The 72,089-nt window shown below is 41.5% G+C and overlaps 1 protein-coding gene and 1 pseudogene across 1 annotated transcript; both read left to right on the forward strand.

The window, feature by feature from the left end:
• Positions 1–24,038: 24,038 nt before the first annotated feature.
• LOC123592688 (spermatogenesis-associated protein 31D1-like) lies at positions 24,039–41,523 on the forward strand. Its single transcript, XM_045468055.1, has 6 exons — positions 24,039–24,324; positions 24,608–27,040; positions 27,163–28,771; positions 29,398–29,519; positions 37,148–37,313; positions 39,466–41,523. Exons 1-6 carry the CDS (start codon positions 24,308–24,310, stop codon positions 40,576–40,578), a joined length of 5,460 nt encoding a protein of 1,819 aa, XP_045324011.1. The 5' UTR covers positions 24,039–24,307; the 3' UTR covers positions 40,579–41,523.
• Positions 41,524–50,872: 9,349 nt separating this feature from the next.
• LOC123592541 lies at positions 50,873–52,619 on the forward strand (annotated as a pseudogene).
• Positions 52,620–72,089: the final 19,470 nt, after the last annotated feature.

Genomic DNA, 72,089 nt, shown 5'->3' on the forward strand with positions numbered 1-72,089 from the left:
ATATAAATAGTCAAATTGAATTGAAGTCCCTTCATTTTTGCCCCTAAATGTCTGGTCTAGATGTAATCCAACAATCAAGGATCCAATGAATGGCCTCAGGGAGCAGAATAAAAGAAAAAGTGATAAACATTATCATTGAATGGGGGTACCTGGGTTGCTCAGTCGGTTAAGCGTCCAATTTGGCTCAAGTCTTGGTCTCATGGTTCATGAGTTTGTGTCCCGCATTGTGCTCTGTGCCGACAAGGCATAACCTGGAGCCTGCTTCACATTTTGTGTCTCCCTCTCTCTGCCCCTCCCTCAATCACACTCTCTCTCTCTCAAATATAAATTTTAAAACATTAAAAAAATCAGTGAATGAATTTAGAAACTCTTGAAGGGTAATTCACATTTCAATTTTTATTTTAACTTTTTTTTTTTAAATTTTTTAGTAGGCTCCATGCCAAACTGGGGCATGAGCTCATAACCCTGAGATCAAGACTCAGATGCTCTACCAACTGAGCCACACAAGCACCCATTAATTTTCATTTTAATTCCCTAGTACTTCAGATGGAAACCTATGTATGATCCCTTCTGCAAGGATCTTCACCTGGTCTGTTTTAGAATTTCTTTTTCTCATTTCCTTTTCCCTTCTCATGCTGGTGGTATCTCCTGGCCCTGGCTAATTCTTGGTATTCCTGAATCTCTCCTGACAGACCAAAGCAGTGATCAGACAGGTTGAAGGATTCAATGGAAATGTAATCTGATCTCATCTTAGCTTCATGTAAGATGCAGCCCGCTGTGAACCAGAATGTAATGCTTGGAATTATCTGATTCCTGCAGCCCCCTCTTCTTTCCGTGCCCTGGTGAATGATGGCTAAGGAAACTTAAAGCATGTAAAACATGGCAAACATTGATTTGTTGACTTGGCCATTGATCCAGATATCTTGCCTTCTTGTAGGTAAAACTAAAGATCTCAAATTCTAGATTGCATGTATAAGGGCAAAACATGTAAGGGTATTCACTTCAGTTGCTTCTTGATTCACAGATATCTTCTTTTCCTTAAACTATACTTCCAGGTTTGGAGCCAGATGCAAAAGCAAAAGCAAGACAAAAAGCGACCAAAATCCAAAGGAATCTCTGTGAGTAGAACACCTGAGCTGCATAGATGGAGAGCGGAGTTGACACAATTGTGATTTGTTGGTTCACGGACATGAAGGAAAGGAATCCTCAGTTTGCAGCTGGCTATGGAAGGCCAGTTACTATGCAGGAAAGCTGAGAACTGGTGAGAGTAAATGGAGAAAGTTACAGGAAAAGAGAGAAAAACTAGATATAAGGAAATTATAGGGACAGAAGACACAGCAAAATTTAGAGTTGGTGTGGACAACATTGAAGAAGTTTCTGGCGACCACTGTTACATTGCTGGCCTCCAATGATCCACATCTCCCTGAATTTGCCCTTGTATTGTGTTCTCTCCTGAAACTGGAATAGAGACTGTGACTTATTCTAAATGACTGGAAGTGGCAGAGGGATCCTAAACAGCTTCCTGGTCTAAGCCTTGAGAAGTTCTGCTTCCAGGCTCTTAGCCCTGATCTCCTTTATAAGGACTCTCTTACTCTGCTGGAGCTATGTGGAGAGGCCATGGGAGATGCTATGTAAGAGGGAGAGGCCCTGAGAGAAAAGCCCAGCCATTCAGGGCCTAGCCACGCCCAGGCCCCGGCTGACCTACCAGCTGAATGAATTCATAGTGAACACTGGCAAAATCAACAGAGTTACCCAGCTCAGCCCAGGCCGTAATCCCCGAATTGTGAGCAAATGAAACGTCCATTGTTTTAAACCATGAAGTTTTGGGGTGGTTTCTCATTTCACACAAAATAGTTGCTGGTATGGTAACAGAGAAGCATTGAAGATAATGGCCCGGTGACTCTGCTTTCTGGGACAGCATCCTGCAGAGAGAATGTGCAGGCCTGGGACTATGGCAAGCTCTGGTCATAACCTTGCTCTTTTCCTTTTTGCTCTGTGGCCTGGGGCAAGTTATTTAATCTTTCAGGTCCTCAGTTTTGTTATCTATAAAATGAGAAAAATATTTCTTCCCTCACAGTATAGTTAAAGGGGATGAGTGAAAGTTTGGGGCACATAATAAGTATGGACCAAACAAGAGTTCTGTTCCACTTCATCCTTGTGGTTCCCTCCCTCACTGCCCCCCCCGCCTCTTGGGGGGTGACCTAATCTACATTAATTCTCAAGGGCAGTCCTGTGACCTGCGAAAGCCCATTATTTCTTAGGTCAATTTTGAACTGTGTATTTTATAAACAATCACTACATTTATATGAAAAAGAAGTAATCCACTAAATTCTAAGTGGTGAATTTTTTTTTATGATGGTAGGTTTTGGGGCCAATGTGCATGTGTCTACATGCCGGAACTTCTGCACTGGCTTCTCTGGAGTACCACAGCAGTTTATTAGACTAAGCTTGGGTCGTGAAGGAATGTTACATTCAGTTTATGTTAGTGCAGGAGGGGTGAAGGCACACACTGTATTTCCATTAGATTTTCACAAAAAAGCATTACTATCTCAATTGTTTGTAAGTCCACTTAGGCAAAAAATGCACAGTTTTTTAAAGTTGATTTTGAGAGAGAGAGAGAGAAAGAGAATGCAAGTGGGGGGAGGGGCAACAAGAGAGGGAGAGATAGAAGCCCAAGCAGGCTCCAAGCGGTCAGTGCGAAGCTCATTGTGGGGCTTGATTCCAGGAACCACAAGATCATGACCTCAGCTGAAACCAAGAGTCAGATGCTTAACTGACTAAGCCACCCAGGTTCCCCAAAATTGCACATTTTGAGGTGTACTGGGTAAAATTTGGTGCTTATTGAACCTCTGCCTTCATACTAGAAGGCAAATTAGGGCCCTGGAAAGAAAGTCCCATATTGAGTGTGTGAATTACGTTAAAACTGTACAGACTCCAACTTTCCAAGCCCTCTGAGAGAAAACACACACACACACACACACACACACACACACACTCACATGCACACCCATATATGAAAGAGAGGATTAAGGAGAGAAGTCACCCTGCTTGGCCTCAGTTTCCAATTTGTAAAATGAGAAAGCCAGACTAGAAGGTTCTCCAAGGTCCTTTCCAGCTCTGAGTGTAGGAGACAATCTCAAATCCTGTGCCTGTGTTAGCCCTTTGTGGACAGGGAGATTAAAAACACAGGTGGCTCTCCTGCAAAACTTTAATTGCAGAGCTTTAATTAGAAAAAGAATCAAAATACTCTTTCGGATTATGTTTTCTTAATTTTATTTTTAATTGTGTTTTTATTGTTTCCATTTTATTTTAAGAGAGAAATGAAAGCTGCAGTTTGCTGAAGTGCTGCCCCCGTTTCCCTGCTTTACAACTGCCTTAGCAAGGTAACGTAAAACAGTTTCTAAAATGTATTTTTAATGAGAAACCAAGGTCTCTGAAATTTGTCGTCAACATTTTTTTTCCCCTTTAGACCTCTTATGGGGCTCTGGAGTTTCCGTAGTTCATTGCCAAGAGCATGGCAAAGGATTTCGGCTTAGTTTAGTAATTACCTTGTGTTAGTCTCACTCAAAGTTCTTTTTCTCTTAATGGGCTAGGAGAGCCATTCAGAGGCTTTGATTCTAGCAATTAAAGTTGCAATGGGAGGGGCACCTGTATGGCTCAGTTGATTAAGTGTCTGACTTCAGCTCAGGTCTTGATCTCAACACCTCATGAGAGTTCAAACGCCACGTTGGGCTCTTTGCTGACAGCTCAGAGCCTGGACCCTGCTTGGGATTCTGCGTCTCCCTCTCTCTGCCTGCTGCCCCTCTCCACTTGCATTCTCTCTCTCTCTTGTTCCCTCTCAAAAATAAACAAAAAAAATTTTCTGACGGGCAGGGAAGCTGAAGGTGCATGTAATGTTTAGCCCATTAAAATGACCATATCCAGAGCTTACACAGGGTAAATTCTTACCAGAGACTCTGAATAGGGCAGGTCAACATGGAAGAAGGCATGAGAAAATGACAGAGCTAAGGGAAGTCTGGGAGTATTCTTCCCTCTCCAAATTAGGTCCCACAATTAGAATGGACATTTTTTTGCCCCCTGTCATCGCATGAGGAAAGATCTCCCCAAGTCTCCCTGTGTGCTTCCAGAATGCTGACTTACTCCCAGACTTCACGGTGGAGCATGAAAATTAGACCACAGTTTCTCAAACTTTCTGTGGTGGAGGACCAGTTTGTTTCCTCCCCTGCTCCCCCATGTACTCTGGGCTGATACTTGCCTAAGATACAATGCAAATGAATCACGAAAACAATGACACACAAAACAAAGACAAACAAAATACAAACGTTGGATTTTAATTATTAGATTTAATTACTCTGTAAAATTGCAATAGAAGTTTCTAACCATCCTCAATTTCTATATTTGGTGCAGATGGTGACAAAAATGTGGGAACAAGACTGGCCCATGGACCACACTTTGAGTAGCACTGGCTAAGACCAGGGCAACAGTATTTTCTGGTTCCCAGTAATTATTTCAAGGGTGTTCTTATGACCTGAGCTAGTCCCATTCACCTGAATTTTGGGACTTAATTGAGAACACCGGGACAACAATTCTGTTTTTCTGGCTGGATACCATCTTGGGACCGCAAGAGAAGTGGCTTGAGAATGAGTCAATACTGAGAAAGCAGAACCAAGGGATAGTGAGTCAGAAGCTGGATCTTCTCGTCTATTGCAGAGGAGTATAAGCCAATAAATTAAAATTAAGGAAGCCAGAATTCATCTGGTTTTCTATCATCTGCAAGGGAGCCTTATGTGATACAGTGATTAATTTGCATATTTCCTCATGAGTTCTCAACAGCTTCTCTTTTGCCAGCCGTTTACCAAAACATAGATATCTGGGTATGCCTTTCTTTTGGTTATGAAGCTTCCCATGGCCTTAGCTTCCCACTGTGCTCAGCACAAAGTTCAAGTTCCTTAAACCATCATTCAAAGGCTTTCATAGCAATTTCCCTTCTTCTTTTTCAGCCTGTTTTTTGCTACTCTCCTCCTCAGGCACATACCTGGTATATCATATTCCATTGTACAGATATACCATGTTTTGTTTATGCATTGATTTGTTAAATATTTGGGTTATTTCTGCTTTTTGGCTATATTGATTGAATAAATCTGCTATGAACATTTCTCTACATGTTTTGGTGTGGATGTACATTTTCATTTCTTGCTTATTCATTTTTATAACTACTTAAAGTCAGACTTCGTCTAAGCATGTCTCTTTCTTAGATTTGGGGAGTAAAACCATATTTGTTCCCTATGAAATGAGGTCTCTGGGGTCTAAATGCAACTTTTATCAAATATCTGGGTGTGTGACCAGACATGTGTTTTTATATATGTTACATAGGTTTACTCATGTTCCCGCTGGCTGGATTGCATTTATTCTTCCTACACCTTTTTCTGACTTTCTAAGATTAGAATGTTGAGAACATAAGGTGTTCTTTATTCTTAAATGTTAAACATTATGCACCATCACCATTCCTCCTGATTCAAGGGCTAATTTTGCAAGTGTCGGCAGGAGGGCAAATTGATGCACCCAGATATTTGATAAAAGTTGCATTTATGGGGCGCCTGGGTGGCGCAGTCGGTTGAGCGTCCGACTTCAGCCAGGTCACGATCTCGCCATCCGTGAGTTCGAGCCCTGCGTCAGGCTCTGGGCTGATGGCTCAGAGCCTGGAGCCTGTTTCCGATTCTGTGTCTCCCTCTCTCTCTGCCCCTCCCCCGTTCATGCTCTGTCTCTCTCTGTCCCCAAAAAAATAAATAAACGTTGAAAAAAAAAAAAGAAGTTGCATTTAGACACCAGAGATCGCTTCACAGGGAACGGATATAGTTTTACTCCCCAAATCTAAGAAAGAGACATGCTTAGACGAAGTCTGACTTTAAGTAGTTATAAAAATGAATAAGCAAGAAATGAAAATGTACATCCACACCAAAACATGTAGAGAAATGTTCATAGCAGATTTATTCAATCAATATAGCCAAAAAGCAGAAACAACCCAAATATTTAACAAATCAATGTATGAACAAAACATGGTATCTGTACAATGGAATATAATTTGCCAAAAAATGGCATGTTACATGTTACATCATGGACACATTTTACATATTACAACATGGGTGATACATGTTACCACGTGGATGAAGGTTGAAACATTATGAAAGAAGCCAGATATAAAAGGTCACATGTTGCATGATTCCATGCATACAATGTCCAGAATTGACAAATCCATAGAAAAAGTAGATTAGTGGTAACCTAGGGGGTGGGCAGGAGGAATGAGAAGACTGAAGGATACATGAAGCCTATGGGGAAAAACTTCTGTTTTGAATAATGAAAATGTTCTAAAGTTGACTGTGGTGACTGTACAACATTGTGAATATACTAAAAGCCACTGAATTGTACACTTTTAATGGGTGAATTGTAGGGTATGTGAATGAAGTCTCAGTAAAGTGGTCTAAAACAAAAGATTATGGGAGCTTTATTCATACTTGCCAAACCTGGGAAGCAGCCAAGGTGTCCTTCCATAGGTGAGTGGATAAATCAACTCTGGTTTCTCCAGACCGTGGATATTATCCAACGCTAAAAGGGCATAAGCCACTAAGTCATGAAAAGACATGGAAGATCCTTAAATGCATATTACTAAGTAGAAGAAGCCAATCTGAAAAGGCCACACACTGTATAATCATACGATATGAAAGTCTGGAAAAGAAACAACTCTGAAGACAGTAAAAAATCAGTGGGTGCCAGGGATAAGGGGGCAAGATGGGATGAATAGGCAGAGCACAGAGGATTTTAGGGCAGTGCAACTACTGTGTGACACTACAGTGGAGGACACATGTGATCACACATGTTCAAGCCCATAGAACGTCCAACACCAAGAGTGAACGCTAATGTAAAGTATGACTTTGAGTGATAATGATGTGTCAGTGTAGGTCCACTGATTGTAATAACTGCCCCATGCTGGTTCTGGGCATTGATAGTGGGGGGAGGCTGTGTGTGTGTGGTAGGGAGGAAGAGGGGCATATGGCAACTCTGTACTTTCTGCCCAATTTTGCTGTGAACCTAAAACTGCTCTACAGAAAGAAAAAGAGGAGGAAACAGAAGAAAGAAGAGGAAGAAGAAGTCCCGAATACCTCACAAGGCTCAGCTCAGTTGGCACCTGTTGTAAAAATTTCCCTGGCCTTCTCTCTTCTCCTTCCTGGGAGAAGAATTGATTACTCTGATTTCTGCATTTTCATTATGTTCTTATTCCTACTTCCTTTACTGTTCATATCACTTTTCATAGCCATTTACAAGACTCACTAAACTATGACCTGCCCAAGCGTTGAGGCGATGCCATATTTTGTTGATATTTCTATTAGAAATACTAGACTGTAGAGTTCAATAAAAGTTTGGTGTGCGATGGAACGAGAGACATTTTATAGCCAGTTAGTATCTTAAATGCAGTTTAAACAGATTTTGCCCGAGAATCTGTTCTACAGGGTTTTTGGAATCCTGAAAATAGCTGTTCCCCATGTGGCTCATCCCAGGGACAGTGATGAGGATGGGAAAGAGAGAGCATTGGGGACTGGTCCTAGAAAATGGAAAAGATATGAGAATCTTAAACCAATGAATTCTCTAGACTTATCTATATGGAGTCTCTTCAAATACAAGCATATCATTCTCCTAGAGCTTTTGGAAAATACTCCTCCTTGGAGACAGTCTAACCTAGTGCAGTGTGAAGTAAAGGACCAGACTTTTGTATGGTGACACAGGTCAGCTGGGAACATGTCACAGCTGACATGTGAGAACACCTCACTCTACCAAAAGCCATCTCTGCTACCTCGGGATGGCTGCCTGAAATGCTCCTGTGAGAGCTTTATATTAAGGCTTAGGAGTTAGATGTATATGAACTGTGTGAGATGTATGGCATTTTAAATTTTGTTATTCATTTATGCCTTCCTGAGAGTCATACATAATCCAGTTCTGGAAAGCAGGTTCTCAGAAGTCAATAGAAGAAACCTATAAAGACATCGGTGCCAGGAGTGAAAAGGAAAAAGTACCTAAGGGGACAATAGAATAACAAGAACGTTTCTTCTCAGACTTGCCAGCATTTAATAGACAAAGTGAATATTCGTAGCCACACAACTGCTTCAATTGTAGGACTAGGGTGACTCTTTATTTTAAGAAGTCACTTAATGTTTAAAAGAGAGGTGTTGAGAACATTGGGGATTTCATTGTCAGGGCTCTGCTACTTCCAGGCTAAGTGATCTTGAGAAGTCATTTACCCTCTCTGCGCTTCAGTTTTGTTCTTTGATAAAAGGGGCAATAGATACCTGTCCTGCTTACATCATGGGTGATTGTGAAAACTGCTTGCATCATAGAGTGATTGTGAGGTTGCTGCAAGTAAAATGCTTAGGTGTTGGCAAATCATTTATAATTGATGTTAGCATAGATATTGGCAAATCATTTGTTATTTGATGTTAGCTGTGAACCTCCCCTACTAAATATCAGTGGAGGTAATTTCGGTGCTGTCAAAAAAAAAAAAAAAAAAAAAAAGATGTACCATTAATCCCTCATTCCTTTAAATTTTGAAGGCTTTTTGGGGTGCCTGGGTGGCTCAGTCAGTTAAGCGTCTGACTTCGGCTCAGGTCATGATCTCACAGTTTCTGAATTTGAGCCCCATGTTGGGCTCTGTGCTGTCAGTTCAGATCCTGGAGCTTGCTTTGGATTCTGTGTCTCCCTCTCCCTCTGCCCCTCCCCTGCTCACACTCTCTCTCTGTCTCTCAAAAAATGAACGTTAAAAAAAATTAATTTTGAAGGAGTTTTTACCAGGTTCTGAAGAAAGTTTTAAGTCAAGAGGCACAAATGGCTGTCTAGCCAAAATATGCATTTGTAAAAGACAAAAGCCATTCATTGACCATCTTCTCAAAGAATCATTAATTTGTATCAGGAAATGGGAGATTTTAGACATGCAGAGAGAGCATCCCTTCTAAGAAGCATGAAATATTTGAGCATTTATGACCCACGGCACCTGCTGCTTCCCTCATCTATTCCAGAGATCACCTGGCATCCACACATGCATCAGGACACCTGTCCTGTGTCCTTGTGTAACTCTTGGCCTGTGCAGGGCTTTCCCTGGAGCAGCCCCATGAGGTCCTTAAGGACAGAGACCAGGCCTTACAAGTGCTGTGTCTCCTAGTTTCCAACAGTAAATATTCCTTAAATGAAAACTTGGCTGAGTCTGTATGTCAAGGTCAGGGGGAAGTGGCGCCTCCTGGCAGAGTTTATCCTCAAGGCAGGTTACCTATTCCTGCATAATTGAAAGGAGACAGCTGGGCGGGTGTGAAGGCTGTCCTGCCCTTTCCCAGATGATCAAGTAATAGTGCCATGCCAGAGGTGTCAAATAAAGGACATTACAGTTTAAGAAAGACAGGACAGATTAGGAGGCAGTTCAGAGGACAGCTGGAGCTTCTCAACCCTTTTTCTTGGCAAAGCACTCTTAGGAAAAGGTTAGATTTACAGAGCCCACAAGGGTAATCAATCAGCTGAGGCTGCTCCAGACTAGGTTGTGCCCTAAGGCTATGACAATCCTAGGTCCTGTCCTGCCACCAGAGGACTGAAGGGATCAACAGCTTAGCACCTGGTAACTTATCCTGGCCTTTGGGGAGTGGTATGAACTGATGTGTTTCTCCCCAGTCATAGGTTGAAACCCTAATCCCAATGTGAAGGTATTAAGAGTTGGGGACTTGGGGAGGTGATTAGATCATGAGGGTGAGGTCCTCATAAATGGGATTAGTGCCCTTAGGAAAAGAGACCCCAGAAATCTGTCACCCATTTGTAAGGAAAAGATATACCTGTGTGTGAAAGTTGGTCTCAACAGACACTGAATCTGCCTGTGTCTTGATATTGGACTTCACAGCCTCTAAAACTGTGAAAAATGCATGTGTGTTGTTTAAAACCACTCAGTCTATGGTATTTCTGGTATAACACCCCAACTCACTGAGAAGGGATTTGTACACCTATTAGGGAATTGATGTAGAGAACAGAGACTGTATGTATTTTAAGTAGAGTAAGAAGAAGTAGGGTCAAAGTTTTAGGAAAGATTGAAATAAAAGGAGAAACTACATTCTTCAACTTGAAAATACTGGATCGCTTTGTCAAAGGATCTGTGTGTGTGTGTGTGTGTGTGTGTGTGTGTAGCATGTCCCCCCAGTTTTTATGCAGTTTACGCTTTACTAACTTCAGAAAAGTAAGTGCTATACAGGCTTAACCCAAGATTATTTGAAGATTTAATTATTTACATTTATTTTATACTGATTTTAGTTTGGGGAATATTTAAATAATGAATTATTGATTTTAGTTGAGTTGTCCTCTCTGAAGATGGTAAAGGCTGAGTGAACCATAAAACTAAAACGTGGTATGTAACATGTATAAAACTCAGTAAGAGTGAAAAAATTTAAGGTCTATATCTGGATTCATGGAAGGCAAAAACATTCTATAGGAAAGATGGATTTGAGGACATATGTGATCCTGAGTGTAAATGTCTGAGTACAAGCAAATATTTCTGGTACCTTTGCAGACTTTCAAGGCAGTGGAGCCGGTGAGACCCAAGTCAAGATCTCCAAACAGTAAAAGGGCACCCACGTAATATATAGGTTTTAGATGGAACAAGCAGAAAATTTCATTAAGTTAAGTATATGATACTCATGAAGTTTTGACATGATTGGGTGGTGGGGCAGTCCAGAGCCGATGGCCAAGAAATAATTCTTGAAGACGTCTTTGGTGCAAAAAGGTGATTTTGTTAAAGCACTGGGACAGGACCCATGGGCAGAAAGAGCTGCACTATAGGTGTGGAGGGTGACTATTTTATTCAGTCGGTGGAGATAAAGTCAAGAGAGAGTTCCTAAAGGGATTTTCATATGCTGAAGACTCAGATTATTGGAGGCCTAGCTATTGTCAAGTTAAGGTTTTTTTTCCATCAGGCAAAGCATTAACATTAAGACAGTAGGGAGTTCCTTAACTTTAGGCTGTTGATGGGATTGCCTTTTTCTGGTAAACTGGTGAAGACTTTTATCAGTTTAGCCATTTGCTTTTTGTTCTTTCTTGTTTTGGGGTAGTTGGGACTGTCCAAGGAATATCACACATATCCCACCTTGGGGGGGGGGGTGCAGTGCTAGTTTGTGCTTGCCCCTCAGCTGCCTCATACTCCCTCATCATATCCCCTCTTTTGACCCTTAAATCTTTAAGGTTGTTGAAGGTGGAAGGTTTCACCTTCTGTAGCTTCTAACTGCTGAATAGGGGCATAGAGGTGTCTCTACCTATGGGTCAATATTGACCAGATGGGGAACATAAAGGGGAGTTACTACAGTAAAGGCAGCTGAATTCAACGTGGAGAGTAAGGTGGTATCTTTGTGGTTAAAGATCATCTGTCATCGAGAAGTCATTGTAGTGATGGAGTCTTGGCACCAAGATGACCGTCATCGAAAAAGGCAACAGATTAGGATTAGCATGACCAGAAGAATGAAAAGTCCAACAGAGACCCTTAAAGAGTCAACCATAAACCTCCCCCAATCCAGGAACTTAACCAATCACTGAAAGAGAGAAAGACTTTGTAAGGCCTCAATTTGGGTATTCATATCTTTTAAGAGCCTGAGACATTTTTGTGATAGTCTGGGATGTATACCCAGCATTCTGTTTTAATAATAGCACGTGTGCCACCTTGGGCCACTGTTAAAACATCTAAAGCCCTTCTATTTTGTAAAATTGCTTTGTGCATCTGTGTGGCTTCAGTGTCCAGTAAGGAGATGCTGTTTTGTGAGTCATTGAGTGCCGTTATAGTGTATTTATTAAGGGCATCCATATGTCAACTTACACTTTCTAACCCTACAGATGGAGCAAACATGGATGCTAAATGATCATACCATTGGAAAACAGATCATGTCCATCTTTATTTTCAATTTGGAAAGTTTCTTTTCTCACACTTAGGTCTTTCATCCATTTTGAGTTTATTTTTGTGTATGGTGTAAGAAAGTGGTCTAGTTTCATTCTTCTATATGTTTCTGTCCAGTTCTCCCAGCACCATTTGCTAAAGAGACTGTCTTTTTTCCATTGAATATTTTCCTGACAAAGATTGGTTGGCCATACATTTGTGGGTCCACTTCTGGGTTCTCTATCTATTCCATTGGTCTATTTGTCTGTTTTTTGCCAATACCATACTGTCCCGATGATTAGAGCTTTGTAGTAGAGGCTAAAGTCTGGGATTGCAATGCCTCCCGCTTTGAGTTTCTTCTTTAGTATTACTTTGGCTATTCGGGTCTTTTGTGGTTCCATACAAATTTTAGGATTGTTTGTTCTAGCTTTGAGAAGAATGCTGGTGCAACTTTGATTAAGATTGCACTGAATGTGTAGATTGCCGTGGGTATTAAATTTTAATTTAATATTTACTCTTCCAATCCATGAGCATGGAATGTTTTTCCATTTCTTTGTGTCCTCCTCAATTTCCTTCATAAGCTTTCTACAGTTTTCAGCATACAGTTGGGATCTTTTACATCTTTAGGTAGGTTTATTCCTAGGTATTTTATGGTTCTTGGTGCAATTGTAAGTGGGATCAGTTTCTTTTTTTCTCTTTCTCTTGCTTCATTATTGATGTATAAAAAAGCAACCGATTTCTGTATATTGGTTTTGTACCCTGACTTTGCTGAATTTGTGTATCACTTCTAGCAGTCTTTTGGTGGAGTCTTTCAGGTTTTCCATGTAGAGTATCATGTCAGCAAAAAGTGAAAGTTTGACTTCTTTGACAATTTTGATGCCTTTGATTTCATTTTGTTGTCTGATTGCTGAGGCTAGGACTTCCAACACTATGTTAAACAGTGGTGCGAGTGGACATCCCTGTTGTGTTTGTGATCTCAGGGGGAAAGCTCTCAATTTTTCCCCATTGAGGATATTAGCTGTGGGCTTTTCATATATGGCTTTTATGATGTTGAAGTATGTTCCTTCTATCCTGACTTTCTTGAGGGTTTTTATCAAGAAAGGATGCTGTATATTGTGAAATGTTTTCTGCATCTATTGACAGGATCATATGGTTTTTATCCTTTCTTTTATTAATGTGATGTATCACATTGAATGATTTGCAAATATTGAACAGCCCTGCAGCCCAGGAATGAATCCCACTTGATCCTGGTGAATAATTCTTTTTATATGCTGTTGAATTTGATTTGCTAGTATCTTGTTGAGAATTTTTGCATCCATGTTCATCAGGGATATTGGCCTGTAGTTCTTTTTTGTGGGGTCTCTGTCTGGTTTGGGAATTAAAGTAATGCTGGCTTCACAGAATGAGTCGGGAAGTTTTCCTTCCATTTCTATTTTTGGAACAGCTTGAGAAGGATTGATATGAACTCTGCTTTAAATGTCTGGTAGAATTCCCCAGGGAAGCCATCTGGTCTAGGACTCTTATTTGTTGGGAGATTTTTGATAACTGATTCAATTTATTTACTAGTTATGGGTCTGTTCAAATTTTCTATTTCTTCTCAGTTGAGTTTTGATAGTGTGTGGGTGTTTAGGAATTTTTCCATTTCTTCCAGGGTGTCCATTTTGTTGGCATATAATTTTTCATAGTATTCTCTGATAATTGATTGTATTTCTGAGGGATTAGTTGTAATAAATCCACTTTCATTCGTGATTTATTTGGGTCTTCTCTCTTTTCTTTTTGAGAATCCTGGCTAGAGATTTATTTTTTCAAAAAGCCACCTCTTAGTTTCATTGATCTGTTCTACTGTTTGTGTGTGTGTGTGTGTGTGTGTGTGTGTGTGTGTGTGTGTGTGTATTCTATATTGTTTATTTCTACTCTGATCTTTATTATTTCTCTTTGCTGGGTTTGGGGTATCTTTGCTATTCTGCTTCTTGTTCCTTTAGGTGTGCTGCTAGATTCTGTATTTGGGATTTTTCTTGTTTCTTGAGATAGGCCTGAATTGCAATGTATTTTCCTCTTAGAACTGCCTTTGCTGCATCCCAGAGGGTTTGGATTGTTGTGTTTTCATTTTTATTTCTTTCCATATATTTTTAAATTTCTTCTTTAATTGCCTGGTTGACCCATTCATTCTTTAGTAGGATGTTCGTTAACCTCCATGCATTTGGAGGTTTTTCAAACTTTTTCCTGTGGTTGATTTCAAGTTTCATAGCATTGTGATCTGAAAGTGTGCATGGTATGATCTCAATTCTTTTATATTTATTAAGGGCTGTTTAACATCAAAACCCTAGAGGAGAAAGCAGGCAACAACCTCTTTGACCTCAGCTGCAGCAATTTCTTATGCAGCACATCTTCAAAGGCAAGGGAATTAAAAGCAAAAATGAACTATTGGGACTTCATCAAGATAAAAAGCTTCTGCAATGCAAAGGAAACAGTAAACAAAACTAAAAAGCAACCAATGGAATGGGAAAAGATATCTGCAAATGACATATTGGATAAAGGGCTAGTATCCAAAATCTATAAAGAAATCACCAAACTCCACACCCAAAAAACAAATAATCCTGTGAAGAAATGGGCAGAAGACATGAGTAGACACTGTTCCAGAGAAGACATCCAGATGGCCAAGAGACACCTGAAACTATGCTCAACATCACTCATCATCAGGGAAATAGAAATCAAAGCCACACTGAGATACAACCACATGCTGGTCAGAGTGGGTAAAATGAACAAATCAGGAGACTGTGGATGCTGGTGAGGATGTAGAGAAACATGAACCCTCTTGCAGAGTTCAAGGGTGCAGCTGCTTTGGAAAACAGTATGGAGGTTCCTCAAAAAATTAAAAATAGAACTACCTATGATCCAGCAACAGCACTGCTAAGAATTTACCCAAGGGATACAGGAGTGCTGTTGCATAGGGGGCATATGTACCCCAATGTTTATAGCAGTGCTTTCAACAATAGCGAAATTATGGAAAGAACCTAAATGTCCATCAACTGATGAGTGGATAAAGATGTGGTTTATATATACAATGGAATACTAATTGGCAATAAGAATAAAATGATGCCATTTGCAGCAACACAGATGGAACTGGAGGGTATTATGCTAAGTGAAATAAGTCAGTCAGAGAAAGACAGATACATGTTTTCACTCATATGTGGATCTTGAGAAACTTAACAAAAGACCATGGGGGAAGTGAAGGGGAAAAATATAGTTACAAACAGAGAGGGAGGGAGGCAAACCACAAGAGATTTAAATACAGAGAACTGCGGGTTGATGGTGGGGGTGGGAGGTGAAAGTGGGTGATGGGCATTGAGGAGGGCACCTGTTGGGATGAGCGCTGGGTGTTGTATGTAAGCCAATCTGACAATGAATTATATTTTAAAAAATGAATTTGGAAAGTTAGCTGGGGTAGTGATAATTTTAGCCATGTGTCCATGAATCCAGGCAAAACCTAAGGTACAATGACCTATTGATCCTGGAGGGAGCCAGGGCCATATATTAGTTCCACATATCCAGTTCCATTTGGAGCTAGCCATCTGATCCCAGGTCGCCCTATCCAAATAGTAGCAAACCAGTTGGTAGCCTGAAGTACAATTGTTTGGGAGCATGTTTCTAGTGGTAGCCAACCTAGATAACGTGTGTTACTTGCCCAGGTATCATATGTATGATTTCTTTGTTCCTAGCCTAAAACTGCCTTTTGGCTGAGCTGTATAATGGTGGGTGTGAGCCATAGGAATATATCTCAAATTTGATATGTCATTTTCAGTATAGTGATAAGTAGGGTTTTGTAACTTAGGCACTTGTTGGTGGACATTAATTTGTGGGTTTGCAAAATCAGTTAATACTCTAATAGTTTGAGGGTATGAAAAAGTCTGGTTATGTCCCCGCAAATTCCACGTTTTATTCATCATGGGCTGGGAAGAAACATTTTGATTGGTAATAGGTTTATCTTGAAATATAGTATCTTCATATATTATCTCTGAAATGTAAGCATACAGGGAGTGCCCGTTGTAACCTCGTACTAGATGTACTGAACATGGGCAAAACTCCACACATCCAGCAAGCCATCTGATTTTGTAGTTCGGCATAATGCTGTGCCCACTGCAGAAAGGAATTTGTCAGCTAAGATACGGTGCATAGAGAATAAAGAGAAAATATTCAACCTTCATTGTCGTTTGAGAGGAGTTTGAGATCTTCTACAGGATCACAGGAACAAGAAGGCACATTTGTTTGCTCATTGCTTCCTGTGAAGGAGGTATAGGTTTTATTCTGCATACGTGAGTCCATGAAGATTGCCCCTATAATTTTACTGCAGTGGGAATACATAATATGACCCAATATGGGCCTTTCCATTTTGGAGTTCAGTCTCCTGCTGTATTTGACTTCCAATCCTTTAGATAAACCATGTCTCTAGGACTTACATGGGGTGGGTTTTCAGTTACAGTTAAATCAAAACCATAGTAAGTAACTTACGAATTAGATCAGCCTCAAGTGAATAATTTAATAATATATTATAATCTTCATCTACTAACAAGTCCACTGTAAGAAATGTAACAACTCAAAAGGGCTGAGTCCCAGAGGTTGCTCTGAAGTGGTTCTTGCTCTGAAAAGTCCTATTGGTAAAAGAGTAACCCAATTTTGCTGGGTCTCTAAGCTAAGTTTAGCATGGTGTCGTTTTAAAATATGATTAGCTTTGTCCACCTTTCCAGAAGATTGTGGATGCCAAGCTGAATTTAGAAAATATTTGATTTTTAAAGCCTGTGCTATTTGTTGGGTTATTTGTGCAGTAAAAGAAGGACCATTGTCACTTTGCAGGGATTACGGAAGGCCAAATCTGGGAATAATTTCTCATAGTGAAACTTTGGTTATTACTTTGGCCTTTCCAGTTTTGCATGGAAAGGCCTCGATCCACCCAGTGAAAGTATCAACAAACACTGATAGGAATTTATAGCCTTTGCAAAGAGGCATCTGTGTGTAATCAAGCTGCCAGTCCTCTCCTGGATATGATCCACACCTTTGGTTTGGTTTAAAAGTGGGGGGGGGTGCAGACTGCACTCTCTGGGTTTACCTGTGCACAAACAACACAGGATTGGCAGACCCGTTTTATCATAGCTGTTAAATTTTCTCCATCAAACACATTGCTGATTAAACGTCTTAGAGCATCTTTGCCCAAATAGGTAGCTTGGTGTAAACCTTGTATTACCTTCCATTGATTAATTTTGGGTATAAAGATTTTTCCCTCACTGTTAACAAACCAGTTCCGTGTATCTTTAGTGTAACCTCATTTCTGGGCTATGAGGATCTCCTGGTCTGAATAGATTGGAGTTATGGACTCCATTGAGGTTAAGACTGGTATTAGATTTAGTGTCTGTTTATTTTGTCCTGCCAGTTTGGCTGCACAGTCTGCTAAGTTGTTCCTTTATATTCTAGGGTCATATCCTTTGATGACCTTTCAGGTGAATCACAGCTACCTCCTTATGTAGGTGTACAGCCTCAAGAAGAGCAAGAATTTCAGGCCCATATTTGATTGGGGAATTATGGCTTGATAACAGTCCCCTTTTCTTCCAAGTTGCTCCATGGTCATGTAACACCAGAAAGGCATATTTGGAGTCAGTAGAAATAGTAATTTTCATACCCTTTGCCAATTGAAGAGCATGAGTAAGTGCTATTTAGTTCAGCCTTTTGAGAAGAAGTGTTGGTAGAAGGGCTTTTGCCTCAGTGGTCTTAATTAAACTATTGCATATCCAGCTTTTCTTTCTCCTTTATCCATGAAGCAACTACCATCAGTAAACCAACTGTCATCTGCATTTTTAATAGGGGAGTCCTTTAAATCTGGCCTGCTAGAGTAAACAAGATCAATAATTTGTGAGCAATCATGCTCTATCCTGGAAGTATAAATGTCAGGTCCAGGCATAAGGGTAGCTGGGTTTAGAATCTGGCATGCTATAAGGATTATTTCAGGCATATCTAAAAGCATAGCCTGGTATTTAGTTAGTTGGCCTCCCATCATGCATTGGTAGCCCTTAGTCTCTAGGACACTCTGGACTCGATGTGGAGTCGTCACTGTCAGGGACTGTCCCATACTAAATTTTGAGGCCTCGTCTACCAGGAGGGCTGTCGCAGCCACTGCTGGAAGACAAGCAGCCACCCTGGGGCTACTTTTCAAGTGACTTTGAAACGGAGTCCACCACTTTTGTCTCATTTCCTAACTTCTGAGTAAGAACTCCCAAGGCTTGTCCCTGTTTCTCTGGTACGTATAAAGTAAAAGTTTTTTCCAAAACCAGGGCTGATGAAAGCCTAGCCTTTAATGTTTGAAAAACCAGCTGGTAAGCTTTTATCCAGAGTAAAGTTTCCTCAATTAAGGGGAAATCCAGGAATCCATATATGGCAAAAACCTGCCATACCTAGGAAAGTACTTTTTTTTTTTTTTTTTTTTTTTTTTTTTTGGAGTTGGGTGTCCAAGGTGTAATATAGCCTTTTTCCTGTCAAAGGACATGGTATAGTGGTGACCTGGTGTTTGCTCATATCCCAAATATTTTATCTTTTGTTTGGATATTTGCACCATTTTTGGAGAGACACGATATCCTGTCTGCCAAGAAATTAAGTAAAGTTATGGAATTGCTATCAGACATTACTTTGTGGGACCACAGATTAAGATATCATCCACATATTGGACTATAGGTCCTTGAGGCAGGGCGATATCATGAAGATCTTTGCTGAGTACAGCCCTGAATAATTGAGGACTGTCTTGAAATCCCTGAGGCAGGACTGTCCAAGTTAATTGAGCAGCTTGTGGGCTAGAGGGTGAGGCCCACTCAAAGGCAAATAGTGGCTGCATTTCCAGACTCAGAGGAATGAAAAAGAAGGCATCTTTTAAATCCAATATCGTAACCAGTTGGCATCACCAGGGATGTCAAGGTAAGGCTTTAGCTCTCCAAGTATTAAAGAGAATAAGCCACCCTCTTCTTTAGTAAGAGGAAATCTGATTCCCAGTTTATACATTAAGTCTCATCCAAGTAATAGAGTGAGACAAGACAGAAGAACTAGGAAAACATGAGTAACCGATTGATTTTTATATTTACAGGTGAAAGGCATTGTCTGATGGCACGTTTTAGTTTCCCCTTCTATGCCAACAATTTAATGGTTAGAAAGACAAGTAGGACTGGAATGATGAATAAGAACAGAGTAAGTGGTTCTTGTATCAATAAGGAAATTGATAAACTTACCGCCGACATCCAGGATAATCTGAGGCTCAGTCATCTTGATGTCAGAGGGAGCTGGACCAGCCTCAGGGACCCATCATGTCAGATTTTCCAGTGTCAGCTGTTGGGCAGGGAAGTGAGTGCCTGACCTCCCCTTTCTCTGGAGATGAGGACAGTCTCTCTTCCACTGTCCTTCCTCTTTACAAGCAGGACATGGTCCAGGAAGAGAGCTCTTGTTGAGAAATTCTTTGTTCCAGTATCCCACTTGGTCACATCTGAAACATGGGGTCTTACCTGATCTTTTATCTGGATCCCACCCTTGACCTTGCCCGTGGTTAGTCTGGTGTTGTTGGGAGTTCACAATAGTGGCAGCCAATATTTGAGCCTATATCTTACCCTGTAATTTAGCCCTCTGGTCCTGTCCCTGTCTAACTGCCATATCTCTATTATTAAAAGCTCCTGTAGCCACCTCCAAGAGGTATTGAGTAGGAGTTTGAGGGCCTAAAGCCATTTTAGTTAGTTTCTGACATATCAGGTGCAGCAGATTGGTTTATGAAATGCAGGTTTAAAATGGTCACTCCCTCAGGTGTAGTTAGGCCCAAATTTGTATAGTCATGGATAGTTTCTACTAATTGACACTGAAATACAGTGGGATTTTCATCAACTCCTTGGGTGACCCATTGAATCCTGTCACAGTATACAGGTTTAGGGAACCCCTTTTCCTTTCCTTCTATCAGGTAGATAATCATACAATTTTGTCTTTCCCTTCCATGATTATCCTCCTGGTAGTTCCCGTGGGGTTCAGTGTTTGGAGCAGCAGAGCCCCCCACTGAATAGCGTTCACTATCTCTCATTGCTACTTCATTAGCAAACTCCTGGGCTCATGCCCAAATTTGTTCTTCTTCCTCGGGGGTACAACAATGAGCTAGTATGATATATATATCTTGCCAAGTGAAATCAAACATAATAGATACTTGTTGAAAGTCCTCAATAAGTTGAGAAGGGTTCTCAGAATACTGTCCTAGTTGTTGTTTTATCTGAGCTAGGTCTGTCATGGAGAAGAGCACATGGACTCTAATTGTGCCCATTTCTCCATTAGTGGCCTCCCTAAGAGGATGCATTCCAAACTTGGGTGGAACTCCTGGAAGATAGGGGGTTCCGCTCCTAGTATGTCTAGCTGGACTGGAGGCAGAGCGGTCTTGGGGTCTATAAGGAGAAGGGATAGTAACAGAACAAGCCTCCTCTTTGTTTGGACAAGCCAGTGATTGCCCCCGAAGCCAAGGCTTACTAGGAGGAATGGACCTATTTAGACAATCATTATCCAATATGTCCCAAGTGGATCTATTAACCTGCTAGGTCATTAGGCACATTCTGCAAGAGGCCCTCAGGTCCAATTCCTCATTTAGAGCCATAAAAGCCTGGACATAGGGGACTTCAGTCTACTTGTCTTGCTTCTTGCAGAAGAGATTCAAACAATAGATCATATTGAAGCTTAATGTCCCATTAATGGCCACTTTCCTCGTCTCCTAAGGGGTACTGAGGCCATGTCTTGTTACAGTAGGAGATTAGTTTTTCTTCTTTAGATCTTGTAATCCAAATTGTTTACAGTGGGCCAAAAGGCATCCGAAGGGAGATTCCTTGGGGACAGAAGAAGAGGCTCCCATGCTTCTCCTTAGGAGAAAAGTAGAGAGAAAAGAGAGAGAAGGTCCTTTAACCCTAAGAATGCCCCTCAACTCCCAGGTGGCATCCCTTGTGCAGGATATGTCAAAGGTTCCTGATGTCAAAGTGACCGGAGGTGTTTCTTGAAGTTGCTATGACCACCAATCAGCCAACCAAGGACTCCTGAAGGGGGAATGCTACCATCCCCCTGCTTCCCCATTGCATTCTAGATTACAGACGGGTGCCTGTTGTAGGGACCAAAATAATGTACCCCGAAAGCAGTGCCTTAAAAGGCCATGCCTTGAAGAATATGCCCTGATGGCCTTGATTACCTAGTCTTTGAGGAGCATGCTGTGGAGGCCATGCTTTAGTTTCCCGAAAAACCTAAGAGTTTTAGCCCATGAAAAACACGGGGTGAAAATTTACGGGGTGGGGGAGAGCTACCCCATTTTGTATTTTAAGTAGTTAGTAGAGGATATTGACTGAAAACAGTAAAGATAGGAATCCATCATGATCTAAGTGACATTCCAACACATATAGCCTTTACAGCCAACTTCCCTAGAAAACGGTCCCTGACTGGGTTTAAATCAATCAGGTACTGATTTGGCTGGCTCCCAGTGGAGGTCTCCCAGCCTGAAGCAGCTAGACCAGAGATGTGGAGGGGATCACATTAGACCAATGAGGAGGTAACCTCACATGAGAGTCTTAAGATGGGCAGCTGTCCTGGTTATTTAGGTGGCTGTCCCATGCCCAAGACAGACAACTTTGTATAAAGGACAAGAATAAAGAGAGGGCATCAAGTTTCTGGGTCTTATTACCACTCTAGCCAGGGTCCTAACTTCCAGCCAAAAGACAGGCTTTCTTCTCCCTGTAGAGTAGCCATGGGTTAGAGAATTGCAGCCTGAGAAATCGATATGAAAGTGTTCGATCCAATAAGACCATATTTCTCAAAAAGCCCCTGAAATAAGAGTAAAGGAAGAAAAGAGAGAGTATACTCACTGAATTTGCACCGGCTCAGAGTCCCAATGAAAAGACTCAACGTGCCATGCTGGGGACCAAATGATGAAGTTTTGAGGTGATGGTGGGGGGATGGTCTGGAGCCAAGAAAGAATTCTTGAAGACGTCTTTGGTACAAAAAGGTGGTTTTATTAAAGCACAGGGACAGGACCCATGGGCAGAAAGAGCTGGACTATAAGTGTTGGGGGATACTTTTATGGAGTAGGGGGAGACAAAGTCAAGAGAGAGTTCCTAAAGGGATTTTCATAGTCTAAAGACTCAGATAATTGGAGGCCTGGCTATAGTCAGGATAAGGTTGTTTTTCCCTCAGGCAAAGCATTAACATTAAGACAGTAGGGGGTTCCTGGACATTAGGCTGTTGACAGGATTGCCTTTTTCTGGTGAACTGGTGGAGACTCTATCAGTTCAGCCATTTGTTTTTTTTCCTTTCTTGGTTTTGAGTAGCCTGGAGTTATCTAAGGAATATCACACATTGCCCACAGTTGGCAGGTAGGGGATTGTGTGCTAGCTTGTGCTTGGCCCCTCAGCCAGCCTCATGCTCCCTCGTCAATATGATGAAAAGATGAGGTAGGAAAACAGGATGGCAGGGTAGGGCAGAGGGACCTGCAGGAGGAGAGGTGGAGGGACCTTCTGGGCTGGTAGGTGGGGGAGGGGCTTTGGGCACACCCTCTCCAATTGTCCCCTCCCCGCACCCTCAGAAACCTTTTGTGACTTTTCAGTGCTCTGTGATGTAAGCCTGGAGAGTTATATAGTCAGGCATCGGCACACTCGGAGCTCAGTTACCTGTAAGCAGCCTTGCGATTCAGTTACCTATAGGCAGCTTTGTGATGCTCTCATTTCAGAATAGTGCTACTGAACCATGTTGTGCTTTGGCTCAACATGCTTCGAGACTGACCCCAACTTCACCTTCTTGTATGGGTTGGGGTTGCTTCTTCTGTTCCTGTGCTACCTGATGGGGATTCCATTTCCAACTGGGAACACCAAACCCATCCAAAAGGTAAGGAATCCTGGGGGAGTCCTGAACAGACATTCGTATTGTTTCTACTTCTAGTCCCAAATTTTAAAATGAGTTTGGTAGGATTAGACACAACTAAAATGGGAAGTCTAAAAGAAGAGACATTCACTCCTCTAGGAAGAGAGTACTGGCAGGGCTAAGGGTTAAGAAAGTACTAACTAAGGTTTAGTACTTATCTGGCTGTGGTGGCGGGTCTTGGATAAAATCCCAAACATAAGGATTCTGTAGTCTTAGTTTGGGTTTAGAGAGTATGGGATGTGTGTAAGAGAACAAGGTTCTCCAGCACTTGATCATGGGTCACCTTCTCCTGTAAGATTTCACTCGACCGAGCCTTCATGTTGGGCTGATCAGAAGAAGAGTGCTAAGCCTCTGAGACACACTGAGCAGAGACTAGGGTCCAAGCTCTGTCCCAGGATACAGGGTCCTACCTGATGGAGCACTGATGTGACTGTTGGTCCTCAGTTTGTTTTTTTCCCTAAAGTTAGAAAGTATACATATGCGCGCGCACACACACACACACACACGCACACACACACACACACACACACACACACACAGAGGGTGGCCCCAGGGGGAGCAGAGAGAAGGAGAGAGAGAATCCCAAGCGGTCTCTGCTCTGACAGCACAGATGGGGACCTTGAATTCACTGGAGACCAGTGAACAGAGATCATGACCTGAGCCGAAATCAAGTGTCAAACGCTTAACTGTCTGAGCCACCCAGGCACCCCAAGAATGTCTCCCATTTCTGAGAGCAGAGTGAGAGATGAGTCCCAGGCTCCTCATTCTTTCATTTTCATTCTTGCGTCAGGGCAGAGCCAAGAGGAGGAGGAAAGGCAGTACACTGAAAGGTAAGGTTCTGCTTGTTCCACATGAGCTCTCCAAGGGTGACCCTTCCTGTCCTTCCCATGAGGTTCCAGTTCCATGATTTCTGCGGATATCAGCTACTAGACACAGTGCCCCTCTGAAAATGGAGGCCTCAGAACACTCAGAACTGGAGGCCCTTAGATTCCTTGCTCTGCCCAACCCTGAGTGTGGAGCCATGGTGGACCTGGGCAATCAATGGTTGTTGCCCAGTGGTGGCCGTGTGAGATGTCAGGAGTCAGAACTTCTGTCTCCTGATTTTGTGTAAGACCTGTGACATCACAGATACTCAGGATTCCTCCCTGAGGTAACCACGGCCTTCTGTGCTTCACAGAGGTGGTTTGAGCATCACATGATGTAATGTAAATGAAATACTTTAATGCTATACCATGTGTCACATCATTGACCATTTGACCTCATCTACCGATTATTGGGGCATTCAGAATCTAATATCGCAAGGGTGTCTCACAAAGGGACTCCTGTATAATACCTGTGTTTCTACCTTCACTACATATAACCCACTCTCCTGGTTTCTCAGGTTGGAAATGCCTTCAGAGAGAAGAGGAAGAGAGAAGGAAGCTGATGAGTAATATAAGGAGGTGACTACTCTTTCCCCTTCTATCCTGATCCCTCCTAGAGCATGATTTATGCAATTGTATGAATTCAGTGCAACCTGCCAGTCATGGGAGGGTGGTAGCCATAGGAATGGGTACGTGAATGTGGGCCCTGGGGTGAAGGTTACTGAGTGTACTATGAAGTCATAAATGTGGGGCATTGTGAAGGAGCAGCAGGCTTCAGGTGGCCCCTCCCTTGGCAGGTCAGCAGGTGCTCCTTCCCTTGTTCTGGCCCTGGCTGCAGCTTTGTACCTCCTGTCTCCTGCAGCCCCCTAGGCCGGCAACGTGATACAATCCACTTTCGTCAACTGTTATGTCCAGACCCCTTCTGTGAGGTGTGTAATAACACAACTGCTGAGATCAATCGGATGCTGTTCCCAGAGGCCCTCGAAGATGCTACTTCCTTGGGTTCCACAGCTCCTGCGACTGACTCATTGTTCACTTCATCCCCTGCCTTCTCAGCAGACCCTCCAGGAGACCTAATATCAGCTTCTCTGCCTGAGCCTTCCCTGCCACTTGCCTCCACCTTCCCACCTAACCCAGTGACCCCCTTGGCTGACTGTGTTCCACTCTCACCACCGGATCACTCTTTGCCACCACAGCCTTGTCCTCCCTTGGAATCTGATTTCCCTGAGGACCATTTCCCAGCCCAACCCCTTGCCGTTTCCCCTCTCCCACCATGTGATGCTCAGACAGTGGACCCTGTTGTTCAACCAGAGGCCAAATTGTCTCTAAATATCATCTCTCTTGACTCCACCATTTCCCAAGATGTCAACTCCTTATCGGAGTTGTCCCAGACAAAGAATCCCACTGAGACCTGTGCTTGTCATCATGCACCACCAACCCTGTCTGTTTCACCACCACCAGACAGCACTTTAACTGTGGCTCAATCTAAATCAATTTCCATCACCTTGAAGCCTGTTCCGGAGAACTCATCTCCAGATGGCCCTGTTGGATTGTCCACTCATATCCCAACAACCACAGGCATTTACCATGCAAGCTGGTGTGTCTCAGACTTCTCTTGGTGGAAAACTCATGCCAAAGACTTCTTCCCTTCTACCTTGGCTCAATGTGATTTCAGCCAAGAGATTCTTGCCCTCCGTTCTGAGGCTTCTTCCAGGGGAGACCCTGTGGCCTACGTTGTAGAGCCTGGTAACCTGTCTTTCCTCAGCCCCGAAGTCCTGGTACTTCTGGAGAAACAAGTCCAAAAGAGGAGTGATTTCTTGATATGGAAGGAAAAGAAGGGTTCTTTTCCAAAACAACTCAGGCCAGGCTACACACTAAATTCTTTGGGAAAAATGTCAGAGTCAGTTGCTGCCCAGCCTGACTTGGCAGCCTCCCTTCCTTTCTGGAACAGCAAAGACAAATCAAAGGAGCTGCATGTGCATCAGCAGCCCCCCTATCCTACAACCTTGGTAGAGGTCCATTTACAGCAAACACCTTTGCAGCTCTTCTGGGGTCTCCCAACTCTGCATACTGAGTCTTTGCCCTCTGTTGCCCATGTCTCAGAGGATTGTTCCTCAACCTTTATTTTCAATAGAATCTCTACCTCCACAGACCAGGAATCCCCAGGACTTCCCCCTCCACTTCCTCAGGCCCTGCCTAAGATCCAGCCTCAATCCCTGCCTCAACCCCAGCCTCAACCCCAGCCCCTGCCTCCCACTCAAGTCCAGCCTGAGACCTACCTTCAATCCCCACTCCCAATCCTGCCATCTAGTCCTCTACCCCAGATTAAGAGCTGTGGAGTATGTTTTCATAGACCCCAGAATGAATTGGAGTCTCTCATCCCCTCTGAAATTCAAGACCTAGAATGGAATGTTTTGCAGAAGCAACAGGCAAGTTTGTGGGGTTTACCCGCTGTGGTTCAAAGATCCCATGAGGCCTTTTGTCCTTCGGCTCCTAACCTGTCTAACCGCCGGGCCATCCAGGCCCATGGTGCAGTCTCTATCCTTCCTGGACAGTTTCCTCTCAGTGATGAGCTTCGTAAGAAACTAGAGCATCACCTCCGAAAGAGGCTCATCCAGCACCGGTGGGGCCTTCCCCGCAGGATCCATGAGTCTCTATCACTGATGAGGCCTCCGAAGAATTTTTCAAACATGCCTGAGATGGGGCACTATCGTAGACTCCAACAGACCTCTAAGAGTCAGAGTAGCAACACTCTAAATGTTGGGTTGAGCCCACCTGAAAGCTTCCATGAGGGGGACTCAGAAATGCTTCAGCTAGAGGACCCCTTTGGGAAGGATCTGGGAAACAACCCAGAGAATGGGCCAAAAGATCATCTGTTGAGTGACCCAGAGAGCTCTTCAGATAAGGATATGGGGTATGATGCTGAGGAAGAACTTATGAGCCCATCCGAGAATACATCAAGGGCATCTGTGGAGAGACTAGGCCAAAGGCAACTTGAAAATGTCCTCAGAATACATCTGAGCAAAAAGTTGGAGGAAATCAATGAGGGTCAGCTCCCCGGGACCGTGCATAGTTCATGGCACACTATGAATCGGACGTTGCTTCATCCTGAGAAATCCCACACTGAAATACAACAGAGAGTTCGGCCACCATCAGTGGGTGGGGAATATTGCCTGAATACCTCCCGGGAGCTTTCCTTCATTGAATCTAATGCACAGCAGATGCTGGAGTCCCATATTAAACAATTCCATCATAGAATGGTAGAGGGCGTTCCCCTAAGGACCTTGAATCCATAGCTATCTTTAAATTGAAAGAGGCCCCATCCCAGTCCTTCTCCCATTCGGACCTTCCCTGCTCAACCAACCTGATTTCAGAGGCCAACTCTAAATCTGGGGACTTCAAGTCCCTTAGAGGAAGCTCTAAATCTCTCCATGGAGACAAAGTGGGAACAGCAAATTCAGCCCCCATCCTGGATCATTCTCTCCCTGCCACCTCAACTGTGGGCAAGGAAGGACAGGGAATCCCAGCAAAATCACCACGTCCTATCAACCATGGGCTTGCAGAAAAAGTTCAGAAAATGAAGGATGGCAGACAGACTCTTCAACCTATCAGACATAGCAGCATAGGCAAAGCAAGCCAGACACAGACTGTGCCAGACAACAGAATGCCCTCAAAGCAGCCCGCAAGGCAAGCTGGCACCAGGCGGGAGCCAAAGGATAAGACCGTAAATCCCAGCGATAGAGTCAAGATGCAACAGGGCAAAATGGTAGTGAATCCAGAACCTGTTTCTGTGCCCAAAGTGTCCAGGGAGTTATTCAGGGCTGAGGAGCTAGATGGGCGTCAATCAAAACCTAGAGATAGCTTGACAACCAGCCAGCCAGGAAGCCCCCAAATGATAAATGTGAATGCAAATAAGGACAAACGTACCATGACCATTAAAAGCCACCCACCAAACACATCAATTCCCCAAGATCCTAATTTAACAGAATGCCTGTATAAGGAAGTAAAGCTTAAATTGGAGCAAAGACAGCAGAGCTGGGCCCAGAGCAAAGACAACGACCTGCCCCCCTCGACTTCCAAGGCCTCCCTGACTCATGACCAGGAGGACTCCACTGGGGACATGGGAGCTTCCCAGGTGCTTCACGTCCGTGTGCAGGACACAGGAATTAGTACGGAACAGCAGCAGGATACGTGGGTCCCTAAGCATGTCTTAAGGAAGCACCAGCACAAGAATCTCCCACCAGCTACAGAGACAGTGAGCCCTCCGTGTTCCAAAGCACAAGAGTTTGGTGGAGGGGATGCAGGGTTGGGGACATCCCAGCCTATAAGGAAGAGTTGCCCTCCTCGGGACGTGGCACTGGCGGAGAAGCCTGGGAGCCAATCCTCCCGCACCCTATCACAGAAGGGTCAGCCTCCCTGTGATGAAAGCCTTTTTAGAAAAAAAGTGAAGGCTATTTTACAATGGCTGAATCCTGGCAGAAAGTGCAAAAGACAAGAAAACTCCCAGGAAAAGGGCATCCTGCCATGTGTGCAAAGCAGAGGCATGGTTCAAGGTAAAGCTGCCTTTACTGGGAGGACCGAAGCTCAGAAACTCAGGAAAGATGTTGGGAAGTTCTTAGAAGAGAAGCTGGGGCACCGGCATGCTACAGATAGCGCCTGTCCTCAACAGCCCCTTCTGTCCTCAGCCAAGTTTGGGAAACCTCGGAAGGAAGCACAAGTGCAGGCCCAGGCACAGCCTGTCCAGGGGCCTCCTCTCAGCTACAGGGCTCCCTCCTGTAAAGAGAGAAATACCAAGTCCTGTCACCAAGAAGCTGTCTTTGTGGGCCACAGCCATTCTCCAAGTATTAGACAGATCAGGGACAAGGGCAGACACCCCCAGGAAGCTGTGGCCCTTAAGGGCCAGCTGTTGTGTCAGAACCATCGCCTGTCTGTGCCCCACAGGGAGCCTGTGCCCCACCCACACTGCACCTGCAGGCATCAAGCTGGCCAGGGGCCTCCAGCCACTCTCACCACTGCTGAAGGCACGGTATTCAGAGATCTGTGTCTATCATTGAGACAGAAAACCCTTCTCCCCCCCAAATACCTTTTATTTGGAATTTCTCCCCCCAAATACCTTGTAAAGAATATTGATTCTCCCCAATAAATATTTCTCTAATACTGACGTCTGTTCTGTGTACTGTGTTGGGGGCATAGGTTTTGGGTAATTCAGGGCTTGTGTTAGTTCAGCTGTTGCTGATTGCTTCAAGGGACCAATAATTTGAATCTCTTGAGAAATAGAGATCATGTGCTCCTAAAGCCCATTTGATGCAGTTTTAGGAGATAGGCTCTGTCTCCTATAGGTTAGCCTTAGTGAAAATGTATAGTAGTCCTCAACTGTCATCAACTGTTTTATAACCTTCAGAGCAAGTCTTGTGTATCTGAGCAGGATAAAAGACAGGTATAGATTTCAGATAATAATGATTAAGCCACTGTTTTTTTTTTATTCACAGTTAGTGTTACAGTGGCTTAATCATTATTTGGAAATCTGTAACCAGAGGATCCCACGGGGGGGTGAACTCTGAATGGGAGTGGTTGGGCTGTTCAGTGTTAAAAGAAAAACACTGCTAAAGCCCTCTTTAAAGACGATACAAGTGTGGTATCCTTTTGTCCAAGGTTATGCCATTGACCCTGCAGCATCTGAACATTAAGGTCACAGAATTCAGAGTCTATGGGGAGCCTGAGAGTGACAATAGATGGAATATGGTCCAGAGCAGGGAACATGAAGAAGTGAGAAGGTACTGGAGGCTCTAACATCTATGTAGATACACCAATAACGCAGCCTTCCAGTTCCTACATAATCTCAATTTAGCATCCTTTACTTCCCATCCAGTGTAGTTACTGCCACCCTGTAGAACTTAGTACTTGGAATACTTCTGCCATCAGGAATACTACAGTCTGATATTGTGTCCTTTTACCTCCTCCTCCTATCCTTCCAGCTTATATGTCCCCTGTTATCAACTCCACATGATTCATTTTCCAACTTCTTGTCTATCTACCAAGGTCTTGTCTTCCTGATCATCTATAAGGTAACCAACATTATAAAGCTCTAGTAGAGGGGTGCCTGGTTGGCTCAGTCAGTTAAGCGGCAGACTCTCGATCTCGGCTCAGGTCATGATCTTGTGGTTCATGAGTTTGAGCCCCGCATCAGGGATCCCTTGGGATTCTGTCTCTCCTCTCTGCCTCTCCCCCACTTGTGCTCACTTTCTATCTCTCTCAAAATAAACAAACATACATACAAAAAAAAAGCCCCAGTACAGCACGGGGAATATAGTCAAAATGGAATTGACTATATTGGCTCTAGTACAAATGGGCCCCATCCAATCCCCTTCAACCCTTCTTGTCTGGCAAAATGTCATCTCTCTGCTTTTTCCAGAAATGTCTTTTTCTAAGTTACTGACTACTACTGGAAATCTCACAATTGAGTCTACTGATGCCACAAGAAATTCAGCCCCAGCAGTATCTGGAAATCATTCATCCACCCCACAAATACTTATCCCAGGTTTACATGCAAACAAAACAAATGGAGTTAGGTCACTATTTCCTTAGTCTGTTCTCTTCCCAATTCTACTCAAATGTATTTTAAATTTCCTCACTTTTCTCAACTTAGGCCACCTTTACTTGGCCCAGCAGATGTGCTGGACCACAGTTTACAGAGGAACTAGAAATCTGTGAGATGGGAGCTTTTCGTCAGAACACAACAAACACAACAAAACAAAATCTTCCAAAAATATTTCCCTATTCCTCTCTCCTTCCCAGTGCAAAAGGAATTACTCTTTATTGAGAAATAGCTAAATTATAGTCTTGATGGACTGATCCTCCCTTGACAGGTCTCCTTCTGCCCCCCTCCCTGTCCTTATGAGGCACCCAACCTCTTTTATTTTTTTAAAGATTTTTACCACAGAAATGTTTAACATGCACAAAAGCAGCTAGAACAATATAACTTCCCACACACCCCTCACCCAAGATGCACTATTGTCATTTGGCAGGTGTGATTATGATTAAAGTGCAAAAGCCCACTTAAACACCTTACCATCTAGGGGCTCCTGGGTAGCTCAGCCGGTTACATATCCAATTCTAGGTTTAGGCTCAGGTCATGATCTCACGGTTCATGAGTTTGAGCCCCACATTGGCTCTGCAGAGAGCCCGTTTGATTCTCTCTCCTTCTCCCTCTCTGTCTCTGCCCTCGCCTGCTCAACTCTCTCTCAAAATAAATAAACATGGATTCTTTTGAGGAAATATGAGGGGTAGGGCTGCTTCTGAGTATGTTTCTCATTTCATAAAGGTAAAAATGCACTACTGGGGAAAACAGCAGCTGAAGGCAGAGTAGATCTTGGGGATGTAGATCTCTGGGGATGATGTGGGGTCCAAAGGGAGATCACCAAACCAGTAAAAGGGGTCTCAGGTAATATCAGGGTAACAGGTGGAATATGAAGATTTCACTAAGGTAAATATATGTGGTGAATAGGTGGAGTTAGAAGGTAGGTTGGAGGCATTTGAAGGGCCATGGAAGGATGGACAGATCTGCTGGGTTGGATGGTGGGTGAAGGGTTGCATGTGAGTTTCTCTCTTACGTTCTCCCCTCCCCCACCCTCAAGAACCTTTGGGATCTATGCTAAAGCTCTGTAACGTTGGCTTGGAACTCTAGTCTAGAACATGTACTCTCAATGCCCAGCTGCCTGAGGCAGCAATACATTTCCAATGATATGAACCATCTTCGTCTAAGACACCTTAGTGCACTATGGCTGAAATCCAATTCAACTTGTTAGGTATTTCCATTCCTGCCTTCCTGTGTGGGGTGGGGGTCCTTCTTCTGGTGCTGTGCTACGTAAAGAAGAATCCGTGTTTGCCAATATTTTGGAAACACAGAGACATCAATCAGGTAAGTAGAGTCCCTCAGAGATATTAAATCTTTTCAAATAGATGCATTCAAAGTTATCAACTTCCAACTACTGCTTTTGCTGAATCTTACAAATTTTGATTAAGTTGTATTTTAGTTTTCATTTAGTTTAAAATAGTTTTTTCTCTTGAGATTTCTTCCTTGACCCATGTATTAGTAGTGTGTTATTTAATTTCCAAACATTTTGGAATTTCCAGCTATCTTTCTGTAATTGATTTCTAGTTTAATTCTATTCTGGTCTGAAAACATACTTTGTGTGATTTCTACTTTACATTTGTTAAGGTGTGTTTTGTGGCCCAGAATGTGGTCCATCTTGTGAATGTTCCATGTGAGTGTGAGAAAAATGTGTATTCTGCTGTTGAATGAAGTATTCTATAAATGTCAGATCAAGTTGATTGATGGTGTTGTTCACGTCAACTATCTTTACTGATTTTCTGCCTGCTGAATCTAGACATTTCTGATGGAGGGCTATTGAAATCTCCAACCATAACAATGGATTCATCCATTTTTTCTTACAAGTTCTACCAGTTTTTGCTCACATACTTTGATGCTATGTGTTACATGTGTACATGGTAAGGAGTGTTATGTCTTCTTGGAGAATTGACCTCTTTACTGTTATGTAATTCTCTTTATCCTTGATAATTTTCATTCTTGTGAAGTCTGCTTTATCTGAAATTAATATAATTACTCTTGATTTTTATTTTTATGTATGTATGTATGTATGTATGCATGTATTTTTGGTTAGTGTTAGCAGGTACATTTTTTTCTGTCCTTTTGCTTTTAATCTATCTATACCTTTATATTTAAAGTGGGTATTTTATAAACAACATATAATTAGGTCTCGTCTTTTTACCCACTCTGACAGTTTTCTCTTTTAATTGGTGAATTTAGACCACTTCCATTTAGTGGTCTTTTAAATATAGTTGGATTAATATCTACTTTGTAACTGTTTAGTATTCATTGTACCTATTCATTTTTTCTGCCCCTATTTTTCAGTTTTTATGTTTTTTTTAAAAATTTTTTAATGTTTCTTTATTATTGAGAGACAAGAGTATGAGCAGGGGAGGGGCAGAGAGAGGAAAAGACACAAAATCCGAAGCAGGCTCAAACTGATGCAGGGCTCAAACTCACAAACCAGGAGATCATGACCTGAGTTGAAGTCGGACACTTAACTGAGCCACCCAGGCACCCCAGTTTTTATCTGATTTCAAGCAAACATTATATGTGATTCTATTTTCTCACTTTTGTTAACACATCAGTTATTCTTTGTTAAAAAATGTTTTTTTGTTTTTTTTTTTAAGAGGGAGAGAGCACAAGCAGTAGAGGGGGCGGGGTGGGGGAGAGAGAAAGAGAGAGAGAATTCCAAGCAGACTCCACACCCAATGCAGAGCTCGATGCAGAGATTCATCTCACAACCCTGAGATTATGATCTGAGACAAAATCAATGGTGTGATGCTTTACTGACTAGTCACCCAGGAGCTCCTGTTAAAAAATATTTTCGTGGTTGCCCTAGATTTTGTAATATACATTTACAACTGTTACATAACACTATACCACTTTATAGGTAGTGCAGGAGTTTCCAATTCCTCCTGTCCCTTGTAACACTGATGTCATTCATTTCACTTATCCATATAATGTAATGATCCAGCACATTATCATTATTATTATTGGGCCAATTGAGAGTAAGATGAATAAAGGTTTTATTTTTTCTTCCTTCATTCCTTCTCTTCCTTTTCATCTGAGTATTTTCCTTCTCCCTGAGGAAGTTATTTTAACATTATTGCAGGGCAGGTCTGCTGCTGCTGAATTCTCAGTTTTTATTTGCCTGAGTTTTGATTTCTCTTTCAGTTTTGAAGGATAATATCACTAGATATAAATTTCTTGATTTGTGGTTTTTTCTTTCAACACCAAATATTTCACTCCAGTCTCATACTTGCATGGTTTATGATAATAGGTCATAATTCTTATCTTTTTTTCCTCTAGAGGTGGGTTTTTATTTTTGTCTGGATTCTTTAAAGATTTTATCTTTTTGTTTCCTACATTTGGAAAATGGTATGTCCAGGTATAAGCTTTTTTAGTATTTTTCTGCTTGGTGTTCTTTGAGCTTCTACAATGTATGGTTAATCTGCCATTAATTTTGCGAAACTCTTGGTCATTCTTACTTCAAATATCTCTTCTGCTCTATTGTTCTTCTAGTATGCCAATGACACATATATTACACATTTTGAAACACAATTCTTGGGTATTCTATATTTTAGCATTAAAAAAATTATTTTTCTCTTTGAGTTTTAGCTTGGAACATTTCTACTGCTATGTCTTCAAATTCACTTGTTCTTTCCTTGACCATATGCAACCTACAGATGAGTCAATCAAAGGCATTCTTCATTTGTCATAGTGTTTTGGGTTTCTAACATTTCCTTTTGATTCTTAGAGTTTCCCCTTTTTCTGCTTATATTCCTCATCTTTTCTTGTGTGTTGTCTACTTTTTCCACTAATATAATAATCAGTTATTTTAGACTCTGTACAATAATTCTGAAACCTGTGTCATATCTGAATGTGCACCTGATGCTTGGTTTGTCTATTCAGATTGCTTTTTTCTTGCCTTTTAGCATGCCTTGCATTTTTTCTTTGAAAGCCAAATAACAGGAGTATTATAAGTATTATAATAGGAGTATTATAATAGGAACTGAAATAGTGTGAAGGCTTATGTTAACCTGGCTAGGTGTTGAGCTGTGTTTAATATTTACTGTAGCTATACATGTCAGAGTCTTTAATTTCCTCTAGTGTCATTATTTTTTGTCTCCCCTAGTGTAGGTAGGTTTCACTAAATGTCCCTATGTAGCGCCTATACCTTGCAGCTCTTTTCAGCTGTGATCCTGTTGATATGGTGATAAGATTTTGGGGAGGGGATGTAATTAAATGTCAGTCTTTTAATGGGTCTGTGTCCCTGGGTTGTGATGTTCACAAGTGTATTGAAATTTTTTTGTTTGTTTTGAGTCAAATCTAGAAGGTGCTGCTGTAGTTGAGTAATTTACTTTCTCTCATGTGACATAAGGCTCTGATAGTCTATTCCCCTGCTGAGTAGGCTTCTGTTATGAAGAACTCTGGGAATATTTCACAATGTTTTCAAAATGGTTACATTTATCTCCAACCCTACACTCCCTTGCCAGAAACAGGAGCATTTTTTCCTAGCTCCTTACTGAGAACCAGGTGGGGTTCCTGGTAATAAAACTCATGAATAAGCAGGGGAACCCCATTAGATTGTGACACCAGGAGTTGCTCAATCTCATGCTAGCCCACATGCATCCTCCAGCAATTTGTCCAAGTGTCTATTCAAGTGTTCCCACAAGGAGAGCGATCCCAAATCTCCAGTGGTTTCTGTTCCAGGTAAGCTGATCTTAACTGTGATTCGGTGTATTCACACTCTGTGAAGATTTAGGGTAATAGCTTTGCCACTATGGCTCCAAGAAAAGTCATTGATTTTCAGTTTGTTCAGCTTTTTGCTTCTTTCAAAGACTAAAGTGATGATTTCCAGGCTTTTACAAAGTGAGAACTGGAACCAGAAGTTGCCCTTCAGAGAATGACTCTTTATATTCCTGTTCTTCGTCCCACATTTCTAAATGAGTTTGGTTAGGTCACAGAGACACCTAAAATGGGAAGTTTAAGAAACTAGACATTCACTCCTCTAGGAAAAGAGATTTGGCAGGGCTACAGGTTAAGGAACGACTAAGGTTTCCAACTGAAGCTCACAGACTATCTGAATGGGGTGGCGGGTCTCATGTAAATTCCCAAACACGGTGATTCCATAGTCCTAGATCGGGTTATTTAGAGAGTACGGGATCTGTGTAAGAGAACAAAGCTCCACAGCACTTGATCAAGAGTCACATTCCCATGTTTGGCATCACTTGACCAAGCCTTCTTCACTGATCAGGAGAACAGTGCTGAGCCTCTGAGAGCCTCTGAACAAAGACTGGGGTCTGAATTGTGTCCCAGGATACAGGATCCTACCTGAAGGAGCACAGATGTGACTGTTGGCCTCAGTTTCTATTTCCTCAATGAACTTATGGTTGACAATATTAAGTGTGGGCCCCACAGACAAAACACTTCTTTCAGTTTTTCCAAGTAGTAAATATGGAAAACATTTTATTATCTTTAAAAATTGATAAAGCAAGGCCACAACATTATATTACTTAAAATAGAGTCATAATATTTATGGATGATAAATGTCCCTTTTTCCTAGAGAGAAGAGAGACAGAGAAATGAGTCCTAGCTCCTCATTCTTTTACTTTTATTCTGGTATCAGGGCAGTGCCAAGAGAGGCAGAAAAGTTGGACACTGAAAGGTAAGGTTCTGCCTATTCCACCTGAGCTCTCCAAGAATGACCCTTCCTGTCCATGAGGTCCCAGGTCCATGATCTCTGAGGATGTCAGTTGCTAGACAGTCCCTACCAGAAAAATAGGCCTCACGGAAGAGGCTCATGGAAAGGCATTCATTCAGTGCCCAAGACCCTTCTCAGTTTCCTTGCTCTGCCCATCCCTGAGCACAAAACAGTGATGGACCTGGTCAATGGGTGTTGCCCAATAGGTGGCCATGTGACTGTCAAGAGTCTGAACTTCTGTCCCCTGATTTTCTGAAAGGCCTGTGACATCATGGATATTCAGATTCCTCTTTGAAGTAATCATTGACCTATGTTCCTCATAAGGTTTTTTTCAACGTTACATGGGATAATACATATGAAAGTCCATTGTGAATGATAAAAAAAAAAAACATACCTATATGAGTCTTGTTATTATTATTATCATTGACTATGTGATTTATATCCTCATTCTTTTTTTATAAATTTTTTTTTTCAACGTTTATTCATTTTTGGGACAGAGAGAGACAGAGCATGAACGGGGGAGGGGCAGAGAGAGAGGGAGACACAGAATCGGAAACAGGCTCCAGGCTCTGAGCCATCAGCCCAGAGCCCGACGCGGGGCTCGAACTCACGGACCGCGAGATCGTGACCTGGCTGAAGTCGGACGCCCAACTGACTGCGCCACCCAGGCGCCCCTTATATCCTCATTCTTAGGGCTCTCCAAGTCCAATCTACCAAGGGTATCACTTAAAGGAAACCATACTCAGCCTCTCATAATATCTCTTGCTTCTACTTTCATCAATCTCCTCATTTTCCAGGCTGGAAAACTTGCCAGAGTGAAGCTGAGGAGGCAAGAAAGGTGATTTCTCTTCTGCAAAGGTGACTAAATATTACCTTCTTTCCTGACACCCCGCCCCACCTTTTTTAGCAGAGTCTATGAATTTCTAGGGCTTCAGGGAAGCCTGTGATTGACAAGGGATAGAAAATCCTCAGAGTCAGAATGTGAAAGCCTTTGGGATGGGGGGTGGCACTACTTTTGCCAGAATTGCCAGAGCCACATATGTTTGTTTTGGCCGTGGCTGCAGCTTTGTACCTCCTGTCTCCTGCAGCCCCCTGTGCCGGCATCATGATACCATGCACTTTCGTCAACTGTTATGTCCAGACCCCTTCTGTGAGGTGTGTAATAGTACAACTGCTGAGGTCAATAGGCTGCTGTTCCTGGAGGTCCTGGAAGACGCTACTCCCTCTGTGATCCCCTTGGCTGCCACAGCTCCTGTGACTGACTCATCATTCAGTCCATCCCCTGCCTTCACAGCAGTCCCTCCAGGATACCTAAAACCAGCCCCTTTGCCTGAGCCTTCGCCACCCCCACTCCTTTTTCTCACCTAACTTTTTCTTACCCTCACTACCAGGTCACCCTCAGACATCAGAGTCTTTTCCTCCTTTGAATTCCAAATTCCCAATGGGCCATTCCACACCCCAACCCCTTGCCTTTCCCCACTCCTACTACATGACGTTCAGAAAGGGGATCCTATTGACCAAGCAGAGTCCACTTTACCTCTGAATATCATCTTCTCTCTTGACCCCACCATTTTCCAAGATGTCAACCTCTTACCACGTCTGTCCCAGACAAAGATCCCAGTGATTCATTTCTTTGGCACCATGCAACACTGACCCTGTCTGTTTCACCACCGCTAGAATGCACTTTAACTGTACCTCAATCTAAATCGATTTCCGTCTCCTTAAAGCCTGTTCCAGAAGACTCATCTTCAGACAGACCACCCTGGTGGGTGGTCCTCCTGTATCCCAACAATCAGAGGTAGTGGCCACTCAAGACCATCAATTTCAGAATTCTCCTGTTGGAAGGCTTATGCCAAGAACATGTTCCTCCCCACATTATCACATTCTGATTTTCAGCAAAGGCAACTTTACCTCCATCTACCAGAAACCCATCTCTGGAGAGACTCTGTTAACAAGCACAAGGAGGCCAGTGGAGTTTCTTTCTTTGGCCTTAACATCTAGGCAGTCTTAGACAAATGAAAAAAAGAATGCCTTTCCAGATTTTAGAGAGGAAAGAAAAAGAAGAGGGACCATTTTCAAAACAATGTGGTCAGAATACCAATGGACATCTTCAGTGAATTTACTGCAGCCATTCGATGTACAGGTCACCACAGCCCCCAAAACAGCTAGAATGTTGTAGGCAAACTGGAGCACCTGCGCATTTGTCAGCAGCTCCTCTGTATCAAGTGTTTGGGGGAAAACTTGAATCAGAAACATGGCCAGCTCTTCTGGGGTCTTCCCTTTTTGCATAATGAGTCCTTAGCAGCCACACTCTTGGGTTTCTAGTAGTAATTCCCCATAAGAGTCTCACTTTGTCTTATTCAATGGGCTCTATAATGCTTCCACAGTCAAAATGCAGGATCAAGAATCTCTACCACTTCCTCATTCCCATCACCTACCTCTCCCTAGTGTATATCCCCAACCCTTGCCTCAAACCCTGTCCCAATCCCAGCCCCTACCTTTCACTCCAGTGAACCCTCAAGCCCACCTTCAACCCTGCATACCAATCATACCATCTTCTTCTTCATCCCAGAATAGGGACTGTGGAGTGTCTTTCTCCATAGATCGAAGAATGAGTCAGACTCTCCTATCTTGACTGAAAATCAACACCTGGAGTGGCACATGTTGAAGAAGGACCAGGAAAGTTTGTGGGGTTTAGTGCCTGGTCCCAAAACTCTCATGAAGCCATTTGTCCTCAAGTTCCCAACTTTGCATTGTTTAGCTGGTCATCCCATGCCAATGGTCTCCATCCTTCCTGGCCATTTTCATATTACCTATGAAACCCAGGAGAAACTGGAGTTTCACGGTCCAAGGAAGGTAATCCCATACTGGTACCTCCATGCCTGTAGAAATCTAGAGTCTCTAGTACTGATAGAGCCTCAGTGTATGAGCAAAAAGGCAGACATGTTTGCTCAAAATTCTCTGAGCTTCAGGACCATAGTAGCAAGGATTTAGCAAAGACTGAATTGAGTTTCCTAGGAAGTTTCCATGAAAGGGTCCCAACAGAGTTCTAGCTATGGATGAGTATGATGAGGAATCTTGGGTATATACTAGAGAAGAGCCCAGAAGTCAGCCCTCAAAGGGTCTCAGAATGCTACCTAGCGAAGGGTCTTAGGGCTGCCTCGGAGACAAAAAGTAACTGTGTGTGTCATTCAAGGATCACTCATGGAATGAATTACCAAATGACTCAAGGAAGGACACAGACCAGAATCAAATGAAATCTGACCTTAGATTACATTTGAACAAGAAATTTTGGTAGATTACTGCGGGTAGGATTCCTACAGGTGTGTAGGATTCCTACAGGTGTGTGTTGTTCATGGCTGGCTGATGACAATGCACTGCGTTTGTGTGGGAATTCCCAGACTAAAATGGAAAACACAAATCAAAAAAGACAATGGTGGGTAGGGTTTGCTGCCAGATTACCATTCTGGAGCCTTCCTTTCTCGATCCCAATACCCGACGGCTGCTAGAGGCCCATATTGTAAGATTTCAGATGAGTCAGAGGTGGGGTCTACCACTCAGGGCTCTTGAATCCATAAAATTCTATATGTTGAGAGAAGACACAACATGGCCTCTTCCCCAATTAGACATTCCCTCCTCAGCCATGCATATTTCTCTGGTGGATTCCAAAGCTGAGTTTTCTAACCCCCGTGAGAGAAGCTCTAAAACTTTTCATGGCAACAGGATGAGAACACCAAATTTAGTCCCCACCCTGGATCATTCTCTCCCTGCCATGTCACCTATGGGCAATGAAGGACAGAGGGCCCTGAAAGCATCACTCTCTGACACCAACCATGAGCTTGCAGAGGGTATCCAGACAGCTGCATATGGAAGTCAGACTTTTCAGCCCCTTATGCAGAGCATCATAGCTCAAGTGAGACAGAGGGCGGCTGTACTAGACAATAGATGTCGCCCAGAGGTGCCCCCAAAGCAAGCTGAAGATGGACATGAGCCAAAGGATGAGAATGTGAGTCCTAGCGATGGAACTGAAATGGCTCAGGGCAGAGTGATGGTGCAGAAGAATTTAGGCCATTTTGCAAAGCACAACTTGTCCAGGGGCGTATTCAACACCGAGGAGCTGTGTACTCTTCAATCCCAATCTTGTGAAGTCTTGACAACCAGTGAGTTGGAAAGCTCCAAAATGACAAATGTCAATTTGAGTGAGGTAGAAGCTGTGCCAATCACTGAACATTCTTCACCAAAAACACTGGCTCCCCAAGATTCTAAACTATCAGACTTTGAAAGACATCTCTTTAGTGAGTTAAAGTTGAATTTCGAGAGGGTAGAGCACAGTCAGGCTCAAGAGTTTCCCACTGACATGCCCCTTAATTCAGATAGCTTGATGTACAAGGCCCCACTGACTCAGTTCCACAGTGACTGTAGTGGGGATATGGGAGCCTCCCAGGTGCTGCATGTCCACTTGGAGGACAATACAGTACGGAGCAGCAGCAGGAGTCCTGGCACTCTAAGCTGGTCTTAGGTGAGTGCAAGCCTAAGAATTTTCCACAAAGAAAAAGTGCAGAGAAAGTGAGACCTCAGGGTTCCAACGCAGGAAAATGTAGAAGGGAGGATTCAGGGATAGGAACATCTGTAGCCAGAAAGAAGAGCCACCGTGTTGAGGACAGAAGATTAGAGAGTGCTTCCTCACCTGTGTCACAGAATGAACAGTTTCCTCCTAAGAGTTACTTCAGAAAAAAGATGAGGGAATTTATTAAGTGGATCAAGTCCAAGCAGAAAATCACAAAGCAGGAAATTTCCGGAACCAAGACCCAGTTGAAAGTGTGACTGCTCTTGTGAGTGCTGGGCTCATGAGCTCATGATTACTATTGAGAAAAACCTAGAAGAGAAGGTGGCATGTAGGTATGAATCTGAGGCCTCAGAGTTAAGCCCGCAGAAGGAAGAACTGTAGGCCCAGGTAGAGTCTAACAGGACATATCCCTCCAATATTGGGCTTTCTCTGACCCACAACACGATAAACAGGCAAGTATTGTTATATAGCCAAGAAGCTATCTCTGTTGAACAGAACTGTCTTACAAGTGTCAGGCAGAACAGAGAAAGGATCAGACACTCCCAGATACTTGGTACTTTCAAGGAGCAGCTATTAAGCCAGTCAACCCCCTTCTCCTCTGCCTTCCAGGGAGCCTGTGTGTCATCCAAGCCCTACCTGTGTGCATCAATTACGCGAAGTCCTTCCAGCCACCCTGACCGCTGATGAAAGTACTATGTTCAGAGTTGACTCTTCTATTCGAGCAGAAAACGCTTCTCCATCACTTCCAGGGAGCAGAAATTTCCCTAAAGAAATTGTTTTGTACTTGCTGAGAAAGCCTTATAATTTTCACGATAACTTATCCTCCTATGAAAACTATCTTTATTCAATACAACCAAGAATATTAATCCTCCTCAATACATTTTTGTTCTAACAAGAGAGTGCGGTTCTCTGTGTATTGCACTGGGACTGTGAGGTGGTGCTGGGCATGGGAGTGGGGACTCTTGCTTTGGGAAAGGAAGGAGAGAGTTCTGCTCTTACTGATTTCCTCTTTGGGTTTCTCAATCCAAAGAAAGAAGCCTGACAGTGGCCTTCTCAGTTTTATCCTGGGGCCCTTTATTTGACCCTGCTCAGGTGTCCTGAATTTTTTTTCATAAAAAGTACAAAAGGCTTACTCTGAAAACGTTCCGGCCTTCACCAAGTGAGAAAACCCCTTAAAGTCTACACCTTGGCTCCACCTGTTTGTTCATCTGCTCCCAAACTATCCTGACATATATACAGCTGTAGGGTGCGATGAGGTACTATGGCAAGTAGGCGTCACCTCCCGGAGACTACTCAGGGCTTATGAGAGCATAGGGATACCATTTTGGCCTGAGAGAACACAAGATCATCTTTGAGCGTGAAGACAGCACCTCCAGGATGTTGTCAGGGAAGCTGTGCTCCTATATGGCGCCTGTTTTCCCAGACATGCTACATTTTACACCAAAGTGACAGTAATTTAGAGGTGCATTAGTTATGAATTGCTGTGTAATGGATATCCCAAAATTTAGTGGCTTAAAAATACATATTTATCATCTGACAATTTTTGTGGGTCAGAATCTCAGGCTAGGCCTATCTGGATTTTCTGCTTCAGGGTCTCAGAAGGCTGTCATTAAGGTGTCAGCTGAGGCTAGGTTCTCATGTGAAGGCATGCCTGGGGAAGGACCCACTTCTGTATTCACTTACAGTTGTTGGCAGGATGCATGCCTCAAAGCCTGTTGGACTGAGATCCTCAATACGTTGTTGGCCCTTGGTGGGAGTTGGCTAGTTCCTTGTCATGTAGGCTTTTCCAACATGGCAACTTACTTTATGAAAGTTGGGAAAGTGTTTGTAAACAAGACAGAAGTTATAATCTTTTATAAACTAATAATGAAAATGACATCCCATTACCTTTCCTTTATTCTATTAGAGGCAAATCACTATGGTCAACCAATGCTCAAGGAGAGGGGTGATTACACAAAGGTGTAAACTTCAGGAGGTGGAGGTCACTGGAATCTTAGAAGTCTTCCTAAGGCAAGGGTTTCTTCTTGGACACCCTACTCAATTCACTGAAGCAAAAGTGGCCAAAGGTGCCAAGTGGATGCTTCTCCTCATCTATATCCATGTCCTCAAGGTCAAAGCTGTTTAATGACTATGTGGAGTGGCAGCTGGTAAGAAAACATCCAAGAGATTGGAGCATCCAAAGAAGGAAGAAGAGGTGTTATAGCAGCAAATGTGATGTGGGGTCATCTTGAATGGTAAAGTAAAATGAATCCTTAGAGCCACCTGACTCACTTGACACACCTCAATACTGATTCACACTTAGAGGGGAGGAAAACTTAGGTGCAATATGGTTTATCCGGGCTCTACCACAGTCTCTCCACATTGCCCTAGCTCCCAGACCTTGAGGCTAAACAAATAACCTTCAGCTTCTGTAGACATAGACAAACTGAGAGAGGAAGCAAACCCTACAGATAGCAAGATTTAATTCCTGTTCTTATTAATATATTTAGTATAGCACATCTATCATTTCAAATCTGATTCTCCTACCTTGACCATTAGAGTGAATGGGTCACCCAATTGATGAAAAAGCTAGTACTATGGATCTTAATACATATAACTTCCATCTTCGATATTTTCCATGTCCCTATGGCTTGAGGACTTCTAACCAAGGGAGATGTGGTGGCTTAAAGTTTTAAGTTAATGGTCTCGGGTCACAAATCAATTCATACCTAATGGCCACTGCTTCCATTCAGAGAAACACTGGATAAGACAATTAGACAGAATTTGCATACTCAGACCATCCAGCAAGTGATCTGTCCAAATGATAAGGTACCACCATCCATGAGTGATCTCACACTTTTGTTTTGCTTCTAGGATTGTTTTCCTTTCTTCCAGATTCCTATTTCTATAGGAGAGCAGCACTGTCATAAAAAGCAAGAAAGTGTATTAGCTGAAAAAATACTGGAGAGATGAGGTTCAATTTTTTTCTAGAAAAAGATGTGCTTTGTAACCATACTCAGGGATCCCAGTATTTTGAAATTTCAGGGGAGTGTAATTTACATGATACAGTGTGGTGCCTGAAGAACTGTCACTGACATATAATGCAATGGGAATGGCCTACCAGAATTTTTACAACCTTAAGCTCAAACTCCAAATCTAATGTCAAGTATGACAAAATGCATGAATTTATTGGTACTTTGATATGGACTGGGCATGGGGACCCCAGATCCCAGCTTCAGGCTGTGAAACTGTGAATTTATCTGATGTCAGGTGTTGCCTAAGACAATCAGGTTCCTTGAGGCAGTCTTCAGAAGGATTAACACTGAGAACTGTGTCCCAATCAGCAGTCACAGTGAAGGAGCCCAGGCCTCGAAAAGGGCCTCTTCTCTTGAGGCTTTTCCCCTAGAACTTCCATTGGCCCTGGATCAGAGACTAAATCAGGCTATTTTCCTGGGTCACAAGGGGACATATGGTCTTCATTAGGCAGGCGAAGTGGCAGGTTCAGAGACTTCTGGAGGCTGCTTCCTTATCTCTCCCAGGAGACTCAAGGTCTGTTCCTTCCTTCATTGGTGGGGATGGGGAGCTGGTAAAGAACTGATTATTATATAAGTGTAGCAGTGCTTCCCTGCAGAGAGGAGGTTGGGCTGGCAATGAGAAGAGTGGGTCATTTTCCTGTTGGGATACTTTCCCAGCTTTAGGCAAGCTTCATTTAAGCAGGATAATTTACCAAGCTATTGATTGCTGCTTCTGTTCCCTGACAGAAGGGACCCCAGAAGGAATAAAAAGTGTACTTCCTTTGTCTAACTGGGAGTTCTGTGCTTCTGGTCTCAGGGCTCATTAATGACCTTCAGGTTTCCTGACCCCAAAGCGAAGTTTTGGGCACCTGAAACCTGTTGCACAGTCCTGTCCAGACTCTTCTAAAAGAGAAGAGAAATAATCCAGGTGTTCTCAGGAGAGAGGAGAGACGGGATGACAGAGGTTCTGGGGTGAAAGGAGAGGTACGTAAAGGTACCAGTGATCCAGGGACTTGATAATAATGATGTAAAGATGTATTCCTTAAGTGGATGGATTCTGTGTTTAAGTCCTCTAGGAGCAGAATGATTTTTTTAAGGGATGAAATGATGTTTGCTGAGATGATGAATCATCAAGCCCCATTATCTTGGGAGGTGCAACAACACATTGCATTGCCCACACTTGGCATAGAGGCTACCCACCCATTAGCTTTTTAATCTGCCAAATGAGCTTGGACAATAAACGTCCCAGTGGCAACCATGATGGACTTAAGAGCAGAGGTTCCTTCATCTATATTTGCCTGGTAACAAATCCTCCCCCACTAACCCCACTGGCAGTCATGACTAATATAGGATACCTTCCTTTAACATGGGAGCTTTGATAAGATTTAATTTAACTTAGAAAAATTAGGCACTGCCTGTTGCACTTCAATTTTGTAAAACATGCTGTTTTAAAAACTTTTTTTAATGTTTATTATTGTTGAGAGAGAGAGAGAGAGTGAGCTGCGGGGGGGGGGGGGCAGAAAGAGAGGAGACACAGAATCTGAAACAGGCTACAGGCTTTGAGCTGTCAACACAGAGCCCCACGTGGGGCACGAACCCACCAGCCGTGAGATCATGAGTCAAGATGAAGTCGGATGCTTAATCAACTGAGCCACCTAGGCACCGGTTTACAAAATGCTTTTATGTGTATTTTCCCATTTAATATTTACGATCCTTCAAAGTGGGTTTCTTTTTTTTTTTTTTCATTTTTTTTTTTCAACGTTTATTTATTTTTGGGACAGAGAGAGAGCATGAACGGGGGAGGGGCAGAGAGAGAGAGGGAGACACAGAATTGGAAACAGGCTCCAGGCTCTGAGCCATCGCCCAGAGCCCGACGCGGGGCTCGAACTCACGGACCGCGAGATCGTGACCTGGCTGAAGTCGGACGCTTAACCGACTGCGCCACCCAGGCGCCCCCAAAGTGGGTTTCTTAATCCCCTCTTGTAGAAGGGCAATCTGGAGGACAGAGAAGGTAATATATACTTAGTGTGCTAGCATGGGAAGAGGGAGCTAGGATGGAGAGTGCCCTTGCACTGTGAGGAATTATTTGGCTGTCAATGACAGCAAAAACAATGGGACTGACTTAAGAAAGAGAATCTGTTGACTCGGGTACCTGAGAAAATCTAGCAGTAAGGCTGGCGTCAGGCAGGAGGGTTCAAGTTGGGGCTCAGTTGATGCCATCAAGGTTCAGTTTGTATCCGTTTCTTGGCACTAGATTCTGGACTGACTTTCTGTCTGTCATTTTGTACCTTTACGTGTACTTCTCAAGCACTAAGTAGAGCTGAAAATGGGTTGTCTCTCTCATAGTCCCTGCAAAAGTCCCATTGTGCCTTACTGTCTCCAGCTGGGTCACATGCCATCCCTGACCAGTCACTGCTGCCAAAAAGCATGAAACCATCTTTTGGCCAAGCCTTGAGTTGTACACCCATCTTAAAAGAAGACTGTCTGGGAAAGACAACTCCATCTTTACATGGACTGAGACTGAGAATGAGAATGGGGTTAATTCCCTGGGGGTCAACAGAGGGACTATTTCCAGAAGGTGAGTGAATGCTGGGTGTCAAAAGAAAACCAGATCGGCTACATCCCTCTCTCTCACTGCCCCAGTTCTGCCTGCTTGTCCAGAGTTATGCCACTGACTAATGCTTGGGAGTTGCAGGAAATGCTGATTCTGCACAGACCCTGGGACAGGCCAGAAGTGGGATGGGGCCCAGGACAGGAACTTGAGGTGGCAGCAATCAGTCAGAGGCCCCAACATCCATGTGGACAGACCATCCCATAATCTGTCCTCTCACTGTCTACCCCTTCTCATCCTAGAGCCCTTTACCTGCATTCCAGTCTAGTTGTGGCCGTAGCCCAGAACTTATCACCGGGAACACTTCTGCCACCTGAAAAAGCAGTCTGACATTCCACCGGTTTTATTCTTTCAGTTTATGCCCTCAGTATGCCAATTCTTCAACCTATTCAGCAGGAACTACAAGCCACTTTATGTGTCTCCCGGGCATCTGACAGCGTTTTTCTTCATTTCTTCCCTCTCCAAGGAAAACTTCGTGGTCCACCACTGAATCCCAAACCTAAAGAGCTCCACTCTCAACAGCCTTCCCCACTTGCCTTTCATCTGTCACCCTTGCCAAAGTCAGTTCTGTCCTTTTTAGACCCGTCTTCCGATAAGGGGCTGACCCCTCTTGGATAAAATCGCACAAGAAAGTAACTGATGCCACCATAAATGTTCCATACCAATGGGCAGCGCCAACACTGCCTGAAGACAACCCTTCATTCCCTCGGTGTTTACTGTGTACTGGGCTTCCTTCTAAGCATTGGGGGCACACGGGGAAGGAAACAAAGCTCCCTGTCTTCGGGGAGCTTCTAGGAGGGTTCCTCAGTCAATTCTCTTGCCTAAGCGCTCAAAACGGTTTCACTGGCCTACAATTTCTCCACAATCCCCACTCGTCCAGCATGTGTGCTGGATCACCACAGGGAAATGAGAAGTCACTGGATCTTTTCATCGCTAGCAGGTATCAAAGAGTAACAAAACCAAAACGTGAATCCCCATCCCTTCTTTCCTCTTTCCTTCCTATTATACTGTGAAGGGTTCCCCGGGGATCTGTCCCCGCTTCCCAATTTACAACACTTTTCCCACTGTGCTGGAATATTTGGCTTAGTCATCTGCTTTTCCAGAGGACTGAACCATGCGTACCTCACCACGGTCTGGCTGGCAGACGCAACGGAGCTCGAATCCCTCTGGCGGGAAGTAGGAGCAAAGGGAGGCTTTTCGCAGGGGAGGTCGGTCTGGCCTTGGGCCACGTGCACAGGCCAGTCACACCCCGGGGCGGCTCCGCCCCCAAAGCGAGCTGCACCCAGAGCCGGTCCACGTCCTGTTAAGGACACGCCCAGAGGCGTGGCGACGTCCAGAAGAGCCAGGCAGCGGGGCGAGTAGGGCCCAGGGAGTCACACGCGGGGGCGGCTCCGTGCCCAAAGGGAGCGGCACCAAGGGCGGGGCCACGTCCTGTTGGGGACAGGCACGGAGGCGTGGCGACGTTCAGGGCTAGCCATATCAGGGGCGAACGTCCCGGGAGCCACCCCCAGGGGCGTCCCCGAGAGGTTGTGGTGTTTGCCCTGGCGATGGCGGCCATGTTGGGCAGTCTAACGGTTAGCCCTCTCACCTCAGACTTCTGGAATCTGTGTCCATCACTTCTGGAAGGCGAGAGTTTTATTTGCCTCAAAGATAGATTTTGACGAAGGTTTCTGGATGGTGGAAGGACCTTGTCTCCTGCGCTGACAGAGGGATCCTTCCCAAAGTCTGCCATTTCCATCCTGGCGGTTGCTCCTTCAGGCCGCGCGACCCCTGACTCCCTCCCACAGGAGGCTGCTGCCTGGGAAAACGTGCTGACGCCCGGGGGTGGGGCTGCGCCTGGGCCGCGGGGCCCCTGTTGCCGAGGTCACTGGATGGCGCTTGCGCGGGTGAACCTAGTGTGGAATATAGCAGCGATGTTGGCTGATGTCAAGACGTCACTTTACACCAGCTGCCTGGTCTTGGCCAAGAAGCCTTTCTCAGACGTCATCTCTAGGTGCAGAGATAAAATATCTCATAGGGGTGGTCCTGAGGCCTGGAATGATCAAATGAAGTTTTGAGTAGTGTTAAGGGCCGATGTTACTGCACGGGTTGGGGGTGCAGATGGTGACCACGTGGGCCTTGCAGCCCCTAGACGCCAGTGCCTTGGAAATGCCTGCACCAGTCAGGAGAGTGAGGCTTCAAGATGCAAGTTCATACACTAAATTAGGAATCCTCATTTCTGATTCCCTGCGAAACCGGTAACTGGTAGGATGCTCACAGTCTGCTAGTTGTTTTCAAAGGAGCCACAAGAGCTTTAATTGCTCTTTGGATCTAGCTGTGAGTCTAGTAGGAATGGTTCGGGGAGGGGCGAGGGGGGGGGGGTGGATCCCAGGTATAAGCCAATTGAGGCCTTCTGGACGGAGAGGCAGAGGCAGAACCATTTGTCCCACCTTTCAGGATCCCGGATAGCAGGAGGTGAGTCTCTCCAGCAGGCGGATTACAAGTTTTTTATTAAGCAGAAACTCTCACGTAATTGCCTTAAATTGCAGGTAATGATATATTTATGCCCCTCTGTGTCCCGTTCTGTGTTAAGCGTCACCATGTTTATCGTAGTAGGAGGTGGAAGAGAATCGTATTTGTGACTATTTCCCCTACTAGAAAGTGCACTTTTAGTGTATTTGGAAGATATGGAAAAGTAGTAGAGGAGAAACGTCATAGATTCCCACCTTCAAAACAATTACCGTTATCTTTTTGATGCATCTTTTAGAGATTTTTCTGTGCCTACTTTTAACATTGCTTAAATCTTATGCGCCTGAAATGAAAAACACTATCATAAACATTTTTATGTTATTGTAAACTTTCATAACATTTTTATGAGAATATTCTCTTAAGTGGTAGAGTATTTAATTCCACTTTCTGTTGACATTTGTGTAGTTTCTAACTTTTTGCAGGTTTAATATTTTGCTTACCATATTTGGTAATAATCGTACTTGCTTATAAGCCATCCTGTTCCAAACAGCACAAAGCTTTTCCTAAATTTCTGAGTAACCAGGAATCTGCTGCCCTGGGCCAGATTCTTTCTCTTTTTCCAGCTTCCTAGATGAGTTATGCATTCCTGTGGTTAGGTGTTTCAGCACTGGATTCTCCTTTGAGTTTCAAAGCAACAAAACCACCTGCTTGGTAAAACACCCTTAGTGTGAGATCTTCCAAACTTAACCTGTTGTCTTCCTTTATCTCCGACAATCCCTTCCGCAGACAGTCTCAGTATCAGTAGCATCTGACTGTCCAAGCAAGAAACACAAGAGCCATTTCACATTCCTCCCTCTTTATTTTTCCTGTAGCTAGTCAGCTACTACATGGAGGAAGTGGAAAAATATGCTGTGCAGAGAAATCTTAGAGCTCTCACAATATACTACATTCCCCCCAAATAGAAGGTAAGAGCCTTCAGGTCATAAGCTATATTTTTGTGATTAAATTTTTAATTATATTAGTAATATATGTTCACATTCTCCTGAGTCAAAATTAAAACATTCTTATTAAATACCCCATTGCAAAACAAAAACAAGTGTCTCATTCCACATTAATTAATTTCCTTGCTACTTATATCAATATAGACGATTGGTTTTCTACTTGATTTAATTCAGTCTGCTACTATCAATATTTTTTAAAAAATTTCTTAATGTTTTATTTTTGAGAAAGAGAAAGGGAGTACAAGTGGGGGAGGGACAGAGAGAGGGAGATACAGAATTTCAAGCGGGTTCAAGTCTCTGAGCTGTCTGCACAGAGCCCGACATGGGGCTCAAACTCACAAACCATAAGGTCATGACCTGAGCCAAAGTTGGCCACTTAACCGACGTCAAGGTACCCCTGCTACTATCAATATTTATTTTGGTGTCCAAATTGTCACATTTAGCTCATTACTGCAGTCTGACTTTTGTGTTCTTTTGATTTGTCTCATCGCTTTCTACTTTCTGACCCAAAAATGTTTTAGTCTCATTGTATACTTTCCCCTGCAAATCCTGGGTTCAGCCATGTAAGCAGGTAGTCCTGCTTTCTTTAATGGAGAATGGTGTTGAGAAGCCAAGACCAGTGTGCTAGATACATTCATTATTAAGATGTTGTAGCTTGTAGGTCCTTTCAATAAACAAAGGGAATACATATAAGCATGCACACTGACACAAATTAACGGATTTAAATATCAGTTTATTTCTGTCTACATCTATATATGTTGAGAGTCATGAGTTCACACCAATACTTCCAGTTACTATCTAACACCACTGGGTTCATTGTAGTTTTCTACCTCTCCATGTTTTAATTAATTAATTAATTTTTAATGTTTATTTTTTGAAAGAGAGAGAGAGAGATTCAGAGCATGTGAAAAAGACAGAGAGAGTGGGAGACACAGAATCTGAAGCAGGTTCCAGGCTCTGAGCTGTACGCACAGAGTCCGACATGGGGCTCAAACCCACAGAAGGCAAGATCATGATCTGAACAGAAGTTGGATGTTAACTGACTGAGCCACCCAGGTGCCCCTACATTTCCATGTTTTTAACTTCTTTCTTCAACAGTGAGGAACCTGGTTCCCTTATTTTTTTTATATGTATGTACTTGTTCAATCATTCCGACTGTATGGATGCAGTTTTCATCTCCACTGTCTCATCCATGTATGGATATCTTTTTCTACCACTTAGATATCAACATGTGTGGCAGCTGTGTTATGTAGACACCCATACTGCACCAGGCAATGCTTCTATGCCAAGCCCCTCTTCATACTGCTTGGGCTGTGACTCCCAGCTCTGGGACACTGCTGATGCCTCTCTACTGCCCTCCTCTATCCCCTTTTGGTGTGGATACCCATTTTGCTTGGTTCACCTGTTGGCTCTAAGACTGAATTACTTAGAAAGGGAAAAGGAAGAAAATACTGTATATCCCCACCCCACCCCCGCTTTCTTGAGACATATTTGATAATGCAAAAAACTCATGTATTTGAAAGTGTACAACTTGATGAGTTTTGATAATGAAATCATAATCAAGATAACAAACATCCATATCTTCCCATTCATTTGAGTTTTTTAAAATGAAAGTTTTTGAGTAATTGGAGCTTCTTCCAGAACTGCATTTGCCCTTGTTTCATGGACTTTCCTCACAACCTGGCCCCCTAATGCCAGTCTTCACTCCTGCCTCAAACAAAGAAACCGAGACGACCTGCTGTCCCCAAGCCAGATGAGATGTTGACCTCTCAGCACTTGCCAGAGGGAGAAAAAGAAGAACAAGAAGCAATTGAACATATTGGTGAAATACAAAATGAAATAGATAGACTTAATGAACAAGCCAGTGAGGAGCTTTTGAAAGTAGAACAGAAAATATAACAAACTCCACCAACCATTTTTTCAGAAGAGGTAGGAATTTATTGCCAAAATCCCAAATATTTTGGTAACAACTTGTGTCAGCCATCCACAAGTGTCTGCTTGGGGAGGAGGATGAAGAGGCACTGCATTATTTGACAAGAGTTGAAGTGACAGAATTTGAATATATTAAATCAGGTTACAGAATAGATTTTATTTTGATGAAAACCCTTACTTTGAAAATAAAGTTCTCTCCAAAGAATTTCATCTGAATGAGAGTGTTGATCCATCTTCAAAGTCCACTGAAATCAAATGGAATTCTGGAAAGGATTTGATGAAACATTCCAGTCAAATGCAGAATAAAGCCAGCAGGAAGAGACAGCATGAGGAACCAGAGAGCTTTTTCACCTGGTTTACTGATCAGGTGCAGGTGAGTTAGGAGAGGTCCTCAAAGATGATATTTGGCCAGATCCATTACAGTACTGCTTGATTCTTGATATGGATGATAAAGAAGGGGAAGGAGGAGGAGGAGGGGGAGGGGAGGAGGAGGAGGAGGAGAAGGAAGAGGAGGAGGAGGGGGGGGATTGGAAGATATTGATGGAGACAGAGATGAGGATGAAGGTGAAGTAGATGAAGATGATGATGAGGGGAGGATGAAGGAGAAGGTGACTAATTTGAAGTCTCTTTTCTCTCCCTTTATACCACGGTTCTCAACTTATTTTTGGTGGGAAATGACTTGAGCGGAATGTAGTGGGAAAAGATTCTCTACCCCCTTCTGTTCCAAGTTCATTTTTATCCCTTCCTGTCTCAACAAAAACTTTATGGAATCAGCACCACTGTGCTCTGTGGGGAAAAAAGAAAAACCTTCTGCTCCCTTAGCTCTGCTGGAAGCTGGAAGGTCCTAGGCCCCCGTGTAGTAGTGCGTAGAATTCTGGCTTTTTTCCTCCTTTCTCTGTCTATTTGACTCAGAGATTATACTGTGCCTCTATGTGAATGTGAACAGTTAGCATTTACCCACACATATCTGTCTACTTTCTCATGTTTAAAAAAAGAAAAAAAAAACTTTAAAAAATGGGGCTATAGAAGGTCATCAAAGGGTGGGCGTGAGAGGTTTGGGCGGGTTAAGTGGGCCTTTTGACAACATGGCTTCTCCTTTGGAATGTTGAATTGCTATGTTTAACAGACATCCTTGCAGTTGAAGATGATACTTTTAAAATAAAATTCTCTCCTAAAGATGATTTGAGCCCTGCCACTTGATGGGACAATCAGCAGAACCTATAGGATCTTATTTGTATTGACATTCTCTTGTAATTTTGTTTCTGTTTATTTTTATATTTTCTTTTTGTTTCACTGGAAAGGAAAAATGATGCTCAGTTTTAAACATTAAAAGTGTACAAGTTGCTTGGTTACAATAAAACTAAATGGGTGCACACAAAAGCAATAAATAAAATGAAAGTTTTTATTTTGAGACGAAAGCAGATTCACATGCAGTTGTAAGAAATAGAACTCACCTCAGATTCTGTGTCTCCCTCTCTCTTTGCCCCTTCCCCGCTCATGCTCTTTCTCTCTCTTTCTCAAAAATAAACATTAACGAAAATTTTTAAAAAAGTAGAGCTCATGTATACTTTATCCAGCTTCCTCCAATCATAATATCTTAACAAAAGTATGCTATAATGTGACAACCAAGATTGATGTTGATACAGTCAAGGTATAGAATACTTCTATCACTACAGCTTTTCATCCTATTGCCATTTTGTATAGACACACTTACCTCCTGCCCCTACCCTCCCACATCTGTTTTTCCATTTTGATAATTTTGCCATTTCAGTAGTATTTTATATGAATGGAGTCATAAGCTATGTAATGTGCTGGAATTTGCCTTTTTTTACTCAGCTTAGTTCTCTGGAGATTCACCTAGGCTGTTTCGTGTATCAGTTCATTTTTTTTTTCTTTTTTTATTGCTGAGTAGTATTCCATAGCATGGGTGTTCTACAGTTTTTTTAACCATTGGTTGAACAACAGCTGGGGTTTTCCAGTTTTGAATAGGAATATTGTGAACATTTGTGTACAGGTTTTTGTGTGAACATAAGTCTTCATTTTTCTGTGATAAATGCCCCGTAGGATGATCACCAAGTTGCATGTTTTGTTTTTTAAGATACAGAAACTGTGGCTGTTCTGTTTTATATTTTCATTAACAATATGAACGATCCAGTAGATTCTCTTCATCCTTGCCAACATTTGGTGTTGTCACTATTTAAAAAAAAAACAAACAAAAACTTGAGGTCCCTGGGTGGCTCAGTTGGTTAAGCATCTGACTTCAGCTCAGGTCATGATTTCGTGGTGTATGAGTTTGAGTCCCATGTGCTCTGTGCTGACAGTCTGGAGTCTGCTTCAGATTCTGTGTCCCTCTCTTTCTCTGCCCCTCCCCTGCTCATACTCTGTCTCTTTCTCTCAAAACTAAATAAACATTAAAATTTTTTTTAATTCTTTAGCCATTGTAATAAGTGTATAATGATATATCATTGTGGTTTTAACTTCCTGAATGACAAATGATATTAAACACTTTTCTTTGGCCTCTTTGCCATCTGTCTTTTGGTGAAAAATGCCTCTTCTTGTCTTTGTCCACGTTCTAGTTGGATTATTTACTTCTTTTTGTTTGTTTGTTTTTTTTACCAGCGAGATGCCAAAGTTATTTATATTTTGTTGATACTAACCTTATGGTGGATATGTGGTTTGCAAGTAGTATTTCCTCCCAGTCTATAGCTTGTCTTTTTCATCTTCTTAACAGTCTTTTGCAGAGCAATTGTTTTAAAGTTTGATGAAGATCAATTGGTAAACCTTTCCTATTATGGGCCATTTTTGGGGGGTCACATCTAAGAACTCTGTGCCTAGCTTTAGATCTTGAAGAGTTTCTCCTAGTTTTGTTGAAAGTTTTATATTCAAATCTGTGATCCATTTGAGTTAATTTTTTAAAAGGTTTATTTATTTTGAGAGAGTGTGAGTGCATGAGCAGGGGAGGGGCAGAGAGAGAGAGAGAGAGAGAGAGAGAGAGAGAGAGAGAATCCCAAGCAGGCTCTGTGCTGTCAGCCCAGAGCTGAAGGCCTAGCTCAATCTCAGGAGTGGTGAGATTATGACCTGAGCAGAAATCAAGGGTTGGACCCTTAACTGACTGAGCCACCCAGGTACCCGGAATTAGTTTTTATATTAAGGTATGAGACTTAGGCTGAAGTTCATTTTCTTGGCATATGGATGTCCACTTACTCCAGCATTATTTATTGAAAAGCTAGCTTTATTCCATTGAATTTCTTTTGTACTTTGTCTAAAGTTCATTGAATATATTTGTGTGGTTCTATTTCTTGGTTCTCTATTCAGTTTCATTGATGTATGTATCTATCTGTGTTAATTATGCACATAGTCTTGATTATTGTAGCTGTAATAAATTAAGTTTTAAAATTGAAAGACTGATTCTTTCTGCTTTATTCATCTTTCTCAAAATTGTGTTAGTTATTCCAGTTCCTTTGCCTTTCCACATAAATTGTAGAAAATTGTGTCTATAGAAAAATCTGCTGGGATTTTGATAGCAACTGTGTTAAATGTGTATGTCAATCGAGGGAGAATTGGACATCTTTAGTATATTGAGTCTTCCAACCTATGAACATAGCTATCCATTTATGTCTTCTTGAATTTCTTTCATAAATATTGTATAGCTCTCAGGATCTAAGTTTTGAACATGTTTTGTACACATATTTTATTTTTCAGTGATTATAAATGATAGTGCATTTTAAACTTTTCTGTGTTCTCATTGATAATATATAGAAAAAGAATAGATTTTGTACGTTTATTTTATATTCTTTGACCTCGCTGACCTCACATATAAATTCTCAGAGATGTTTTTGTAGATTCCTTCAGATTTTCTTGTAGATAATCATATCGTCTACAAATAAGGGAAGTTTTACTTACTCCTTTATGATCTCTATACTTTATTACACTGGCCAGAACTTTGTTTATTAATATGTGTTTATTAATATGAATGGTGAGAACAAACAGACTTGCCTTGTTCCATATCTTAGTGTGGAAGTATTCAGTCTTTCACCATAAACATCATGTTAGCTGTGGGTTTTTTATAGTTGCTCTTTGTCAATTTGAAGAACATCCCTCTTTTGTTATTTTTCTGAGAGTTTTTAATCATGAGTAGGTGTTGAATTTCATCAAGTGTTTTTCTGTATTAATAGATATGATCCTGTGATTAGGTTTCTTTAGTCTGTTAAGTAAGGTGGATTATACTGATTGATTTTCTAATATTGAACCAGCCTTGAATCCCTGGAATAAATGCTACTTAGTTATGTATATAATTCCCTTTATATATTGTTTGCTAAAATTTTGTGAAGGATATTTACATGTATATTCATGAATGATTGATCTGTAGTTTCCTTATTTTTGTACTGTTTTTTTCTTTTTTTTAAATATTAAAATAAATTTAATGTTTATTTTTGAGAGAGAGAGAGAGAAAGAGCAAGGGGGAGAGAGGCAGAGAGAGGGAGACACAGAATCCAAAGCAGGCTCAAGGCTTTGAGCTGTCAGCACAGAGCCTGATGCAGAGCTCAAACTCATGACCTGTGAGATCATGACCTGAGCTGAAGTAGGATGCTTAACCAACCGAGCCACTCAAGCACCCCTTGATTTTTCCTCATTTCTGTACTGGGGTCGTACTTTGTAAAATGAATTGGACAGTGTTCCCTCCTCCTCTATTTTCTGGAAGAGATTTTGTGGAAGACATTTTGTAGAAAAGGTGGTAATTCTTCTTTAAACACTTGGTTGAATTCTCCAAATCCTTCTAACCCTTCTCCAGTGCAACCATAGGACTCTGGAGATTTTCTTTTTTGGGAGTTTTTAAGTTAAAAATTTATTTCCTTTATAGTTACAGAGCTATTCAAATTATCTGTTTCATATTAGTGAGTTGTGATAGTTTGTGTTTCTTAAGAAATTTACCTGTTTTATCTAAGTTTCCAGACTTATTAGTAAAAATTTGTTGAGAATATTCCCTTATTATTATTCAAATGTGTTTAGGATCTTGCAGTGATGTTCCCCTTCTCATTCCTGATATTGGTAATTTGTGACTTCCTTAGTTTTTACCTGGTAAGTTTGGTTAGAGGTTTATTATTATTATTATTATTATTATTATTATTATTATTATATCTTTTCAGAGAACTAGTTTTTGGTTTAAATGATTTTTTTCTACTTTTTTTTGTATGTGTTTTCTATTTCAATGATTTCTTCTCAGGTTTGGATTTAATTTGCCCTTCTTTTTTTAGTTGCTTAAGGTAGAAGTAAAGTCACTGATTTGAGACTTTTTTTTTTCAACGTTTTTTATTTATTTTTGGGACAGAGAGAGACAGAGCATGAACAGGGGAGGGGCAGAGAGAGAGGGAGACACAGAATCAGAAACAGGATCCAGGCTCCGAGCCATCAGCCCAGAGCCTGACGCGGGGCTCGAACTCACGGACCGCGAGATTGTGACCTGGCTGAAGTTGGACGCTCAACCGACTGCGCCACCCAGGCGCCCCATTTTTGAGACTTTTTTAATATAGGTATCCAGTGCTATAAATTTTTCTCTAAACACTGCTTTAACTGCATCTCAAAAATTTCAGTATGTTGTGTTCTGTTTTCATTCTGTTCAAAATACTTTTAATTTCCCTTTTGGTTTCTTCTTTGATCCAATTCATGGGTTATTTAGAAATTTTATTAATTTCCGGGGCGCCTGGGTGGCGCAGTCGGTTAAGCGTCCGACTTCAGCCAGGTCACGATCTCACGGTCCGTGAGTTCGAGCCCCGCATCAGGCTCTGGGCTGATGGCTCAGAGCCTGGAACCTGTTTCCGATTCTGTGTCTCCCTCTCTCTCTGCCCCTCCCCCGTTCATGCTCTGTCTCTCTCTGTCCCAAAAATAAATAAACGTTGAAAAAAAAAATTAAAAAAATAAATAAATAAATAAAAATAAAAAAAAAAGAAATTTTATTAATTTCCAAATACAGTAAAACCTTGGTTTGCAAGCATAATCGTTCTGAAAAAATGCCTGTAATCCAAAGCACTTGTATATCAAAGGGAATTTCCCCATAAGAAATAATGGAAACTCAGGTGATTCATTCCACAACCCCAAAATATTCATATAAAAATGATTACAATAATGTAATACAATACAAAATAATAAAGAAATACAAAATATAAAGAAAAAGAATTAACCTGCACTAACCTTTGAAAACCTTCGTGGCTGGGGTGAGGGAGATGACAGAGGCGGGTTATTGTGTAGGATGACTTTCACTGTCACTAATGGAATTTGACTACAATACAGTACTAGTAAACTCTTGTCATATACTGTTTTAATGTAACTGGCAATAAGGCAGCAGAGGAAAGGTCTATACCTGCAGGCAGCTTGACCTAGAATGAAGCAAAGCATTCCTGACCTTACTCTTGTACGGAAAAGCAAAGGACTATCCATAGGTGCTTTGAAGTGACAAAAATTTACACTAGTGGCAGTTGTGGGCACCTTCCAATGTTCTGAAAAATCACTGATTTCTCCCAAACACCATGGCCTGAGACCGAGCATCTGAGCATGGGAGACGGTCTCCCATAATCCCGCAGCGAGAGAGAGAGAGAGAAGAACCATTGGCTCAGTTGTGATTATGTGGTGTTTGGCATCACGTACTACTTGTATTGCAAGACATTGCTCATTTATCAAGTTAAAATTTACTAGAAATGTTCCTTCTTCTTGTGGAACACCTGCAGAACAAGTTCCTTGTAATCCAAGGTTGTACTGTATTTGGAGGATTTTGAAAGAGTTTTATTTTATTTTAAAGTCTATTCATTTTGAGAGAGCACACGTGCACAAGCTGGGGAGGGGCAGAGAGAGAGGGGGAGAGAGAGAATCCAAAGCAGGTTTGACACTCACTGTGGAGCCCCATGTGGGTCTCAGTCCCATGACTGTGATATCATGACGTGAGCTGAAATCAAGAGTTGGATGCTCAACTGACTGAGCTAATCAGGTGCCCCCAGATTTTTCTGATATTGATTTAAAAAATTCCCTGTGGTAGGAGTACATACTTTGTCCAATTTGAATAGTTAAATTTGTTTGGTGGTGGTGGTGGTGGTGGTGTGTGTGTGTGTGAGATTTATATTTATGTTTCAATACAGAATGCGTTTTATCTTGGTAAATCTCTTTTATTTTTATGTTTATTTTTGAGACAGACAGAGAGACAGAGTGGAAGTGAGGGAGGGACAGAGAGAGAGAGGGAGACACAAAATCCAAAGCAGGCTCCATGCTCTGAGCTGTCAGCACAGAGCTTGACATGGAGTTCAAACTTACGAAGCATGAGATCATGACCTGAGCCGAAGTCAGACTCTTAACCAACTGAGCCATCCAGGTCCCCCTCCAGCTTCAAGTTTTCTATTTGGTTCCTTTTTATAAGTTCTATCTGTTTTTTTGATATTCTCTATTGGTTGAGGTGTCAATTTCTTGATTTCTTTTAGTTCTTTTTCCATGGTTTCCTTTAGCTCTTTGAGTATATTTAAGACAGTTTTTGTCTAGTAAGTCTAATGTCTGTACTTTTCTTAATAGTTTTTGTTAATTTCTGTTTTTCTCTTGTGAATGGAGCATACTTTTTTATTTCTCTGCATTCCTCATAGTTTATTGTTGAAAACTGGGCATTTTGAGTTTTTACTCTGGAAATCAGATTCCTACCCATGCCCAGGATTAGGTGTTGCTGGCTGTAGGTTGTAGTTTGTTTAGTGACTTTTGAAACTATTTTAAAAAGAATTTTATTTAGATATAATTCACATACCACAGAGTGCACCCATATAAAGTTTATAATTCAGTGTTTTTTTAATAGATTTTAAGATAGGTGCAATCATTTCACAATCAAGTTAGTCAACACCCCTTTTTTGATTTTTCAAAAAAATTTTAATTAAATTCCAGTTAGTTAACATACAGTGTGATATTAGTTTCAGGTGTTCAATATAATGATTCAATGCTTCTATTTTGGTCTATACCATTTTTGTAAAGACTATTCTTTGTTATGTGTTGTCTTTGAAGTCTGTTTATTTAGTTCTTAGTGAGTTGTTGGAAATTTTCTTAAATGAATGGAGAAAAGAAAAAAAAAGGGAAAGGAAAGAATAGACTCCAGGTCTTTGCAAATTGGCTCTGTGCTGGTGCACTTACTTCTTGTTTTCATTGAACCTAAAGATTAACTACAGGTAAAAGCTTATTGTTTTCTGAGGTCTTTTAGTACATATGTCCTGCTGTGTACATGTGTCTGGATTTCTAGATTCTCTGGTATATGGGAGAGCTTTTTAAAGCTTCCTGGAGTTCCCTCTTCTACTATTTTCCATCACGTTACTTTATCCAGCTTTGTTTTTATTAGGATGGTTTATCTTTTTCTTTCTTTCTTTCTTTTTTTTTTTTTTTAATTTAGACAGTTGGTTTCTTTATATGTAAAGTGGGTTTCTTATAGGTAGTGTGTAGTTGGGTCTTGCTTTTTAATCCAGTTTGACAGTTTCTGTCTTTTAATGAATATTTAGACCATGCGATAAGTGGAATAATGGCCCCTAGGAGATGTTCATGTCCCCCTGTGAATATGTTACTTTACACGGTGTAAAATAATTAGGTTTTCAGATGGAATTTAAGTTGTTTATCAGCTGTTCTTAAAATGAGAAGATCCTGAAATACCCTATGGGCCCAGTAGAATCACATGAGCCCTTAGTATCTGAGAACTTTTCCCAGCAGAAATCAGAGAGATTTGAAGACAGAAGGAGAGGCGGGAGAAATTCAAAATGTAAGAGAATCTTTGATCTTCTGTTGCTAGTTTTGAAGATGGGGGAAGGCAACCATGAGCTCAGACAGTTACTAGGAGTTATAATAGCCCTCAGCTGATAGACAGAAAGTAAATAGATTTCATTTATACAGTTGGAAGGGTCTTAATTATGCCAACAACTTGAATGATCAAAGAAACAAATACAGAGTCTCCAGGAGGAATAAACCATCTAGGCATCTTGGTTTTAGCCTGATAAGGCCTGTACCAGAGTTTTCTTGTTCAGAACTATAAGATAATTACTTTGTGTTGTTTCAAGACACTAAGTTTGTGGTAATTTGTTGTGTTAGCAATGGAAAACTAATATAAAATGTTTACATTTAATGTGATTATTGATTTACTTGGGTTTAATTCTACTTTCTTGCTATTCATTTGCTGTTTGTCCCTTGTGTTATTTGTACTTCTTTTACACTTTTCACACCTCATTTGGATTGAGTAATTTTTATATCACTTTCCCTCTATTTTGGGACTTATTAGCTCTGTGTTTTTTAGTGGTTACTTTATGGTTTATCATACACATATTTAATATATAACAGCCTATCTTAAGTATTATGCTACTTCATATGGTGTTTCTCTTTTACTTGTCTTATCCTATTGAAAATATCTGTTTAAATGTGTCTCCCTGTATTTGTCAGGACTATTTTGGATACAAGTGGGTAGAAATTGAATCCAAAGTAGCTTGATAAAAAAAAAAATGCTCTGATTGGTCTCGTATGGAATATTTGTTAATTCCTGAACAAAAAATGTTGTCATAGGGACAGAGGTGTTGATGAGCCAGACTAGGTTATGGACCCACCTTTATGATCAGAATGGCACTGGGTTGATTGCCTCCTGGATAACACGAAGTGGGTAAAGTTCCTGAAAGATCAGGTGATTGGATGGAAAACTATGCTTGACAGAAGAGAAACACTAGAGTTCTCATTTTCCACTACATTTCGAAGATAGACTGCCAGCTCCTGTAGGTCAGGTTTTGCTGTTGTTGTTTTTGCTTTAAATTACTTTTTAAAATGTAAGCAATATATGATTAGGTTATATTAAAAATTAAAGCAGCCTCCATAAGTTTAAAGACCCCCACTGGTCACCCCTTCCAAGGATGTAAACCCTCTACCACTGTCATGGGTGTGGTATACATTCTGTGCTATTCATTGACCTAGAATATGTATAGTTTATTTATTTCACATAAAAAGGTATCTAGTTGTGCATATTGCTCTGCAGCATGTATTTTTTTTTAATTCAACAGATATCTTGTCAATCTACCCATAATACTGCATGTAGATGTACCTCATTCTTTTTAACTGCTGCATTATGTTTTTTTTTTTTTTTTTTTTTTTTCAATGTTTATTTATTTTTGGGACAGAGAGAGACAGAGCATGAACGGGGGAGGGGCAGAGAGAGAGGGAGACACAGAATCAGAAACGGGCTCCAGGCTCTGAGCCATCAGCCCAGAGCCTGACGCGGGGCTCGAACTCACGGACCGCGAGATCGTGACCTGGCTGAAGTCGGACGCTTAACCGACTGCGCCACCCAGGCGCCCCCATTATGTTTTTTTAAATGGATATTCAGACGTTTTTTTGTTTTAGGTTGCTGCTCATTTATTTCCTGTTTTTCATTATTATAAACAATGCTGCCGTGAACAACTTTGTATGTGCCTCATTGTGCGTATTTTTAAGTGGTTCTCTAGAGTATACATCTGGAGTTGGAATTTCTGGGTCAAACTCTTCATGGTTTTAAAATTGTGTTTGCTTAAAATTTTTAATGAATAAACTTTTGAGCAGGAAGTAAATGCACATGGTAAAAAAATTGAAAAGTTTTGTAATGAGAAGTAGTCTCTTTTAGTCTGGAATGGCTCCTCAGTGATGCTTGATGGTCATAAATGTTAAATATTACAAGCCATTAATTTTATAATATGTCTCTCCATTTGGGTTTGTCTGATGTTCCCTCATATTTAGTTGTAGGTTATATGTCTTTGGTAAGAATAGCACCCAAGTGAGGCTGATTTCTTCTTTCATCCTATCAAGTCATGCTTGATGTTTATTAATCCTATTACTGATGATGTTCAGTTTAATCACTTGATTAAGTTGTTGTGTGCCAGACTTTTACACTTTTCTTCTTTGTAATGACTTTTGTCAGGAGGTACTTTAAGACTATGTATATATCTTTTTATTCATCAAACTTGTCTTTCTCCATTCATTTATTCCTTTCTACTCAGATGGGCTCAGGGTTTTCTGTTTTATTTAGGTAAGTATAGTCTGTTACTATCAATATTTATTTTGATGTCCATATTGTCACAGGTTTGGACAGTGGGAGCCCCTTCAAACTAACTTCTGGGTACTTTTGACATATCTCCATCATTCTTTGAACATTTTCTTACTTTCTTATACAGCACCATATGTGTGCTGTGTAAGACCATCTGGTATTTTTGCTGCAGCAGTCCTAGAATAAGCCATTTCTGTAATATATCCTGGTTCTGTTAGGTGGAGTATGGTATCTAGAAGCCAAAATATGTGTGCTAAGGCTGCTAAGTGTGTTCATTGTTACTGGAGTATTGTTGTTCCCATGCCTTCTCAGTAGATACACACACACACACACACACACACACACACACACTATGCATCTATATTCATTCTATATCTATGAGTTTTCACTCTACACTATGAGTTTTCACTAGTACCTCCAATTACAATCAAACATCCAAAACTGCAGGGTTAATTTTAGCTTCTTCCCTTTCCCTATCTGTAATCTCCTTCTGTAATAGTGGCTCCTATTATTATTTTTTAAATTACAATATAATCGACATTTAACAAGGCTCCTATGAATCTCAAAACAGGGGACACTATTGATATTTAGTAGACCAATATTAATTTTTCCTCTCTGTGAGCCACCCACATGTCCCTTCCTCTCTCTGACTTGGGTTGTAGTAGGGCAATAATTTTACAACATCAAAGCATATATGACTGAGTTTTATTCGATAGTTTAATCTGCATGTATCCTCTTAGAAAATGTCAAATGGAGTAGAATCTTTAATTTCACATTTGTAGGTATTTATACTGTGTTATCACTATCAAGAGAAGCAGAGTCTCAGATTAATCATAGTTATACTTCCAATGAGGGAAATGAATTATTTGATATTAAATTGTCTTTATAGATTATTTGATATCTTACTGACTTTATATTTTTATGGCAATTAAAACAACGGATTCCACTTTGCAACTATGAGTATCCCTCTTTGAATTTATTTTATTTTATTTTTTTTAAATTTTTTTTAATGTTTATTTTTGAGAGAGAGCGAGGGAAAGGCAGAGAGAGAGGGAGACACAGAATCTGAAACGGGCTCCAGGCTCTGAGCTGTCAGCACAGAGCCCGACGTGGGGCTCGAACCCACACAGTGTGAGATCATGACCTGAGCCGAAGTCAGAAGCTTAACCAACTGAGCCACCCAGGTGCCCCTCTTTGAATTTATTTAAAGCATTTATTTAAAATTTTTTCTCTTTAGTTGGAAAATCTTTTTGATAATTTTCTAACCTGCCAGCTACCCTTTTACTTTCCAAGATTTATAGTAACATTAGAATCAAATATAAAATGTTAGACTTTTTCACATTTTAAGTGTTTATTTAAAAATTTTTTTTTCTCATTACTTGAAAAATCATTTTGATAATTTTCTGACCTCCCAGCTACCATTTTGCTTTCCAAGATTTATGGTTAACTTTGGAAGTAGATATAAAATGGAATACTTTTTCACACTTACATGTTTTAAAATGAAGGAATCTTTAGAGGTGATATTTTATTGATAACATATTTCCTCCTAGTAATTTGGAGTACCATAAACATACTCTCAACTATAGTTTTTCAGGTATTTGGCCTGATATCATTTTTCTACCCATCCATTTCCATGTATATGTCTTTATTATTTTTTTTAATGTTTATTTATTTCTGAGACAGAAAGAGAGCGTAATCAAGGGAGGGACAGAGAGAGAGAGAGAGGGAGACAGAGACTCTTAAGCAGGCTCCAGGCTCTGAGCTGTCAGCACAGAGCCCAATGCGGGCTCAAACCCACAAACTGTGAGACCATGACCTGAGCCGAAGTCGGCCACTCAACCAACTGAGCCACCCAGGCGCCCCATGTTTATGTCTTTGAATATGATGTGTGCTGACCAGGCTGGACTTCTCTGAACTCCAATTTTGCTTACTGAACAAGTTATTTCTATATTTATTTTAGATGTCAAATAGGAAGCTTAAATCAACATGTATAAAATAAAAACATTGTTTTTGTTTGTTCTTTTTAATTCAACCTTATCTTCTCACATTTTTCCCTAGCTAGTGAATCTTTCTTTAGGTTTCTCAGGTCAAAACTTTGGAGTCCACTTAACCTTCTTTCTCACTTTTATGTCCTGTAATTTGTCCATCATTAAATCTTTTATAGTGTATCCAGAATCTATTCAATTCTGTTTCCTTTTTCTCTATCATACTGGTTTAAGCCACCATCATCTCTGGTCTGAATTCTTAAAGTAGCCTCCCAATTGTCTTCCTCCTTCTTTGTGTACTTTATAATCTACTTTCTACCTTGAAGCCAGAATAATTTTTTTAAAAATGTGTATCATTTTACATCACTGCTCAAAACTTTCAAGATTCTCTTTTTAACAGAAAATAACCCCAGTGGCCTCTCATTACCTTCCATATAATCTCCATATGGCCTCATCTCCAACATTCTTTCCTTCCCTTATTCTACTCTAGCTATGCTACTGGCCTTCTTGCTGTTCTTTGAACATATGCCTACCTCAGGGCCTTTGCAATTATTATTCTCTCAGGCTGGAATGCTCTTTACTCTGACATTTGTTTGGCTTAAATGCTTCAGTTTGTTTGTTTGTTTTTATATCTCTGCTCAAATATCACCTTACCAAAAAGAGCTTTCTTGATTGACCTAGGTAAAATAGCATCTAACTCTTACATGCTCCCTATTTCTTTTTTCCTATTGAATTTTTTTTTTTTCTCATAGCCCACACTAGACTATAAAGTCCATAGACTCAAAGGCTTTGTTTTTTTTATTAGGTGTCCTCAGTGTTTGGAACAGTGCCTAGCATGTAATTGGTGTTCAATTAATATTTGTGGAATAAATACATGAAAGCACCTTATGAGAGAAAGAATCTGTTTTGTTCAGATTCTAAGGGTACCAGCTGAGTCAAGACACTTCCTGATCCTTCCTTGTCTTCCCTTTGTCTGGCTCCATCTCTGGTGAAAGCAGAGGCAAATTTGTATGTGGAGCTGGGTAAGGGGTGGGTAAGAAAATGGCATGGCAGGGAAATAGAGAAAAGGAAGACGATATCTTTCTTTCCTCCCAGCCTAAAAGTACTACCAATTTGACAGAGGGAATTTTTCACTTTAAGTGTATTTGGTGTTTTGATTAATAAAATGGACTGGACATTTTAATTACGGAGCTAGATATTTCTTGGCACTACAGCTGACTTAAAAGTAGAGTATTTAAGGAAATTATGGGATCTCTTTTCACCCAACTTTTCCTTCAAAGAGTTAAGAGAAAAATGAGTCTGTGGATTGGTTACAAAGGGCCTGTGACGGGAACACATGAATTTTTTGTTTGTCACTCTTCCCACCCCCCCATATTCTCTGGAGTTCTGCCTATTCAACCCAATGGTTACCCTTCTATTGTGGCTTTTATCATAATGCTTAGTAGTCTATTGTTTACGTGTTTGTCTCCTTTACTACACTCTGAGCTCAAGAAGAGGGCCAGTGTTTTATTAATCCTGTTTATCTAAAACCTGCCATGGAGCCTGATACATAGCATCCATTTAGTATTTGTTGAACAATCTCCTGCCCCCATCTCAATTCAAGGATTATTTGAATATCAAAAATACCTTGAATATCAAATATGCAGTAGTTGGTGATACAAAGGAGGCTGACTGCTTAGATATATAAATGATTATATTGTATTCTAAGATTTATATCTATTTACTATGATGAAATCTTCCACTCTTTTTATTTTTTTATTTTTTTAAAATGTTTATTTATTTTTGAGAAAGTGACAGAGCATGAATGGGGAAGGGGCAGAGAGAAAGGGGACAGGGAATCTGAAGCAGGCTCCAGGCTCTGAACTGTCAGCACAGAGCCCGACATGGGGCTTGAACCCACAAACCATGAGATCATGACCTGAGCCAAAGTTGGACACCCAACTGCCTGAGCCACCCAGGTGCCAGATGAAAACTCCCATTGTAAGGGAAAACACTTTACTTTTGAAATATATCACAGGAGTGGCTTTATCTTTTCCTTCTTGCTCAAGCTCTTAGCTACCTAATCTGTGTCCCTGTTGCAGCAGAACATGAATGTGACTTCTATAGAGCCTGGTTGTTTGGGGATAAATACTAAAATAATCCCCTTCTCTCCATAACTGGTATACCGTGATTCCTTTTAAAAGGTAGAGACTGAATCCTCATTATTTAAAAGTTTGAAAGTCAACATCTTGTGTATTCTTGTGGCAAATGCAAAAAAATTGATATTTTGAAAGACTGTAGACGAGGTCTGTGTTTCAGTATAAAAACTTGAACATTATTATTATTGTGATCCAGAGATGAAACTTTATAAAACATTATGGCTAAAAGATGCTACATGAATTTAATAATTTTAATGTGGATAATCATTTTCCAAACAAACTGTAGCCATGACTTAATCTCTCCTAGAAAGACAGGAGTGTATCTTCAAACAAACCGCCTAAGCTGTTTGTTCACAGTTTGCTTTTTGATTCAGGAAGATGGATTATAAGGGGTAACAACCAGAGCTGTGACAGCTTTGGCTAAATCCCACCTGGCATTCAATGCGTTCTCCTTTCAAAAGCTCTCCAAGTTCATAATTGTACAAAAGGATTAATCAAAGTCATTGGAGGGGTGCCTTGACTTGGGAATGGAGGAGGGAGGGATTTAATATGCCAATTTAAAAAATCCATTGTTATAGGAAAGTTGTTGGGTCCTTTTATTTGTATAGTGAAAGCAACCCAACTATGAATCTTATTTGAACAATGGGGCACTTGGGCTGACAATGAGGTGAATTAAAAACATTTAGGGGCGCCTGGGTGGCACAGTCAGTTAAGCGTCCGACTTCAGCCAGGTCACGATCTCGCGGTCCGTGAGTTCGAGCCCCGCGTCGGGCTCTGGGCTGATGGCTCAGAGCCTGGAGCCTGTTTCCGATTCTGTGTCTCCCTCTCTCTCTGCCCCTCCCCCGTTCATGCTCTGTCTCTCTCTGTCCCAAAAATAAATAAACGTTGAAAAAAAAAAAATTAAAAAAAAAAAACATTTAGGGCCTATCTCACTGATTTTAGTGAATCTTTCCTGTCAATGACAGCCCAGTGAACCTTCTTTGGGCACAGTGAAGCTGCCAATTGCCTGGCCTGAAACACATCATTTCATCCACGGCACTCATCCACGATCACATTATATACAACACACACATGTGAATGTGAAACCTCCTCCATCGTATTCATTAGCTTATCTCCTTCTTCTAGTATGGTTACATCACTTTCATTCCCCTCACCCTGGGTAGAACTGTCAGTAGGGAAGAAAAGAAAAATTATAATAGTCTTTCAGTGTATGGGAGAGTTCCAGACAGAGGAGTTGCAAAATATAGGACTAAATGGCTACCAAGTCTTTCTTTCAGTTCTGTGACGTCATGCAAGATACCTCACGGTTAGAATAGATGAGTTAGTGTTCGTTGTTTGAGGCCAGCAGCCGTCTACTTTGTGATATGAGTACATTGGTTAATCTTCATCACTCATGAAACGTGTAGCAGATAATTTTCCATTAAGAATTCAAATGCTGATGTTTAAGAATAAATTACTTTAAAAAATGAGAGTTAGATCAAAGCTGCTTTTGTTTATAGTAAAATTATTTTTCCTTTACTCGCACTGAAACAGCAGAAGAGAGGGTGGAGTTAACATGGAGAATTGCTGACTATGTCTATGGGAGCGTGACTTTCCTGGGAGGACATGTTAAGAACCAGATCAAGGCTCAAAGGCCCTATAAAATAGAAGCGATAGATGGCAAAATTAGATAGTCTTACACTCCTTTATACTCTGTGATCATTCCCTGTGTGGAAAGTAATTTGGTGTCTGATGTTTCCTTCTTAAAGTAGTTTTTGAGACTTGGTTTCTAATATATAGCTACTTAGCATGCATTCAATCATATATGTTAAAAGAAAGGAAACCCTTCAGTGAGAAACCATAAATCAAATCTTGCTTTGAGAATGAACTGTGGATTTCAACTACTTTATCAAACTTTGTATGCGAGTTGTTATGAAGTGCCAGCATTGTTTGCATCTGATGTCTTCTCCCTTTATCTGCACACCTATGATGGAAGTGTTGAGCAGGAGGACAGAGGCGCAAGGGTTCTCAACCAATGGCAAAAGGAAATACATTTTTAAAATTCGGTGTTTGGTCCCAGATGGTTTGGGTCATTCAAGAGTGGCAGTCTATTAAAATGTGGATGTGTGGATATGGTGTCATCTGTTCAGGATATTCTAGTAACAACCAATCTTTGAAACTCTGAGTTTCAAGTTTAAGAAAAGCATGAAATGAGAATGTAGAATTATACAGGTCGTTTTCCCTCTTAGATTTTGATGGGTGTGTACAATTAACTTGATGCTTTTTTGTCTTTTGATTATTCAATTTAATTCTTGCTTTAATATTTTTCTCTTTAATATTGTAATGGTTCTTGTGTTTTGCACATTTTGCACCATTATTTCAGGTCTGTTGGACCTGGGTTTCAGGTACAACTTGTTCAAATTGTTGCACTTTTAGCAATACCTTGGAGATATATTGGATTCTGGCATAATCTTCTTTTCTGATTTTATGTTCCTATGTTTACTGACGTCAGTTAAGAACTGTGGTTTATGTATACATTTTTCTATTTGTAACATGTCTAAGTGCCTTACTAAAGATATGAATTAAAAGTATTAATATCTGGAATAGATAAATTCATATTTAATTTTTAGTCTGTACATATATAATATTCATTTTCAATGTATATATAGTCACAGATATTTTTCAGTGGCATTTGAAATTAAATTTTAATTTTTTATTCTATTTTTCTTTGAAATTGATCAGGATACCTGATTAAGTAATCAGATTTCAACTTTTTGTGTATGAAATGAATGTTTTTTTGCTTTTACCTTTTAGGTAACAAGTGTACTTTTAGGATACCTAAGGTTTGGGGATGAGGCGATTGCAGAGAGTTCCCAGAATGAGGGTGTTAATTCTCTGAAGGAGCATAACTCTGAAGCTTCTATGTGGTGACAATTGTTTGGCACTGGCCTAGCACAAGCAGGTTTTAACATGCAAATCCTGTTTTGTTGCTCTTGTTTTCCTGGTACCCAAACAAAACCAAGATAATCATTTTCATCCCACCCACCACTGCTCAAAATGGGCTCTTATTCAATAAAGAATGACACTTTATTTTCGAAAGTCTGAGTTCTGTGGAAATACTCAGGCTAAGAACGGCGGGGGGGGGGGGGGGGAACAAATAATTTGTTAAGTGATGACCATATGGCTAACATTATACTAAATGATACGAAATAGAAAAAAAAAGTCAACATTTCTATGAACAGGGACCTCCAGACAGGGCATTCATAGGAGGCAATTAATAAACAACACATGTTTCGTGTAGGATTGGCATAATGCAAAAATTGTGGTTATGGACCCCCTGAAAAATCTATTATAAAAGTATTACATGGTCACACAAAATTTGTATGCAATTTTGGGGGGTGCAACCAAGAACCCCTAAAATAGAGAACAGGACAATAATTTTAGGTCATCATTCCTTCACTATTTATTCAGAGAAATCTTAGCTAAGGACATTTATTACTTTCCTGTTCTTTCATAGCACCATTTATCTCACCTTAGATGTTCATGGTTATAAATTAGCATTTATCTGTGTGATTATTTGCTGAACATCTGTATCCTTAACTTGAGGAGTCAGAAATATCCTTACTCATTGTTTTATTCTTCATGATGAGCACAGTCCCTGGGGCCTATAATCACATAAATACCTGGTGAATAAGTCAACAAATGAATGAGGATATGACATTAAATACAGAAGTTGGAGAATACAGCTAGAGTAATGTGTGCTAGAATTCTCAAAGTAAATTTCATGGGGGAGACAGCACCAGTTCAGATCATTTTTATTGAGCACTTACCATGGGTAGGGCCTTGGGCTATGCATGGGGTGGGAGTGATATCTAGAGTTTGTTTGTGAAAGGTAGGAAGTTTTGATACTCACAGAGGTCACTTGGGAAATAGCAGGGAAACTTAAAGAGTTCTGTGGGTAAATACAGTGGATGAGAAAACTAGCACCCCCGGTACATGATGGATAATTGCAGAAAACATGGTGGGACCAAGTTCTGAACTGTTTTGACCAAGATATAAGACAGGCTAGATTCTTCATAAGCAGACCTTGTGATGAGGTTTTGTGTGCAAGTGATTTCTTAAGAAAGTCCTCCCAGATGAAATGAGTAAGGGAGTGAAAGGAAGGAGAAAAAGGCAAGCAAGGGTATGTGTGTCTTTAGGTAAAGTCCCTGTCTTAGTCTGGTCCTGTGAGGCCGTTCCAAAGTGCAAATTATACTCAGAATATGCCCGGATCCATAGACATTTATACTCCCACATTACTTAGGCATCGATTAAGGGCTACCCCAAGGGATATAAATCCCCAACCCTGTTTTCTCTGCAGGAGCAAGGAGGCAGTAGCTTTAGTCACACGAGGGCCATTATCAGAGAGTAGCATGTGCTGATGGTCATTAGAAACATATCACTCTGGGGCACCTGGGTGACTCAGGCAGTGAAGCATCCAACACTTGATTTTGGCTCAGGTCATGATATCACCAGTTCTTGAGTTTGAACCCTGCCTCTGGCTCCTTCAGCTGACAGTGCAGAGCCTGCTTTGGATTCTCTCTCTCTCCTTCTCTCTCTACCCCTCTGGCACTTACTCTCTCTCTCAAAATAAATAGATTCACTGAAAGAAAAAAAATCACACTGAAGCATGGGATGGGCATATAGAAAGGAATGGGAAAGAATCTGAGCATATTACCTGTGGGGTCTGCTACAGGAGTTCTAGTTTGACTTCATAGGCAGTAGAGATTCATCACAGTGGTTCCCAGACCTGGCTGTCCATTAAAAACACCTGAGAAACCTTTAAAGAAAATTTAATGACTGGGTTCCGCCTGAGATGAATTAAATCAGAACCTTTTTAGGTAGAACTTGGGCATCAATGCTTTAAAAAAAATTTTTTTTTTCAGCGTTTATTTGTTTTTGGGACAGAGAGAGACAGAGCCTGAACGGGGGAGGGGCAGAGAGAGAGGGAGACACAGAATCGGAAACAGGCTCCAGGCTCTGAGCCATCAGCCCAGAGCCTGACGCGGGGCTCGAACTCCCGGACCGCGAGATCGTGACCTGGCTGAAGTCAGACGCTTAACCGACTGTGCCACCCAGGCGCCCCAAGCATCAATGCTTTTAAAAGCACCTCCTCTGGGACCAAAGAATTGACTGGAGTATAGGCTCATGGGCAAGGGTGTGGCAGGATGTAAGTACTATGTTAGGAAGATAATTGGGCAGGGTTTTAAAGGCTAGAGTGAAGGGAGAAAAAAAACCCTGGAGACTAGAGTATTGGCAAAAGTTGATGATGTGGACTGCA

This window comes from Leopardus geoffroyi, chromosome D4, assembly GCF_018350155.1.
Source record: "Leopardus geoffroyi isolate Oge1 chromosome D4, O.geoffroyi_Oge1_pat1.0, whole genome shotgun sequence".
Lineage (NCBI taxonomy): Eukaryota > Metazoa > Chordata > Mammalia > Carnivora > Felidae > Leopardus > Leopardus geoffroyi.

Excerpts from the sequence above, each read along its gene's own strand:
- LOC123592688 (XM_045468055.1), top strand. Across the intron at positions 27,041-27,162 it reads CTAAGGACCTTGAATCCATA|CTCTAAATCTCTCCATGGAG; the intron begins GCTATCTTTAAA and ends CCTTAGAGGAAG. Across the intron at positions 29,520-37,147 it reads GAACATGAAGAAGTGAGAAG|CCCCCTGTGCCGGCATCATG; the intron begins GTACTGGAGGCT and ends TGTCTCCTGCAG.